Genomic DNA, 72,089 nt, shown 5'->3' with positions numbered 1-72,089 from the left:
GATATTCTCCTGATTTAAATAACTAAACATTTTTAATCTTTTGATTCAAGATTACTGGTCTTTGTTCATTGAGATGAGAGAGCTCAGAGTATACTTCAGGTAGAATATGTCCTATGGTGATATTTTCTCCTCATGTGCCTATATACTAACAATGCAAGCGATTTCAGTTTATTTCATCAGTCCACTTTACTTGTTGCTGTGGTTTGCCCGCCTTAATGGTAGCCTGTTTATTTACAAATGAGGGATTTAATGGCCAGGTAAGGTTTGGAATGGTTGTTCACCTTATATCAGTTGTTCGGCTGCAGTAAGTTTGGGATCAATGGTGTTCCAGCTCCCAACAGGGGGGCGCCTGTTCACACCCATGTCACTGATTGTTCTCAAGTTGTCATGCCAAGCTCCAGACATGCCGTGATTATCCCCAGGAAAATGCTCTCTTCTGATGCATATCCTGGGTGGGTATATGCTTTTTGTACCTTCTGAAAAGTGCAGCCACCTTTTTCATGGGAAACAGATGCTGACCAGATAACCACTAATTGTGGGTAGAGACCACCCTGGATTTTAGTTTCCCTCTTGGTCTGCTGGTGATTTTTATTTCCCACCTATCCTACATATCTGCTAAAACTTCCCCAATCTGCCATCGGAATCAATTATTACTTATTATTATCATTAATTTTTAGATAATTTACCAGTGTAAGTTGGTTTTAGATTTGCACTCCGATGAAGAACTGATACAGGTGTATTTCCAAGCCTTACCTCGCATGGAAAAATATGACTCTGAGACTACAGTTAACCCTTCTTCTATTTCACATACTACCTCCCTCCTTTCATTCCATCCAATGTCCTATCCTCCCTTGCTCTCCTAGCATCCTTCACTCAATGTCACAGTTTTCTGCTTTCCATAACCTACCAAAATTCCCTGATCGAAAACCCCGCATGGTTTTTTTTTACTTCTCTCTACTTCTCCAACTCTTAAAGGAAATTCTGTATGATGCTTGCCTTTATTATTCCTGTTTTCTTCATGGTTATACAGATGATATTGTTAGGTCCTGATTTATTTATAATGTCCTTTAGATTTATTTGAGTAGCACTTGCAGGTGGAAAGGAGAAATTAAGCTCCTTACAGCCTATTTAAGACTGACTATATTAAATAATTTTTCCCTAATCAGTAAAGGGTTGAAATTGAATTCTTTACAAGCAAAAGGAAAAAAATGTCATACATTCACTCATAACATTTCTTAATGATATTATTTATCTGCTTGATTACATGGTGTGTCCAAATCTATATCAGATCATTTTAGTATTTCCAATGCATATTTGTTTATTGTGATAGCATTAAAGACTGCCGTCATCATATTCTTTCCAGTTAATTCAATTTTTTGAGTTTTCCTTTGGCATCCCCAATGTTTTTCTTTTATTTGATATCTTGATGTTTTTTGGGTCACTATAGGAGCTTGTGGAATCCATCGGTATTTTATACTTTAAGTGTTCTTCTAAGCCCATGGTTTGCCCTCCTATCTCACTCAATTCAAATCCCTCCTGATTTATTACTTTTCCTTCCTCAACATGATATGTTTGACATTCATCAAGACCAAATTTCAGTTTTACGTAATCAATTAAAATCTTAATGATTTCTTGCTCTGCATTCAACAGGCTGTTATCTGCGGCAAAGAGTTTTATCTCTTTTATGTATATAAAACTGTCTTTTTTTAGACCTTTCATAGTTTATATTTCTGTTTCTGGTTTTGATGATATATTCTCATATTTGGGAGGTTTGAGAGTGGATTTTATGTTATGGAAAATCACAGTGCATTGAGGGAGTCGGTTGGGAAATTGGCCCATTTTAGTAAATGAAGGTAGACCCAACTGGAACTTTTATTTTACGTGACCATGGTTACTTTGTAAGGCAGCATAATCAGGGATCAGCTGGTAATGCTGCTTTGCTAGGAAACTGTGGTTGTCGATAGGAAGACGTCCAGAGGATTCTGCAAAATTTGTATTCCTTCATTTATTATAAAAGTAGTAGCCACCAAGTAGTGCCTGAGACAGTGCCTTACATATGCCCCTTTTTATTGGTGCCGGATTTGTTTCTAATATGGTCTTAGATATGTTAATTTTTATTTTGCATCCAGAGAAAATGAAATTGGTCTTGGTAAAGCAAAGGAAATTTTTCCTCTTTCCTCTGATTCTGTACACAATTTTCCCTAAAAGCTGTTGAAAACAATATTTTCTCTGAAGTAGTCGATGCTGCAAATATTGGCAATATACTGAAATATCTTCCTCCACATAATTTAAGTGTTAAATGGAATTTTACTGCCCCATTTGATAGTATATCCACTGGAAAATAATGTTTTAAATTTATCATCAAAGAATCTGCCTGTCTAATTTCTGGATCAAGAGCATAATGTTTATTAGTACAGATATGTACAGAACAATTAGTTGGGTAACTCAACTTTTGCTCTTTGAGCGAAGATTTCCTAGCAGCTGTAAAATATTCCAAAACATTGCTGATCCATAAGAAAGGTGATTAAGATTATATATCAAATTACCACGAAATATACATGGTCTCTGTTTTGGTAAAAGTCTTGAATTTATAATTGAAGATTATATACATATGATTTTTTTGTTTCAAATAATCTCTTTTCCAAATTGAAGCATGGATTCTGATCCAGTGTATGGCTGCACAACCCATCATTATTTCTGGCTACACTTATGGCTGTAGAATCAATCATTATTTCTGTCATTTATGAATTTAAAGAGAGGGAATCAGTCTCTGTGATGCTATGTGGTCTCAATAAGGCTGTATTAATCATCCAACATAAGTTTCAAAGCTAGAATATCATGGTGACAAGGTTTGCACTGAAACCGTATCTGACTGATCACCATCAATCGGTTGAACTTCATGGCTCTTATCTTCAGCTCTTATAATATAAAATGGTGTCCCACAGGGCTATAACATAACATGGTTTCATATAAGACTGTGCTGGGCCTAGTACTGTTCATCACCAAAATTAAAGAATGCCCTATAATATGCAGTCTAAATCTGGTCTATATGCTGATGACACTACTTTTGTTCAAAAAAGTCAACATCTATCAAATACAAAGACACTACCTAGTAATTCCCAAAGATAGGCTAAGGAATGGTTTGATATTTATTATTTATATTAAAACATAGAAAAATGCCCAGCATATTGTATGCAGCCTCAAAAGAAAAAGAGCTTAAATTGTTGGACTTTACATTAACACAGAACTTGACTGGGAGACCCATATCAGTCAGATCTGTAATATAATGAGTAAAGTTGTTTGCATGTTAAGAAATATACAACTTTCTCATTGCTAATGAGTTTTGTTCACCACTTAAACATGCTTTTCATCAATGTAATTTGAATTACGGCTTTGAGTTATGGATCATTCCCAACATGCTAAGCAAATCTTGCTTGTATAAAAGCAAAATATTGGCTTTCTTGCTTATATTCCACCATGTTATTCCTGCCATTTCCATGAGGCACCATGACTATATTTAGTTGATGCATCTTAATTAATTCATGTGAAAGTTAATGTATAATATTACCCTCTAAGATTTCACATGCATAAGTACACCATTAGGATTAAAGTAACTTTGAACACTACTTATTGTAGACTATTCTCAACTTACATTTCATTTCATATTGTGAGCATTTGATTCTACAATTGGCTGCTAACCTAGTAGAAATCAGACTGTATCCTGAATTCCAAGAGTAGACTATTTTCCAGGTTACTTGCTGTCCCAATTAACTCAATTATTCAATTGTTTTGTGTCAATCTGCATCACAATTGAGAATTTATGTTTATATGTATATTGAGCAATATTAATATTGATGACATTTAATGTGGTAAGACTGTGGCAGAAGATTGGGATAAGTAAAATTAAGAAGAGGAGTTGGATTGATCATTATAACCCATAATTTTCCATTTACAGATGGAGGAAGAGAGTCATGGGAAAAAATAGAGGTGGGAATAAGAATTTTTAAGGAATTCATAAATTCTGTTAGTTTTTTGCTCGATCAACTATACTTAGTCTATCAGTCAAATGGTCAAACATATTGCTGAGCATGTGGGAAAATCAATTTCATAAGTATGCAATTGAAATAAAGTTTAAAAGTGAGAAGTTAATGCAGTTTACAATAAAGAGAAATGGCAAGCTTAACATTAATATTAAGAGGCCAAATTCGAGCAGGTGGAAACATCAGCTATCTCAGATATGTTTTATAACAAATTGGTCAAAATAACAGGGGCATGGGAAGACTGGTATTAAGCAAAGAAGTTTTCACATGTAGGAGGGCAATCACGACAGCGACATGGAATACGGATATTATCATAAGATAAGTGAAAACTCTGATATTGAACATTGTTTTGACCAGAGCAGAAAATTGCCCATTGGTGAAAGATGATAGGCATTGATTTGGCAGCTTTTGAGAATTGTGTGTGGAGATGGATGAAAATGAAAAACAAGCCGGTAAGGATAACAAAAGAGAAATTGCAAGATGTGGTGGGAGAGGAGAGAGTATTGATGGGAGAAATCGAAAGGAGGCAGGAAAGATGGGTGAGTTCATTATCTGTGGAATATTGAAGACTGTGAAAGAGGGAATAAATAACAAATAGACACAATTTTCCACCTGACAAGTATAATTGTACAACAACAACATGCCTATTATTATAAAATGGACCTCTCCCTCAAACCCTTTTTCATATTAGTGTCACTCAATTATATCTTGCCTTATGATAAAATAGACTCAATTCAAGGAGACTAGGGTTAAATCTAGAATTTTCCAGCCCCTAAAGAGACCTCTTACATTCTCCATTAATCTTATTAAATTAATCAACCCCACTGGAGATCTGGCATAATATGCGATAATATCTTATGATTCCTTTCAAAAGCCAATAATTTAAGATTTTTGAGGAATCAGACTTTTAAAGAATTAATAAAACAACTAATAATTAATCATATATTTATGACATGATTTTAAAATATTTTTAGTGAATGGCATTATCCAATGGAATGACAAGAACTGAGGAAGAATGTATTGTTTTTGGGAAAATTGGATATGCAAGTGGTGTATGTGTATTTAGCACTCTGCTTTGTGTAGTTTGCGTATTCAGAAAACACCAGGACAAACCACATGCTGAACTGGCAGTAAAGCTTCCTGTGGTTACACTGAAGCAGATTAGCAAAACAATTAAGAGGAAAATAAAAGAAAAAAGGATAAGGATAAAAAGTCTGACACCACTAAATTTATTGACTATTGATTTACGTACAATTTTACATAATAATATTTCAATATTTACATTCATAGTCACTCATTACAAATAAATGTTAGTTTGTCAACATAGAAAATGAAACCACCTCTCTGTTACCAGCAAAATCACAATTTTTGATCCCATATTGCAAAAAAATATGATATAGTATATTCATTCATAGATGGATTCAAAATGTCAAGGCTATATTTCTGTAAATTATTAACCATTTCTTAACCTATTCAGTATCATTCATACTTGTGTGCTATTAATTTAACAGATCCTAGAAGCGATAGCTGTAAATACTTAGGTGTATACTATATTTGACCATGGATTTAGGTTAGGAGCTAAACATTTTCAAGAAAGCCTTCAAAACTCTGTGCTGGGTGATGAGAAACCTTAGAGCCACTAGGTCAAAGGCGTATTAAACCCTGCTAAGACTAGTTTTAGAGTACTCATCATTTGTATGGGAGCCATACGAAAAAGAACATATTACAAAAATGGAGAAGGTACAAAGAAAGGCTGCCAGATGTGCACTGGGGAAGCATAGGAGAATGGAAAGAGTGACTGAAATGTTAAAAATGTCTGGCTGGGAACCTTAAAAATTAGAAGAAAAATAAACAAACTCTGTGGAATGCTCCACATTCTGAATGGAGCATTCCACAAAGCTAAACTAAATAATAACTAAATGGTAGCTTGGGCAGAACTAAGAAAAGAGGTGGGAAATTCAAATGTTACATGGAGGAATGGTCACAAATTCAAGGTAAAATACCAGGCACAAAGGACAAAGAAAAAAATTTAATTTCTTAATAAAACAATTGGTGATTGGAACAGTTCACCTGCAAAACTATTCAAGCCTTTTCCAAACAGGGTATATACTTTTAAGAAAAGATGTGAACAATTAATTTAATAATTTGATTGATTTGGTGAATACAATTGTATGTTACATCGTAGTTTTCATTTTTTTAGTGTTGGTTTGGAATCTGATGTTAATGAGATATGAATTTGTTTTTGGTTAGAGATTGGTGTTTGGATGTTTTCATTAATTGTATTGTTAGTTTTCTGACTGATTTTATTTTTTATTACCCTGGTATTTTCCATTTCTCAAATTATTAAGGCCTCTAGGCATCCACCTTGTGGTGAACCTGGTGGGCCACAAGGTGGCTCCCTTGGAAGCTCCCAGTCTTGCCTCCAAGTGAGCCGGGTTCCCGGCATCGGTTCCCTTGCCCGGAGGCCAGCCATGGGAAGGTTCCCATGGCTGGCCTCCGGGCGAGTCTCATGGACGGCCTCCTGGCGGACGGCGTTAGGGCGGGCCTTTTGGCGGTCTTTTTCTGGGTGGGCCTTTTGGAGGGTCCTCATCTGCGTCTCCTCCCGGCGGGTCTCCTTTGGGCGGGTCCCCTCCGGGCGGGACTCCTCCTGGCGGATTTCCTCCTGGTGAGCCTCCGTTAGGATGATCATCGTTATCGTTTCCCCATTGACCACCCTGCCTTTTTTTTGTTATTTAATGGGCAACGGTTTTTCTTGGGGCGATGAACCTTCCATGGTCTTAGGTCAAGCTTAGGGATAAGCTTGCAATGCTTCAGTGGATTCCTGAAGAGGGAGGAAGAGGTTATCTTCAATTTGAAGGCAAAGCCCCTAGCATCCACCACTAGCAGATAGGTACTTTTTTCAGATATATCGTAAATAATGATACGTAGCCGTGGCGATGGCATTTTTTCCATTTACCGTCCGTTCCTGGAATTGGCATTGTACGTATAGTTACACTTGACCAGAGGAAGGAAATTGAGTCGCAATTACGAATATTTTTCGGACTCAAATTTCCAAGCGATAGTAACGATTCACATTTTAAAAATTTAGCACAGTTTAGAAGGTAAAACATCCCAGGGTTTAAAGTTGGCTTTAACTTGGTGGACTGTGGCGCTTCGCGCACGACTACGAATGCCAGTGACGTTAACAGTATTTCGCCAGAGCATCTTGTTCCTTTAAAGCAGTTTCCCAAACTTTTTCAAGCCACACTTATCCATAAATCTATACTCAACGCCGAAATGAGGAACATTTAAACAATTAAAATAAAGAGTGACTAATCAATTGTTCATTTAGCATATAACAGATGCATACTTTTCTAATTACAGGTACACAAAAGAATTAATACCCAATAAAAGGAACTTAAGTGAAAATATACTTTCTGCATAAAAATATATTATCAAAACAAATAATTTTAAGAAAGCTTTTTTTTAAGTTAACATGCTGTTTTTCTGCTTAGGTTATGCAATTATATAACATGAGTTTTCAATTTATTAAAATAAAATTACCAATCATTTTTTGTTAAAATTGGTTAAACAATTAAGTGACTATTGATTATAGTTTTCAATGGTCTAGAAGTAATTTAAGGAGATTATATTGCCTAATTTAATAACTAATTTTCATGAAATGAATTTCTAATGGGATGGAGGAGCTTAATGACCTGATACCAGTTTTCCAACGTCCAGTTTGATACCATTTCGCTAGAGTGTTAATTCACCGCGTTCGAAAACCTTAAGTTCGTTTCTCTGCATGAAAACAAGGCGAATGACCGCACTAAAACCACGTCCCAATAAAATGAAGTCGGAAATTTATTAAGTAGTTTTTTTAACCACCATCCATAATGGAGGATAACGATCGGAACTCTTGATAATTTATCTTTAACTCTGGTTTCATTTCAGCGTCCTATTGTTGTCCAATTAAGTTTTCCTTTAATAGACCAACTTCCTCTATATCTAAAAATGGATTTATCACCCAGTTTGGAATTTCCAACGGAAGAGGATCGAATAATTACGTCGTCATATTTTTATGCAAAGTGGCTAAATGGTCACATAAGACTCTAAAATCATCATTGCCTATACAAGCATGCTCTTCTAGCTTAAGGAGGGAAGGAAATTGATAAAGCTTGCGGCGACATGTGTTGCGCCTAAATAAAAGCAACTTGGAAATTAACACAGTAACCACAGATTTTGCCCACAGGCTAGAATAAATTTCCTGCAATTGTAAATTCAATTTTATGAACTTTGTAAATAAATAAGAAAAAAATGCAACGTCACTCTTACTCTTTAAGGGGCTCGCTGAGAAAAACATATTTCTCCTTAAAAAACTGCACGACAGTGTCAAAAATATTAAAGAAGTGTCTTATAAAATTGCCTTTTGATAGCCAACGAACTTCCGTGTGTTGTAACAAACGTTTGAAATCTTCATTGTTCTCATCAAACAAGTCTCGAAAGAGACGATAATTACGAGCATGGGCTTTGATTTTGTTAACCACTGTAATTACAATGTTAAAGGACTTGTGAAGGCAACTCAGTATTTTAGTAACTAGAGGTATTCGGTGAATGATACAATGAATAGCGAAACCATTTGGTACATATTTTCTCAAGTATGCAATACAATCATGGTGACGACCAGGCATTGGTGGAGCTCCGATCTTTTTGTCTCTGAAGAACTGCTCCAAGATAATAAATATTGACTCCCCTTGAGTGAAAGTTTATGATTGCTTTGCAAACAACAGCTCTTGAGATTGATGTTGATCTTTAATAAAGCGTACGTAAGCCATAACACAGATTCATAACTTGGCAAAGGGTCTCCTCCAACTGTAATGCAAATTCTGTTGTTTTCAGGATTCTGTACTCTTTACCTTCCACATTTTCAGCCATTTCAACTATTTATCGTTGAACTGAAGTGTTGCTAAAGGGAAAAATTTTTATTGTATCATATGGTTGCTTGTAATCATGAAGACGAAGTAGTCGATAGGATATACGATCAGTTAGAGGACATAATCGCATGTGTTTCTGCATGGAAACTTGTTCCTGTTTCGCAGATTTCGGAAAGGTGTTTGATAGAGTGAATCGGGTAAAACTAATGCGTATATTGCAGAAAAAATGAATAGATTGGAGGGATTAGAGATTAATCCTCAACCTGTACATGTCTCAGACTGATCACGAGTGAGTGAGGGACAGAAAGAAGGATGCTAAGAAAAGACTTGTGAAAACTTAAAAATATAAAACGTAGTTATGTACGGCGCGGGAACGTGGTCATTGAAGCAGGAGGACAGACCTTGATTGGAGGCTTTAGAAATGTGAGTGTGGAGAAGAATGGAGAAGTTGAAATGGGCTAAGAGGAAAAAAAATGAGGAAGTACCAGGTAAGGTGGACGAGGAGAGGGGTTTGTTGGGGAGAAATCCCAAGGAGGCAGGAAATATGGATGAAGGGCGTATTGATCGGCAGTGGAGTGTTGAAGACTGTAATAGAGAGGAGAATTTTAGGCAAATTAGTAAAGGCAGGAGCAGGATAGTGGTCTTGGATGTAATTAAGAGAGTAAGTAAATATGTGGAGATGAACATGGGTTTGTTATAGGGAGTGATGCTGGGTTGTGTTTTTTTAGAAGTCACAAAATATTTGATTGTTAGTTGTGCCATCCAAAAACAAACCTTAACTGATAGATAACCTTAAAATGAATGCAGTGTGGCTTATGCATTGTAGTACTCAGGACTTCAGTCACCAATGGTAAGATGATTACTTCACTAAATGTACGTGCCTTTCGAGATTTTGCAATTAATAGTGAAACATTTTATGATGGTTATGATTTATGATGATATTTTTTATTTTATTATAAGAATCCATCTCTTCATTTGAATACACCCTTTCGCATAATAAGCAGATATTCATATGCTTTTTTTATAGGTGACTGTAAATCTGCACTTAAGATAATTCATATTATACTGTACTGCGATATTATACTGGACTATGAAACACATTTAAGTTACTTCCAGATGCTGGAAACAATGTAAATATTAAAAACGAAGTTTTAAAATGGAGACAAAAAGGTTACCGAGCCCCCGCAAGTGTCAGGACCTTCTGGCGCCCCCTGCCGCCCCCTTGCCTATTTTTTGCCCCCTTTAGACAAGATCATCGCCCCACCGGGGCGGTAGCACCCAATTCGGGTACCACTGCTTTAAAACCTCGAAAATTTCAACTTCGATAGCCCGGAGGACATCGAGGAATTCCGGTCAAGGCATTTTTACATTGTGAAATTTTTGCATTGTCATTCACAAACATTACTCACTTTTTACTGATGATGCTGAAGGCGTCCGCCTGCATGTACTCCAAGTGCTCAAGGTTCTCACAGAGAAGGCTCGACAGGGTGACCTTCATGATGGCCTTGAGCTGGGCTGCAAGGATATGAAATCCTTGAAATAGGTACAGCGAAATTTGGTCATGTGATGCCTAAAAAGGCTGAAGGGAGACCCTTTCCTCGTCCCTTAACGTGCAAGGAAACTTACCAATTCCCTTAAATACTGTTTTTTATAATTCACCGCAAAGGGATAGCTTCGTCGACAATGTCTGAATTGCAAGCTAGAGATATGAAATCGAGCGTAATTTGGAAGGGTATCAGTATTCCATGCGTGACACACATCGATTTAATGTTTACCTTTGGTGAACTTCCCGGGTCCTTGGGCATGATCGAAGAAGTACCGGTCGCCTGACCTCCAGCGGAAGAACTGCTCCGCGATGATGCAGCCGAAGGTGGGGCCCACGAGAACCGAGACATCCCCGTCCACGCAGTGTTCCTCCAAACCTCCGCCTACCAGCAGATCCACGTCATTCGCGGAACGGTATAGGCTCTTCAGCTGCATGATACTCTGTGTTTTGGAGAAGGCGCGATTAGCTGTTAAATCTAGCCCTGAGATTAAATGAATCATATACGACCGAAGAAAGTGAAGAAGTAGAGGTCAGTAGGGATTGTATGGCAAGAGAGGTTATTAAGTTAAGTTAACACAAAGAAACACAGTATTCTAGAACTTTTTCCCACCATCGATTATATTCTGCTAATGGCATACCTTCAGTAAAGCCGCGATATTTAAAAAGACGTCGGTATTATTGAATTTTGGGTAGTTAGTGGACAATAGTTCAATAAGTCAAGATGAATTGCTAAAATCACAAAGTTGAAGGTTGATGCAAGTGGTTGAGATTCCCATATTGATCTCCCCATGATAAACTATTTCCTTCTTTCATTTTGATAACTTTTCAGAAATTTTGGAAGCGAAGTTCACTAAAAATTTCAAATGTTAAAACCAACAAGTGAAATTGGCATAAGCTAATTCGAGTTCTCAAAATGAATTTTCTTTGATGCAGGGAACTGAAATGTTTGATTTTACTTCAACTTGTCGCTCGATCCCTGCCCGGGGAGGGGCAAAGCAAATACCTTTTCAGACATGACGTCTTTGAAATGCTCGAAGTCCTGGGCCCTGGAGAGTCCGCACATCTCTCGCATATCGTTATAAGTGGGCAACCCATGGTCCCTGCCCCTTTGGATGTCTGTGCTCACCAGGTCCTGTCCAAAGGGCTTCTTTATCTTGAACAACTTATTAGTGACCTGGGAAAGAAACGTTGAACAACTGTAAGAAAACTCACGAAGTTCCAGCAAAAATATGTTTTACCCGAAGAAGGCCGCCTCTCAAGGGAAGTATCAGAGAGAACCAACTCCCTGTATACCTTATGAATTGTAACTCGGATGTATGAAAACAATAAACTCAAATTCGAACATATTTTAAATGGCAACTTGTTATTAAAATTATAAAAATTGAATTCGTTTTACTTTAACACCTGAATTAACCTTTTTCCTGGCTCATTAATAATTGGATCTTAAAAAGAGTTTTCCATATCTCGTCTCATGATTTGCATATTTGTTATATTGTCAACATCACAATAGATTTGATGTTCCAGGAGCTACATGCTTGATGTTTTTCTGTCAGACACATGAGAGGAACATAATATTGGAGTTTTCAGTGGGTAACAAACGCCTACATAAAGAATGGTCGAGAGGTATATTGGAAAAAACTAAGAGTGTATACTGCTTCGTTTATATATTTTTTGCTTCTCTACTCCATAGACTATAACTGGCTGTTAATATATTATTTTAAAGGGATTTTTACATGAATTTATAGCAATGCATTATCCTTAACACCGATCTTGTTAGGTCTGTCGCGTCGTGCGCCAAAATGAATTAATTATAAAATGTATTCGTTAAGTTAGCATCCTGCTCCAAAATCTACATAATCCATCTATTGTATAGGCTAATGGTTAGTTATTTGCATATTTTTTTGCAAAATTCAACTGTCAATGAATTTCATTAAAAGAACTTTTTTTTTAATTTCATTGTACTTATTATATTTAGTTTCCATTAAATAATGAGTGATCATGAAATATTCATATTTATTCTCATTATTTATTGTGGCTAAATATTTATTTGTACTCGTATATGGTATAAGCGTAGCTAAATGTCTAAAGGCTACATGTACGTGGCAAGTTTCCTCCATTTGAGTCTATGTCTTCATTCAGGTTCTCGTCGTAATATGAAACATGTTCAATTCGCTTACAGCAAAGATTGAGGTTAAACAAATCGAGCAATTGGCACGCGAATAGAAATTTTCATCAATTTCAATTCATAATTTTGGTATGATTTACCCACAGTGTCAGTCACTTTTCTATAGGATGTGTAATGCAACTCCCCTGCTGTACTCATGAGAGAAGTTGGTCGCATAACATTAATGCTGAAGACCCATCGGGTGGTAAAGCCTGTGCGCTGAAAGTTCTCACAGTCCATTCAATACCTATGGCCGTCTTTCAAAAGAAACATGCTGATTATTGCAAATGCTGTAACTGAGTATCTCGCAAAAATAAATGTTTCTGGGGACGTCATCCTTCCCAATGTCCTGCCCTATCCTGATGTAATACTTTTCTCTCTCTCAATGTGAAGGGTGCATCGAGATGGTGTATTGACTAACGTAATGACTTTCCAACCGGAAGGAAAACTCCTGGAGACGGCAGATCTTCGTCAGTGGTATTCCAATCCCTACTTGCGGTGCTTTGCGTAGAGTACTTAGGGTGAGTACGTCGTCTCACAGATAGGACGTTTAGCAGTGGACTCTAGGCGATTTCCGCTAAGAATAGACTAATGACGACTCCGGGTTTCTCTCCAACCATCGTCCTTTCCCATCAATCCCTAATGGCGTAAATGACTTTAGCTGTCGGTCCTTTCCTTTAAAAAACCTACTAATCTCAATTCGAAGCGGTTTTGAATATCTGAATCAGGAATAAGCAAGCATCCTCGGTTCATCGTTTTACTTTTAATCCGGTTCCAGGAGGCAGCATCCAATTAGTTAGCATATGCATATATATTCATTATATACGTATTAATACATACACATTGCATTAAAATTGGAGGGAAAAAACTAGAGCAGGAATCTCGGAAGTGTTTTGGATCAACACGGTCAGAGTAGTAGGGACGTAAGGAGGAGAATTGCGCTAGGCAAAGAGGCTTTTATAAGGAGGAGGGAGTTGATGACAGGGAAGTTGAGTAAGGATATTAACAATAGACTCGTAAAAACGTTGATATGGAGCGTAGCTATGTACGGCGCGGAAACTAGGTCGTTGAAGCAGGAGGATAGACGTAGATTAAAGGCTTTTAAAATGTCGGTATGGAGAAGAATGGAGAAGGTGTAATGGACCCACTGGTAGTGGGATGCTGATGACCGTAAGACCGTAATAGAGAGAAGAATGTTAGGCAAACGAGGAAAGGGCAGGTACAGGATAGCGATGTTTCTTGAGCAAAAATTACTGAGTGACATGGAAATTCAAAAATCATCCTTATATAGATTAGGATAATGGATTTTGTGTTTTGTTAGGAGTCACAAAATATTTATTTGGTAGTTGTGTCCATCCAAAAACCTACATTAACCGGTATATTACCTTAGGATAATAATACATACAATTTAGGCATGGTATATAATCACAGACAAACATACAAACCTCATGTATGTCCGTGCGTCTTAACTTTTTTGTGCCCAATCAATTATGTTAAGTAAAATTTCATGATTACATTTAAATGATCATCCATCCGGTCGCTTAGTAGAAAACAGAACTTTGCGGTGGCTTTGCTAAACGAGAGGCCTTTAAATGAAATCATACATGATTAGAAGAGAGGCGTAAGCTTCACCAATTTTCCCGTAATGATCAAGCTAAAATTCCACGGCCACCGATGTGAAATGTTCGAATCTCACCAAAAGAGAAAACTGTTAATACTCCAAAGGATAATTCTCCCTTGGAAAATTATTGATCATACGATAATTACTAAAATACTAGACCTCGAAGCTGAGTCCTCAAATATTACAAGTAGCTTTACGCCCTACGATACAATGGCTCGCTTGAGACTATACTACCTTGATCAAAAAGTTCCCGGAATAACCACCGTGTGGCGCTCCCATCGTTCCGATTTGAGTTCTGTTTTTTTTGTTAAATTGGTACATCTGTTGTTGATATTCCCTTTAAATCTTAGTGTCATAACTTGACATTTGCAAAAGTTACGTAGCCAAGAGTACATCTATCTCTGTGTGTGTTGGCGATTTTTTACAATTGCAGAAATGGATTTAAATTTGCAACAACGAACTTGTATTAAATTTTGCGTAAAAAACGGATTTAGTGGCGCACGGACGTTGGAAATGTTGGAAAAGTGTTTCGGCAACGATTCTCTAAAAAAAACGGTCGTTTACCAGTGGCACGAGCGGTTCAGAAGTGGTCGTGAGTCGATCGAAGATGATGAACGCAGTGGCAGACCATCGACATCGAAAGTCGGTGAAAAAATTGATAAAGTAAAAGAAATGTTGGTCAATAACCGCAAATTAACCATCAGAGAAATAGCGGAGGACTTGAACATTGCCTATGGATCCGCCCAAGACATTGTGGTTAATGATTTGGGTTTCCGTCGTGTGGCAGCAAAGTACCTCAATTTCATGCAAAAAAGAGACCGTGTTGACGTCGCAAAAGACATGATTTGCGAGGCTGAATCCGATCCCACATTCATCAAAAGGATCATTACTGGAGACGAGACGTGGGTTTATGAGTACGACACGCAATCCAGACATCAGGCAAGTGAATGGCGTTCACCAAATGAGCCGAGACCAAAAAAACCACGTCGTTTTCAGTCAAAAAAGAAGGCAATGCTGACGGTTTTCATGGATTACAACGGTGTAGTGCATCATGAATTTTTGCCAGAAGGCCAGACAGTAAACAAAGAGTATTATTTGGGCGTTACGAGACGTTTGCGTGAAGCAATTCGCCGAAAGAGACCAGAAATGTGGGCAGAAAACTCGTGGATTTTGCACCATGATAACGCACCGTCGCACAGTGCTATCATTATTCGTAATTTTTTGACGAAAAATGCAACAAATACCATCCAACAGCCACCGAATTCACCTGATTTGGCTCCCTGTGACTTCTTTCTGTTCAATTGAGTTAAAAAACCATTACGGGGAACGCGTTTTAGCAGCCGAGAGGAAGTAATGGAAAAATCGCAGGAAGCACTGATGGACATACCGAAAACCGAATATAAAAAATGTTTCGAGGATTGGATCAAGCGCTGGCATAAGTGTGTTGCAGTCGATGGGGATTACTTTGAAGGGGACAATATAGATTTAGATGAATAAACTTGTATTTTTAATTTTCTGAATAAATTCCGGGAAATTTTTGATCAAGGTAGTATGTGCTGCAGCGACGTTTGCGTCTGTTACCCTTATCGATGCGCGCGCCGGCTTCCTCGTCTCGTAGACAGATGCACCCGGTTCGAAATCAGTGGTCACCCTATTTTCTGAACTACCCTCCTCTCAGCTTGACCAAAAGAAAGCCGTCAAAAGCGAGTTATTGGAGTTTTACAGCACTAGCACAGCAATTAATCAAGCGCCCTCACTTACTGCAGGAGTTCATGCTTTGTCCCAAAATAGTTGAACCTCCTTCCGAAAACTCCGTAACTCTGCATACGTACTAGGGCCGCCTTTGCACTTACCGTAGCACTTATGACTGGGTAGCAAACCTTTCTCGCGTCCTTTAGCTGATCCGTGGTTACCCTACAATGACCCAATTTATGGGAGGTATCCACTTTTAACGAAAAGCCACCTTTGCAGCAAAACCAGCTTAACCTTCCAGGGCATGCCCGAATCAATGCCTAGGTAAAATTTATGTATCCGATGGAAAAAGGACTCAATTCAAGCAAAATTAATGAACGGTGGATCCATTTAGCATGACTGTTTGGACTGACCTCCTTGGTGACGAAGGTGTCGGCGCTCTGTGCTGGCTGGTTGGTCATCCCCCGGAACACGGACGTCAGGAAGTCGGGCTTCTCCAACAAGGTCGAAAAGAATTGGATTTCATTTAAGTCGAATGTCTTCATTGGACATCTACCCTCCCCCTGGATCCTGAGGTCGCATTAAAAGAGAAGGAGACAGGGACAATTAGGTATAGCTATGCATACGCATGCATGTATATTTACATAAATAAACAAATTAATTAATTCATACATAAATAAATAACTGCACTTATAACAGTGGACTAAATCACTATTCGTACACAGCTATTGTTTTAACTAATACATTAAAACCTGTGCTTACCAATTCCATCCGTTTATTGCTACCACCACATCAATACCCTATATGCAGATTATAGATTTTTCGTGCAAGATTTTTAAATGTTTGAATACAAGAGTAATTGATAAAACGACTTCGCCGTCTCCGCCGTTAAATGAATATAATGTGCCGTTTCCTATGCAGTTTTCTTAGCTTAGAACGGTTGTACTTCGGCGTTTTCATAAAGTGATTTTACCCACCTTTCTTTCCCACTTTAAACAGGACGTAGCTCCAACCTTTGTTCCCTTTTACGAAAATCAGTAATGCGTCAGAGTTTACCAAAGACCAAAATGAGCTTTCCTATTAGATGTCCCCTCTTGGATATTTCCTAGAGCCCTTTATGTAGGGAAGGTGTCTAGGAAAGGGTTATGAAGAAGGGGAAAATATTCCTAGTTTGTTTCTTTCGAGGAAAGGAATTTTTTTCAATAAAATTAAATTAAAGGAATTACTGTAAGAGGATTTTTCTGACTCCGGTGGAATATTTAGAAGCACACTATTGAATACTACATTACTTTGCATTGTGGATAATAATTTAGTGCTTATTTTCCCCCATTTTCACCGGTTTGTGATCAATTGTACTGGTCGCCGCCCAGCTACGATGACGGGACCCAGAGACATTCAGACAGAGGACAGATGACCAGCGATAAGTTGGGAGTGGTAAACCATTCTCCCCTCTCGCTAGATATCCAAGTGTCGACATATATATACCCAAGAGACAGGACAGAAGATAAGAAGCGAGATGGTGGGAGAGATGAACCATACTCCCCTATCACCAGACTCGAGGAGGGGTCAGCAGGCCAAAGGCCACCCTGGAGCGAGAGACCTTGCCCTCCCCTCCCCTGTTTTCCTTTCACCCCCACCCCATCTCTCCCCACGGTGGATGAATGTATTTAAACGCCCCAAAAAGGGAAAGAAGGGGCGTTCTCTGATTATTAGACTTGTAGCTCTTGGACGGGTCACGTCAGACCCAGAGGGCAGCCGTTGTACTCTACTGTAACTCTAATAAACTCCTTGTTGATTCTAATTTACTTTGAGTAATAACTCTTAAGTGTCCAAAGACCCTACCGGAGATTCTTCGCAGCCACTCGAGATGAATCTCCTCTTCCATGTCTGATCAAGAGATCACTACATAGGGAAAAATTTGGTGTCAGGTGCGGGGTATTGGCACAGTAAATTAGGATTGAGTACCGGCGGACCGGAGCAAGGAAGAGAGAAAGAGAGAGACAAGGCGGAGTCCCGGAGAGTCGACGGCAGAAAGACGCAGAGCCCCGGCAGGTGACCGCTGCACAGCCGAACGACAGACCGAGAGCAAGTGGAGACCACGGGACGCAGAAGGGAACGGAGGAAGGAGCTTGGGAACGCAGAAGACTGCAAAGATAGAGAGGGTAAGTCACACCCTAACTTTCATTTCCTTTTGCTCCATCTCAGATTTCATTACTGATTAGTGATGGCTCCTCCGGAAGCCCACGTTAGCGCAAGCCGTGAGTCGTATTGTGGCATAATGGACGCCATAAAACTAATTGCTTCTCCATTTGAGGGAGATAAAAAGAAATTGAAGGAATTTATAGAGAACGCGGACGTTGCCTTTGAATTAGTCAATCCTGAGGAACACGGAAAATTATTGAAGTTTGTTAAAGCTAAAATAACCGGTGAAGCTCGAGCCAAACTTATGGTGAGAGACGGGTCCAATTCTTGGGAGCAAGTTAGGGCCATTTTGGAAGAGAACTATGCGACCAGGCGGACACTTGATTACTATGCATGCACTATGTTCAATTCGCGCCAACATGCAAAGGAGAGCATTGCTAATTGGGCGAGTAGAATGGATACGATGCAAACAGATTTGCGAGATGCTGCGGCAAAAGTAGTCGGGAGTAGAAATGTTGCGGGAGCCATGTCCCTTATAAATCATTTAGCTAAAGCATGTTTTGTTCAAGGGCTTGAAAATGAAAGAATTCAGACGATTGTAAGAAGTAGAGGGGATGGAATATTCCTTCCCGAGGCCACTGACGTAGCCTTAGAAGAGGAGAGTGCCATACTCTCAGCAAAAGAGCGGAATAAATTTAATCCGAGAAATAATTCCAAATGTGAGAATTGTGGGAAAATGGGACACGTAGTTTCGGACTGCTACTTTAGGAAGAGCAAGGTTGAAAATAAAGCAGTTAGGGCATTAAGTGGGATTAAATGTTTTAATTGTAATAAAATGGGACACTTAATGAAAGACTGTAGGGCGCCGAGGAAAAATGGCGATAGGAAAAGATGGGAGAATCAAGGTGAAAGAGCGCGCCAATCGTATGGCGAAGTGCGCCAAGTGAGGTCCGTTAATATTGAAAGAGGGTGCACTGTCACTTTCGAAGCTAAGGAAAGTAAAAATGGAAGGCTGAAATTATTAGTTGATACGGGCGCGGAGGTAAGCTTAGTAAAGGAAACCTCATTGAAGAAGGGCACAAACTACCTCTATGGGGGAAGGGTAACCTTAAAGGGGGTTACAGATAAAAAATTTGAGACGCTGGGAATTATTAAATTAGGGCTGATGACCGGAGCAAAAGTAAGAAGCCACAGTTTTCAATTAGTGGATGAACAAGTCGCCCTAGAAAACGATGGAATAATTGGTAGCGATTTCTTTAAGGAGACGAGAGCTCAAATAAACTTTGCGCAAAGAATGATCAAAATGGGGAATGTTGTGATACCGTTTGATACGGAAATAAACAAAGAGATACGGGTAAAAGCGGTCAGACGATTAAAGCTGCCGGCGCGAAGTGAAGTAATAGTGAAGTGTCCGACTGAGAGTGTTGGGGAAGGACTTATCGAAAAGCAATCAGTTGCTCCTGGGATATATTTGGCCGAGTCGCTCACCATTGGCAAGGACGGCGAGTGTATAACTAGTATGGTCAATATTAATGAGAAAGACGAGGAGATAGTGCTCCCCGAAATAGAGCTGAAAGCGGTAGAAACGGAAAAGGAAATTTTGCGGTTAGAAAAGGCTGACCGAGTGTCTGAGCGGAGGGCTTTAATGATCTCCCTTCTTAGACTGACTCATTTGAACGCGGAAGAAAAGATGGAATTACTGAAAACCTTGGAAGGATTCAGTGATGTATTCCACCTACCGGGAGACACCCTCTCATGCACGAAAGCAGTGGAACATGCAATTCCAACTCCTTCCCTTGCAACTAACCAAGCGATAAAAAGTAAACCTTACCGTCTACCTGAGGCCCATAGAGAGGAGGTGAGCAACCAAATGGAAAAGATGTTGAAGGATGGGATAATTGAGAAGAGCAGTAGCGCCTGGAATTCCCCGATAATAGTGATCCCTAAGAAGATGGACGCCTCCGGAGAGAAGAAATGGAGAATAGTGATAGATTACCGAAGGCTGAATGATGTTACGGTGGGCGATGCTTTCCCCCTCCCTAACATTGCGGAAATATTGGATCAGCTGGGTAAAGCACGCTATTTCTCCACCCTTAATTTAGCGAGCGGGTACCACCAGATACCCCTAAGGCGAGACGACCGGGAAAAGACGGCGTTTAGCACACCCACTGATCACTATCAATTTTTGAGGCTACCATTTGGATTAAAAGGAGCCCCAGCCACATTTCAGAGGCTGATCAATACTGTTTTGAGTGGACTACAAGGGATCAAATGTCAGGTGTACTTGGATGATATAATTGTCTATGCAGATTCCCTGGTGAATCACAATGAGAGACTAAAGGAGATATTGAAGAGATTAAGGCAACATGGCCTAAAACTGCACCCAGACAAGTGCGAATTCCTGAGGAAAGAAGTAAACTATTTAGGGCACGTGATCACGGAGGAAGGTGTTAAACCAGATCCAGACAAGGTGAGAAAAATTCAAGAGTTTCCTGAACCCAAGACCACCAAGCAACTGAAAGGATTTCTTGGATTGGCGGGATACTACCGCAGGTTCATCCCTGAGTTTAGCCAGATCGCCAGGCCATTGCACACATTGCTAAAGAAGGAAGTAACGTATGAATGGAGTAAGGAGCAACAGGAGAGTTTTGAGAAATTAAAACATCTCTTGACGAATGAACCTGTTCTCCAATACCCCGATTTTTCAAAAGAATTCATACTCTCCACCGATGCCAGCAACGAGGCATTGGGTTGTGTGTTATCGCAAGGAGTCATCGGTAAGGACAGACCGCTGGCTTACGCAAGCAGGACGCTCAACAAGGCCGAGAAGAATTATTCGACCGTGGAAAAGGAACTGCTAGCGATTGTTTGGGGGACAAAATATTTTCGTCCTTATCTATACGGAAGGAAATTCACCATTGTGACCGATCACAAACCCCTAGTGTGGATTTTCAGTGTGAAGGATCCGAGTTCGAGACTTATGAGATGGAGATTGAAGTTGGAAGAGTACGATTACCATATAGTATACCGAAAGGGAACTCAAAATGTAATCGCGGACACACTCAGTAGGGTTCATCATGTTTCCACCCCGAATAAGCCTGGAGGGGAAGAGAAGGAAGATGATGAACATGAAGAAGGAAGGGAAGAGACGAAGATCTCGGAAGAAAGAAGAAAGAAGATTCTCCACGAGTTCCATGACTCACCAGTAGGAGGTCATCAAGGCGTAGCGAGAACGTACGAAAGAATAAAAATGTATTACGATTGGCCAGGTATGAAGACAGAGGTAAAGGAATACATTAGAAAATGCGAGAAATGCCAGAAAAACAAAGGTAGCGACAAGAAGACAAGAATGCCTTTAGAAATCACCAGCACGCCGGAGATGGTAATGGAAAAATGTGCAATGGACATATGCGGACCATATCCAGTGACAGAAGGGGGAAATAAGTATTTACTTACTTTTCAAGACGAATTGTCAAAATTCACCCTAGCCATACCCACCGAGCAGCAAGATGCTCAGACAGTAGCAAAGGTCTTTGTGAAAGAAGTAATTTTGAAGTTTGGCATTCCTCAAGTGTTACTGACGGATCAAGGAACAAACTTCCTAAGTGCAATATTTAAGGAAGTTTGCCGGATGATGAAAATCAAGAAGATTCAGACCACGGCATTTCGACCGCAGAGCAACGGATCTTTGGAGCGCACGCATAAAACCTTGACAGAATACTTAAGACACTTCATAGCAGAAGACCAAAGGAACTGGGACGAATGGATTGCTTATGCAATCTTCGTTTACAACACAACTCCTCATACGGCTACGAGATTCACGCCGCATGAACTAATGTTTGGCAGAGCAGCCAACATACCTGGATATCTTCAAAAGGAGACTCCTGCTACGCAATATTGCCATGATGACTACTTGAAAGAATTGAAGTCCCGATTGCAAACGTGCTATCATAAGGCAAGAGAAAACCTGCTGGAAGCAAAGGAGAAGAATAAGCGATATTACGACAGATCAACGAAGGTTGAAATATTCAAACCCGGTGACAAGGTGTTACTGTTCGATGAGTCGGTCAGAAGAGGTAGGTCCAAAAAGTTATCCGCACAATGGATAGGACCGTATCTAGTCACTAAAGTGGAAGGGGTGAATGTAGTAATATCTAGACAGGGCAAATGTGTGAAGGTACACGCGAACAGATTGAAACTGTTTTTCTAATGTTTTGCAGGAACAATGAAAGGGATCGCCGCCGAGCTGATAACGACAACGTGGATCTTTTACCTGGTGGCGGGATTCGATTATACGGTTACCCACATCCGAGTTTCCCCTGGGTTATATTATGAGCACGAGGGAGAAGCTCAGTTATATCATTCTGAGTGGAAGTTAGTTTGTTACGTTGATTTAAAAAACCTAAATGAACAGTTTAATCAAGTAAAACAGTATGTCAGCGCGACGGAGGGATTTTACAATAGATATCAAAATACCTCCTGGGCGAGTCTAACAGACTGCGCGACCTTAATACAAGATGATCCGCACAAATTAGAAGAAATCAAACAAATTAAGGGACTGATTGCGCAGATAGCTAAGCCAAATGAAGAACCGTTAAGGATCAAAAGGGGAATTATCAATTTCGTAGGAGAATTGGGAAAGGTAATGTTTGGGACTATGGATGACGAAGACGCTAGCTATTACAGCGAAAAAATAGGGAAATTAGAGGAAGAACAGAAAGACGTATTGCAATTGGCAAAAGAACAAATGACGGTAGTTAAGTCCACCCTGAAAACAGTGAACACGACCATTCGAGGGTTGGAGCGGAATGAGGAATCCCTGATGGAAAATTTAAAATCAGTAGAGGAACACATTAGTCAAGACGAGGAAGAAATACGAAGGAAATTCGGGATAGTTTCTGTAATGATCACTGTTAACAAACACATGATCCAGCTGAATAGGCTAATGGAGGAAATAAGGAGAAGGTATGAGGTACTGCTGACCTCTATTATAAATGCACAAAAGGGTATAATGCAACCTCACATAATAAGTCCGGCCGAAATAGTAAGGATAATGAAATCTGAGGATACCCAAATACCTAAAGACCTATCCTTACCCTATCCTTCGGGTGTGACTATAGGCAGTGTCTTACAAAAAATTGTGGAATTTGATGTGTTTGTAAACCATAATGTGCTGGCCTATATCCTGAAGATCCCGCTGACGGATCGAGTACAGTTCAATGTGTATCGTGTGATTCCCTTTCCCATAGCCTTAGGATCTAAATTTATTTTTATTCAACCTGAGAAACCGTATATTTTTATGGATGTTAATAAGCAGTATTACTGCAAAATTTCCCATAGTGTGTTTGCCAAGTGCAAGGTAGTGAGTGAGCATTGGAGGATGTGCAAGCAAGAATTCCCCGTGCATTCTACCCACTTCAGGGAAGAATGCGAAGCTCAACTACTACAACCCATCAGAAAAATACCTTCTGATTGTTCTAAAAGAATTGTAGAGCTAAATGAGACCCTATGGACCAAATTAGATGGTAATGAGTGGTTATTTGTAGCACCAAAAACTGAAAGATTAACCATACTTTGTGAAAATGAGGAAGCCACTGATGTATTGTTAAAAGGTTCGGGTAAATTGAAATTCTTGAACAGGTGTAGAGGATATAGTAACGATGTAATGTTTCAAACTCAAATACGAGTAGCCTCAAATACCACCAACAAGGATGTGATACCTGATCTAAACATTATATATGACTGTTGTGAGGACGATGGGGTCAAACTAAAGTTTGAACAAGTGAAATTGTATGCACCACTTAAACATGTCACTAATAATTTAGAAGACTTACAATATGCTAGCCATAAGGTGGATGAAGTAGAGAAATTAATATCGGAACAAGAATGGAAACTACACCATTCTGACAGAGTGATGCATCTGTCCTATTTAACAATTTTAGGGTTAGTGGTGATTGGATTGATGATTTTATGTTACTGCTGCAAATGTTGTCACAGATGTTTTCCAAACCATTTCAAATCCTGTAAAGAATGTGAACCTTTTAAGGCCATAGTGTCTAAACCAAAGTTTGTGAATAAGGTTAAACTGTCTGATGAAAGATTGCCTCAAATAGAAGAGGAAATTGAACTAACTTCCAGTGTTGTGCTACCATCCCCTGGGAGAGAGAGACGATCGGTTTCCGAACCTGCCCGAGGGAAACGCTAATGATACAGAGGAAAACACCTGGAAATAGGTGTTTCCTCTTCTCTGAGGAGGGAGGTGTACTGGTCGCCGCCCAGCTACGATGACGGGACCCAGAGACATTCAGACAAAGGACAGATGACCAGCGATAAGTTGGGAGTGGTAAACCATTCTCCCCTCTCGCTAGATATCCAAGTGTCGACATATACGAGGGTCATCCGGAAGGTAGTACCCGTTCGTGCCGCATGAAGTGCTGACGACGCGAGTAGCCGCTGGACGAGGTCAGATAGCTTCAGTGGCTTGTCTGCCTTCTCTGAGCCAAGTTGCGTGACGCTAGCATTGCCTGTGTTGTTTCTGTGATTGTTTACAATGTTTAAAAAAATTGAGAACGCCGCCAGTTGTGAAGTGAGGGCAGTGATTAAATTCCTCAATGCAAGAAACGTTCGCCCATGTGATATTCATCGCCAATTAAAGGAGGTGTATGGAGACAATGTAATGGACGAGTCGTCTGTTCGGCGGTGGTGTCGCAACTTCAACATGGGGAGGGGGAACACACACGACGATGAGCGTTCGGGGAGACCGTCGGTCATTACAGACCAACTGGTGAGCTCAGTTGACGAATTCGTGAGGAACGATCGGCGCGTCACAATTGATGACATCTGTGAGCATTTTCCCAATGTTTCTCGAACAATTGTTCATGAAATTGTTAAACACCATCTGCATTATGCAAAAATTTGTGCAAGATGGGTCCCTCGCGTATCTCAATGAGCTGGCGGCGAAGGACTATGCAGCAGGAATACAGAAACTTGTCACACGTTATGACAAATGCCTTAATTTGCTTGGAGATTATGTTGAGAAGTAGTTTAAAGTATCCTCTTTCAAATAAAATTTTTTATGTTTGTTAATATTTACTTTTGTGTCTTTATTTCACGAACGGGTACTACTTTCCGGATGACCCTCGTATATACCCAAGAGACAGGACAGAAGATAAGAAGCGAGATGGTGGGAGAGATGAACCATACACCCCTATCACCAGACTCGAGGAGGGGTCAGCAGGCCAAAGGCCACCCTGGCGAGAGACCTTGCACTCCCCTCCCCTGTTTTCCTTTCACCCCCACCCCATCTCTCCCCACGGTGGATGAATGTATTTAAACGCCCCAAAAAGGGAAAGAAGGGGCGTTCTCTGATTATTAGACTTGTAGCTCTTGGACGGGTCACGTCAGACCCAGAGGGCAGCCGTTGTACTCTACTGTAACTCTAATAAACTCCTTGTTGATTCTAATTTACTTTGAGTAATAACTCTTAAGTGTCCAAAGACCCTACCGGAGATTCTTCGCAGCCACTCGAGATGAATCTCCTCTTCCATGTCTGATCAAGAGATCACTACACAATGCTCAATTTTGGAGTCGATATAATCTAAGCTACCCTCTAGAACTCCCCAAATAATTTACGCACTTAACCGGATTACGACCGGATTCTAGCTTTCTCAATATTTCAAACAGAACTGTGGCCACCATTCTTACTTTGGGGAAATATTTCGGCGTATGTACAATGTATTCTTCAAAAATATAATCTATTTCATTCATAATTACCTCCGCCGCATCGTCTAGCCGTTTTTTTTACATTATTTATTGTAGGATAGGCTATAAATCCTTCAAGCCACAATAGAAAACCACCATTTCCTAACAACACACTTAAAGACGATGTAGTGTTGTGGCTACTCACTGAATGTGTCCTTCGATGAGGGTGTGCAGATATCGGAAGGCGGCCGTGGAGAATACACTCATGCTTGACGGGTTGACACTTGCGTTGTACGAACCCCCGCCGCCTGGCTCCATGGCTCCCACTACCAAATCCATCCTCTCTAGGATCTTCTTGCCTGGCGAAACAAAAGCAAATGAATTTTAGGTGATTTCCACATTTTTCGGGCTGCGTCCGCGTATGTCGTTTAAAAGTACAACAGTTTCGCCAGCTATCCTGCTGGCGTCCTCAGGTCAAGGATGAAAAGAAGCTTGTTGTCCCGTCTTATATAGGAAAAATCCGGCGCCAATACCGGGAAATTTCTTGGCCAATCAGGGAACGTCCTCATATTTGCGCGGGATTATTCGTTTCCACGCACTGTGGAGTGGATATCCATCCTCTCTGTTAAAATTTTTTGGCCTTTTAACGATTTCAATGGCCTCTCTGATTATTCTCTGGAAGTATTTTCCTTCTTTCGCTATTATTTTAGCGTCGTCGAAGAGAATAGAGTGTCCAGGTTCACTCCAGGCGTGCTCAGCGATGGCCGATGCTCTAAACTGTTTGGCCTTGGTTGCCCTCTGGTGTTCACTCATGCGTGTTTTCAGCGCTCTGCACGTTTCACCGATGTACCATTTGCCACAGGAGCATGGCACTTGGTACACGCCTTCTGATATTAACGGTGAAATTCCATCCTTGGGTCCGGGTAGGGTGTCAGCTATCTTGGTGACGCAGTTGAATCTGGTCACCACATCATGTTTCCTTAAAGCCCTCGCGATTCTTTCCGAAGTCCCTGCGATGAAGGGGATGGTGACGTAAGCCTTCGGACGTGGTCTGGAGTCTTCCTCTCTGTCAGGAACAGCGGTGGTTTGTCTCTTCTTTTCTTCCTTCTCGGCCCTTTTTTGGATCATATGAGCGCTGTATCCATTCCTTTGCAGGGCATTTGTCAAGTGTTTCTTCTCGTTGGCAATAGAATCGGAGTCACATATTTTATATGCTCGGTTGACAAGTGTGTCTACCAGTGAGGTCTTCTGACTGGGATGGTGGTGCGATGCAGCATTAAGGTAGCGGTCGGTGTGAGTAGGCTTCCTGTATACTCTGTGTCCAAGCCTCCCATTCCCTGTATTTCTCTTCACCATGACGTCCAAGAAGGGCAGTTGATGATCCTTTTCCACCTCCATAGTGAAGTGGATGGCTTGATGCTGTGAGTTCAGATGTTTCAGGAACTTTTTTAATTCTTCCTCTCCGTGTGACCAAATGACAAAAGTGTCGTCGACATATCTTAGCCACAGTGAGGGCCGCTTGTCGCAGGATTCCAGTGCTTTCTTTTCGAAGCTCTCCATGTAGAGGTTGGCCACAACCGGGGAGAGGGGTGAGCCCATCGCAGCTCCTTCCATCTGCTCGTAATGGTCACCATTCCATAGGAAGAAGGAATTGCGGAGGCAATGCTCCACCAATCCTGGAAAGTCCTTAGGGATTCCGCGGGAGGTGAGTTCCTTGATGATATTCAGCGATTCCTCAATAGGGACGCTGGTGAAAAGCGATTCAACATCGAAGCTGACCATGAGATCGTTGTCGTGGATGGTGATGTTTCTTATTACGTCAATGAAATGCGTCGAGTTTTTTACGAAGCTGGGTGTCTGTCCGACGTGGTCCTGCAGAGACCGCGCCAAGTACTTGGCGAGTTGGTAAGTCGGAGCGTCAATCTGGCTCACAATCGGTCGGAGAGGTACATCCTTCTTGTGAATTTTGGGCAGGCCGTACAGTCTCGGTGGTTTCGGTGCAGTCGGAAGCAGGCGTCGTTGCTCTTCTTTTGGAATAAGCGATCGTTTAATGATAGCCCTTGTGCTTCTCTCCGTCTTGGCAGTCGGATCGCTTTTCAATTTCCTATAAGTCGGACTGCTGAGGATGAGCGATATTTTCCCTTCGTAATCCTCTCTATTTATCAGGACTGTTGCGTTGCCTTTGTCAGCTGGTAAAATGATTATACTCTCGTTGTCCCTTAGCAATGGTAATGGTAATGGTCTCCCTGTGGCAAATGGTACATCGGTGAAACGTGCAGAGCGCTGAAAACACGCATGAGTGAACACCAGAGGGCAACCAAGGCCAAACAGTTTAGAGCATCGGCCATCGCTGAGCACGCCTGGAGTGAACCTGGACACTCTATTCTCTTCGACGACGCTAAAATAATAGCGAAAGAAGGAAAATACTTCCAGAGAATAATCAGAGAGGCCATTGAAATCGTTAAAAGGCCAAAAAATTTTAACAGAGAGGATGGATATCCACTCCACAGTGCGTGGAAACGAATAATCCCGCGCAAATATGAGGACGTTCCCTGATTGGCCAAGAAATTTCCCGGTATTGGCGCCGGATTTTTCCTATATAAGACGGGACAACAAGCTTCTTTTCATCCTTGACCTGAGGACGCCAGCAGGATAGCTGGCGAAACTGTTGTACTTTTAAACGACATACGCGGACGCAGCCCGAAAAATGTGGAAATCACCTACTCATCGCCGCGGAAACCTTCGAACGAACAAATGAATTTTAGTTTGAATTTTATATTTTTTACTTAGATGTCACCATAGGAAGAAAATAAAAACTGTTGAATCTCATCGAAAAATCTCCATATATATATATATATATATATATATATATATATATATATATATATATATATATATATATATATATATATATATATATATATATATATATATATAAATAAATATCTATACCAATAAATAAATAAATATATATATGATTTCGTCGACTCAACACGGAAGTGTTGAAGAATAAATTAGACAGCAACAAACAATATAGAAACACTTAAAAAGATCACTCACACATTATTTCTTGATAATTTCAACGGAATTCCGCTCCGTCTTCATCGGAAGATGTAGAAGTAAAGATCCTTTACTTCTTACTAGTGGACACAGACCAAACCACACAGAAATACACAAAAAAGAGACTCACTATTTTTCGAATTTTCGACGGCCATGACCACCTTTATCAAGGAAGAGAGGGACAGAACTGTGTTTCTGTGTGCTTTTGTCTGTGTCCACTACTGCTAAGTGTTATACAATACATATATATATATATATATATATATATATAGTACAATACACAGTAACACATAATATAGAAACACAAAAAAAGAGAACACTCACACGTATTTTCTTGATATTTCGACGGAAACAATCCGTCTTCCTCTGAAGATGTAGAAGTAATGACTGCTGGAATTGTTGAGGTGAGGGGTGCGAGAGAAAGGGAAGGGGGCCAGGGGAAGGGGAGAACGGGAGGCGAAGGAGGGGTGAAAGGAATGGTTGGGGAGAGGAAAGGAAATACTATATACACACATATATTGTGCATGTAGGGCATTAAGGGAGATGAAGCTAAATAAGGCCGTGGGAGTGGATAACATTCCCGCGGAACTCGATCTCGGGCCCTTCCGGTCGGCAGTCCAACGCTCAACCCCCTGGACTACCGCAACCCACATGTGTTTATATAAATAAATTAATGCATAAATAAATAAATATTTTATGTATACACACATCTTCCCTATTTCCTCATTTAATCACTTTCTAATAAATTCTCTTTCTAATACGACCTCCCAAGGGCCCAGGCTAACACCGCAATCATCCGCGACCCGCGAATAAATGTAATGTATATTAAACTTATAAAAAGTCTCTAGGATGTAAATTATAAATAATTTGCATGAAGTTGACCCTAAAGAGCAAAGAAAAAACACAGAAACACAAAAAAAGAAAAGAAATTCACTCGTTTTCGATTTTTCGGTGGTGCAAACCACCTTTCTCAAGGAATACAAGGAAGGAACTTGGGAGTGTGTAATTTTCTTCAATGTCTAGAGGTTAGGTGGAGGAAGGGACTATAAAGTCTCAATGTTTGCCTAATACAGCCAATAACAAAATAAGCAAATAATTAACGAATCATACCCCCTGAGGTCAGCCATTGCACTCATTGAACCCCCACTCCTACCCAAAGCCATTTCGATTTCCTTCAATAAGCCGTTGTATAAACGTTTTCGCATTTTAAAATTATAATTCCCGTCCCTTTTTTTCTGATTCAACTCCTTCTTAGACAGTAAAAGTTTAGCCTACCGCCTACCTTGCCCTCTGATTATTCTCTGCCTTCTACCTCTACTTCTGGCCAAAGAACAAAATCCCTCTATTATAGGATCATTAATCGCAAAGATTCCTGCAAGCATTCTTCCCTGTCTACTATGCTCCTAATCCCGAAGCGCGGCTCTCACCACAGCCGTACCTTAAATATTGATTATAGTGTCACCATTTTAACATACATCCAACCCTCTGACAACTAACTCAAAATAAAGAATACCTGAGCAGGCATATATAGAATATCTCTTGGTCGCCTCTTTTTCTTGGAATATATAAGCGCTGGTATATACTTCACAATTTTCCCCTGCTTGTCGAAACCCCTCCGTATTAATCCGACTTCTATAAAACCTTTACCTGCTCTCACATTCCATCCACCACCTTCCCCTCGATTCACCTACCACAAGGTTTCTTCTGCCCGAAGAAGATGAAGGTTGTGTCACCAAAAATTGCGGAATATGTCATTGTAATCTACCCTTAGGTCTATTTAACGAACGTATCCAATATACTGCCAAGGAATGAACGCTCAACGCTCCCAACTTCCTTAAATCCCTACGCCCTCCGTCGTTTCAATGTTCCACAAAGCATATCAACATTAGCGCAAGTGTGCGAGATGGGATAGCCCCTAAATTCTATGCCACTTACCGACTATCCTGGGCAGGTAGTCCTTATACGTTATGGACTGGAAGATGGCGGTGACAATCCTCCGGGTCTCCTGGAACAGCCGCTCATCGTCCCAGTGGGGGTGCATGTCGCTCAGTCTCCTAGCTACCCTATTGTGCTCTCGAATGAGCACCACGTGGTGCGACGCCAGCCAGGGGTGCTCGTTCAATCTTTCGTCACCTATGTCCACATTTAAAGAAAAAACCAATAAGAGATCCCTGATAAGTCTGTCTATTCATGTCATGGGAATAAAGGCATACTTCCTCCCAGGTTCCTCATATTTAGCTGATCAACCTCTACTCTATAAGGCGGCAGGAAGTAAGCAAGCTATCGGAGTTAACTCACCCGTCAGGTAGCAGACGTTCTCCTTGCTGGACCTCTCACGGCAGCGATCTAGGAATTCATCGAGGAGTAGCGGGAACTCCTGACCGATCTTGATCTCCTCCGAAGATGAAGAAGACGACGATGAAGAAGATGATAGGAAATTCCATTTCCCACCTTTTTTTTCAGCGCCTTCGTCGTCTTCATCTTCTCCGTCTTCATCTCCATCTCCGGGCGGGTCGTTTTCGGGCTACGTGAAAGGCGTTAGAGTTACTGCACCAAATGGAAATCTAGGAAATAGCCTGTTTACTACAAGGTTAAATTTGCCATAATTACGTTATTCTACATCTACATAATGCCCCGCAAGCCGCAGTAAGGGCGTGCGGCGGGGGTGTTAGGTCCCTATCCGTAAAAGGGAACGAAATCATATTCAAAACCAACAAATAGATGCAAACCCATACCCTCAATGATGTACACACCCATGCAAAAATCCTTTCATTTTTTATGGATGCAAATCATACATTATCATGCAAAAAATAATTGCACCTTAGGATGCAGTGAGAAATTTATCCAATACAGTTGAACAATGATTACTACAGACAAGTTGAAGGCTTAGCAATGGAGTCTTCTTTGTCACCACTCCATGATGATTTTAATTGAACAACTTTGAAGGAAAACTATTCAGCAGTTCCTCATTTTTAATTGTATTAAAGGTATTCCCTTTGAATCCGGCCCCCTGTATTTCCCTAGCATAGGGCTAGAATGACCATGGATTTTCCTCAATATATTTGCTTATTATTTTAGATTTAAAAGAGTGTAGTACTCAGCGCATGATAATTTTCGTTTTACTGCTGCATTATTTTAGTTTCTGTTTGGATGCATAAACGTGCACTTTATCCTTACTTTTAAAGCTCTTTTTAAAAGCTCTAGCCTTCGCAATGCCGATCTGTCTTATCCGTTGTACCGTCAAGGTGAACTGTTGCATTTAAGTTTGAACGGGATGTACGTCTTCATTCTTTCGCGTAAAATAATTGAGATATATTTTCAAGTGTTCTTTGAATTGGTTTTTATTATTTATGTCTTGTATTCTGGTAATTCTAGTTTTAAATATTCTCGTATTCCATTGAAATTTGCCTTGTTGGAGTATTTTTTTAAGTATATTTTTAGCTTTTTTACATTTTCACGAACAAAATTGCATGATGGTAACTGATAACGTCCATTTTTGAATTGTTTGTAAAGATTTTTGGCGTAGAAGTCGCGAGGAAGGTCCGCCCCGACTTGCTTCACCTCTGAATTTAGCTCCTCGAAAGAAGGCAGAATGTACTCGGAGCTGCAGTACGTCGTGTCCTTCGTCATAGATGTGCTAATGAGTTGATATTATCGATGCAAATCCATCGCTTTATGTTTCATTCTCGTTTGAGCTAATTAACTCAATGTACCAGAGGCCGAGATATCTCCATAAAAACTCAAGGCACGAGGCCACGCGTCGACCATTTCATTGAATACAGGTTTATGTCAAGAGTCCATGCATAAGATTGGTTTTCTGTTTCTGTTTTCTGTTTCAAATTCTGAAGCGGCAGATTATGTATCCGGAGAATTTTTTATTTTATGGAAAATTATTGCTAATCGTTGCGTGTCGTGAAAATATTTCTGCCTGTGGTATATGGAATCAATTTCCGAAATGTAGTCAATTTTTGGGTGAAATGGGTATTCTTTTTTCTGCAAGCGCGGTGCTAAAAACACTACCCCTAAATGGGTTCGTAAAGCAAACTAAACCCAAGTTGGTCTCTCCAGTTATGGATTCAGCTCAAAGTGGCTTGGCGCCTGACAACCAGCCATGAAGATAAATAGCAGATCTGTGGTCCAGATAGGTACCCTTACGGATAAAGAAAGAGGAAATTAGTTGTAGTGAAGGGGGTTCTCCTTGAATCCATTATCTGGTAAATTTGAAAAGCACACCGAATAAAATTAGAGATTATTTAATTGTAAGGCGCTGCACCCGGATGCTGAATTTCTAGAAGATAAAGTGAATTGGGTTTGGAAGGTGAATGAAGAAACAAGCCGAGGAGAAGCAGGTGTATTGGCGATTTTCTTCGACACTGCGAAGTTTCAAAACTAACCATAGACAAATAAGTGAAGAAAAGATTTTGTTCGATTTTTGATGACCCATGAATTAGTAAACTGTGCGAAGGCAAATTACACTTAGAACTAGGTTATTGAAACAGAATGGGCTTGTGCCCAGGATGTCATTACTTCATACCTCGCCGCCGTCTTCGGGTGCCTCTCGCTTTTTCTTGTAGTGGTGTTGATCATTCTTCAGGGGGTACGAATGAACACTCCTCGTCTTCAGCAGGCCATTCTTCCACAAACGCAGCTTGTTCAAAATTTCTAGGTCGTCGCCGTAGATGACAGAGAGGTCCATGAAACTGCTCACGTGGTTGATCTGCGGAGGAAGAAAATGGTAATAGTTGCTGTAACAATGTAACCGATAGGAGACTCCCTTTAAAATTCCTTAACCATCATTTCTCCCTAAGCAGAATACCAGTTTTAGAACGGTCACTACCACGGCTAACATTTCATAGTTAACCTGTTTCATATTTTTTATTTATAACAGTAAAAATGTCTTTCGGTCAACCTAAGCCGCAATACCTGAATGAGAAAACGAGCATGGATAATATACTGTAAATGCTGTTTTTCTCTATGGGTATCTTTCTTATGGCTCATGGAAGTAGCAAATTTGATTCCACTTCAATTTCAAAACAGTGAAAGTGTAACTGGGGAGAAGGGGAATTTTGATGCAGTATATGGAATACATCCTGAAAAATTACAAGCGCCTAAGACTTCAGGCAAGACATAGCATCAGTTGCAAAACGGGGAGAATGATATAAAGTAATACTTATTGAGTGGAGATCGTGGGCCTATTTCCAGGGCCACTTAACCCTGTCACCCCGTAGCCAAATATTTCGTGTGATACAACTACATTATCATTTTCCTGAGCATAATTCTGATAAATCCTCAGTCGCATAATTAAAATCATTTCGGGAATCAAAATTGCCTTAAGCCAAGATAAAATGTTTAAAACTCCCACCGTTGCTTAACATAAGGGAGATAGATTCTAGTACAGATAAATAAAAATGCTCATCCTTTCCCCGAACAATTAGAAATCATAATAGTAAGAAACCGAAGTCACTTTCAAAATATTAAAAACATTTAATTTACAAGTTAGGACAAAATTAGACATTGGAAATATATTAGGTATAGTTGTAGGTGTATAACAAAACATATGTATACATGTGTATGTTAGTCGGTAGTTGGAGTGTTTGCATGTGTGAGGGGTGTAAGTGATCTTGCATGAATGTATTCCATGTTATGCTTGTAGATAGTAGAAATTGGTGGCTTTTACATGTGGTTTTTTTCTTTCTTAATTACGGGGGTTTCCTAACACCCCCCGCCACCCATCCTTGTGGCGGCTCTCGAGGTATTAAGTAGATGTAGATGGAGATGGACATCTGGACACCCTAGGGTATGATACCAAGGATTTTAAACTATTCCCTTGTATTTTTATTTGGTTGGTGACAGCATTTTTCGAAGTTAGTCAGCATCTTCAGGTCCTAGGACACTGATTGCTACGCCAGCAAAATCAGGAAAACCGACCAGATGGAATAACGTGGGAGTAATCCAAAAACTATGCCATCTACATCTATGTACCTCAAAAGGTACAGGATATTATTCTAAGATGATGTTCCATTTTCAGCATACCCGTGACGTTGTCCATTACAATCGTGTTAGGACGGTATATTCTCTCTTCACAAGATGATGATAATGCTTCCCAAACCCCACCGTGAACAAATGATTACGGCTTCAATCGGAATAAGTTAGATGTTCGATCAAGTTGAAAGAATGAAGAACTTAGGCAATTGAAGGAAATGAAAAGAGTGCTGTAAGAAGTTAATTCCTTTGCATCTTTTGACCAAATAATGCTTCTTAGTATTATTTTCTAATAGTACTTCAACACCTGCTAATTAATTGAATGCTAGCCCTATAAGGATTTGTTACATCGTATTTTCTTTGGTTGAATCCAACAAATGCAAAGGATTGTATCCTTATACACAGGACATTTCAGATTGTTGAAACTCTCCGGTGTTATTGAAACGAATTAATGTAACAGGCAATAGTCATTGTAAAATAAAAAGTATTTTAAGGCATTTCCCATTTCGTTACACCGAAGGAGCTGCCTTAGTATTTTCTGATGCGCCCAAATGAATCCTTTCGGCACGACCAAAGACTCGCTCGTATTTTAAGCAACTAGCTTTGGAAATTGCGTGTTGTCTAGAAATTATACTAAAGTAAAATTTAGTTCGTCACATGGTTCCGAGTGATTGGAAGACGGCTAAAATGAAAAGTGTATGAAAGCACTGAGAGAAGGAAGAACTGAGTAAATACGGGCCTTTTTTTATATACGAGTATCTTTGCATGGCCATGGAGTTATGATTGCCAATTTAACAGTAATACATGAAGATTGTCAGGCATTATGATTAAATAACCAGCATAGGTTTTAAAAGGGACTGCTGCATGAGACACAATGAGAAGCATTTTAGTATTCATGATATCATTGTGTTGAGAGGGAGCGTTATTCAGGATAATATTTTATAATTTTTATAGAGTTTATAGCTTTCAAAAAACCTGATGTTGATGCGCAGTATCGAAACCATGGTCGTGGAACATTAAAAGTGTGTGGAAGTGTAGAGTTTCTCTTATTTTTTACCCTCAACATGGAGTAACTCCCCAGAGTTAGGCCGAAAAATAACACCAGGGTAAATAAAAATAAAATTATATGCCATGGTTCGTTTAATTTCTAAGAAAGTTTTAATTTTTTTAAAATTTTATTCCTGGCGATCAATATTGACTGATAGATGCACAGGGCAAATTTGATTTTTTATAACATCGTTTTGCTAATTAATGCCCTCTCAGGCTTTCAAACTGATCGGACGTGATTTCAGATTGCTCCTGACAGCCAGTTTGACTCCACCTGCCGACCAGCCTGCCGCTTAGTGCTTTAGGATATGGTAGACGTACATATTGGTTCGTTTCATAGTTTTTGTTTAGTTATCTTTTGTGTGTGGTAGCAGTTAATTTTTGGTGGATGCTGGTGGTTTCTTTCCTTCGACTTCTGTTATTTATTAATGCTTTTTCCTTTTTAACCATCTATTTTCCCTCTGAAAGCCAGACCTTATTTAAGCATCGTTTCTTTCGCTCAGGCTACAGATTCCATTCCAAAGTGTAACTTATTGAGTGAGTTCAGGTAACCCCTCTTAGAAACTTTAGCCTAGTGTATATCGGTTAGCTTTTGTTGGGCACACGGTTGTTAAATTAAGATGGTTTCATTTAGATAAACTTTTGCCATGTTCGAAGGCACTGGCGAATGCGCGGCTTTAAGGACTGGTATCGTCATGTTGTTGAGGATGGTGCTGGAGCTTCGATCGGGTATCGCCGTTGTGAGGGCTCCCCTCGGGAGAGATGGTGCTCGGGGTGAAAATACGAAAACCCGTCACGCCATAAGTATGCACGGAATGATCCGAATACTACATTTGTCTGGGCGAGACCTACTTCGTGTCCCATCTCTCAATGAAGGATAGTCTCTCGTCCGTACGTCAAATGATTGGAGGGTCGTCTCTCGAGTAAGGGTAAGTTAACGCTGCGGCGAGGATTGGACTCTGAAGAGGCAGATTCCATCTCCGTCTGCAACAGGCACCAGGTGCTGTCGGATGACGGAGCCAATATGAGGGTTTAAAAGAAAGTTTGTTAGGATTTTGTTGGAGCGGACTTTGTTGATCTGGGGCCTGTCCTATCATTGTGTTGGGTCAATCGCTCCGTGGTCCATTATACTGACGATGCATTGCAAATTGTGGTGCGCAGATAACACGAACACATTTCGAGGGCTTAGCATAATTGGTAATCAAGAGCGCATTTCATATCTTGGGATAAAAAAGCAGAATCCAGTGCTTTTTGTTACTGCAGATGAAGTTTCGCCTCTCGGATGCCAAAAATTTTTGACCATACAAATACTTGTGTTAAAACAATATACAACCCAGGTAAGTTTTATTAATATTGGTGCCTCGAAATATATAAAAGATATTTATGCGAGCGAATGCAATACTTGTGCCTCTGTTAACCATAAAACGTCTGGAAAAAGGGCTGTGAACATACATGAAACGGTAAAACAAAAAGTGGTAGACCTAATAAAATTTGTAACATTAAATTTCCGTTGAATCAGATATCGGATATTGGACACACAGGTTCAATTTCTGCAACTGCTTTAATTCTGTAAGTACAAACGCAGATATAGTAGATGGAACGGAGAGTTGCCTCACAGGAGACATAGGAAACAGAAATTTTTTCCCGAATGGTTTCACAATTTACAGAAGGGGCAGACCTAAGAGATTGAGTGGGGGATATTCATTGTTGTTAAGTGGCATTTTAGTAGCAAACAATACAAATGCGACGTAGATGACATAGAAAGCGTATGGGTCAACATTAAGGACTACAACGGCACAAGCTTATTCGTGTGTTCATTTTACAGTCCCACAGATTCTAGTACAAATTACCTACACAAACTTCACGACCAAATATCCAGTCTTAGCAACAAACATAGCAACAGTATTATTATGGTCGCTGGTGATACAAATATACCGCCAAGTGACTGGGACACGTAGTGCGTAAGAATATCTGCCAAAATTAAAAATTCATGTCAAGAACTTCTTAATATATTTGCAAACGACTCTTTTGAACAAATTTTTAAATCACCAACACGGGGCCAAAGCGTGCTTGATATCTTTGCGGTTCAACACAATGTTTGAACCGAGCGCTTTCCTCGCGAGAATAGAGATGAAGAAAACGACGTCTTCTGCTGAAGTAATGGGCACTGAGATAGAAAAGTATTTTCGTGCAAAATTTTCCTCGTGTCACCCGCTGCCGCAAATCCTTTCGGTGGCATTCAGGTCAGTATGTGAACGGAAAAGGTAAGGTAAATCCCGAGAGGAAGGAGTACGCATGTACCTGCTGGACGGAGTGGTCATCCTCGTCCGTTTCTTCAGCATCTTCAGTGGGCTGGACATTGCAGTCTGTCCACTCCGAGCGCACGAAGTTCATGCAGCGGCTTCCGTACTTGGAGTAGTAGGGATCGTCCTTGGGGATGAGGATGGGCAGGCAAGTGTCCTCCGGTGGACCCTCCATCTCCATGCCGTGCCATTCACCATGCTTACAGCATTCGATAGACGAGCCGTCCTCTGGAAGCCAGGGAGGGCAATTAAATTAAAGGTCCCTATGCTAAGGATATTGTACGTGTGTATAGTACTAAACTTCAAAAGCGATTGGAGGAATACCACTCACCGTTGGTCTTCTCTTCTTGATAGCCAACATCATGCGTTATCACTTGACTCCACTGCATGAGGGAGAGGGAGTTGACCTCCTGAGGACGATTCTTGTCTTTGAAAATTTCCAGGCTGATCGTCCTAGGAGACGGTAGTCGGCCAGAGGTCGTGAACTTTACCACCTTGCTCACCCCTACAGGAATTAAATGAGAGGTTAAAGCTTGGCTGATTAAGGCGGACCGTGATTAATTACCGTGCACTTCTGGCTTAGCTCGCTTCAAGTAGCAGCGAAACTGTTTCAGGTGTTTATATAAGCAATCATTGCATAAACTTATTTATCACAAGATTTCATTGGTGAGAGTAAATATGATTTTCATTAACTACAAGAGGGGTAGCTTAGTTCACCCTTTCCTATATTCTGCAGTCGACATTAGTAAACCTAAAGAAATCAGAGGAGAAAATTGAAACACATTTCCATGGCTTGGATTCTCCAAATCTGTTATTAACTTACCAAGCATTGTCATGTTTTGGGTTCATACAGATGAATTGTGAAATAATCAGGATGAGAAAAAAACCCACTCACAATCAAATATAAACTCAGGAAGTATGGCGGGAGAAGGTCACACTTTAAAGTTGAATAGTTAAACGAAGACTTAAATCAAGATCGTATTGAAAAACGCGCCACTTTCTCAGGGTGACTTCGCCATTGTTGACAATGAGTCAGAGCAAGCAAAGATGGAGAAGATGCCAGTACGAGATTTCTGCAGGAGTCTCTGGATAAAAAACCTTTGATAGCCGGAAATCATAGTAATGAAGCAAGCCACAGGCATTAACAATAATTGCATGCCCTGCTAGGTAAGTGTGATACTTTCACCTGCCGAACCCCAAAATAAAATTACAGCTATCAACCAGAAACCCGATTTTATAGGCGAAGTTAGCTAATTTCCGCGCCGCCTGTAGTTTCAAGAGAATATTGGTAGCCCTAAAAATCACGCAGTTTGGGTAAATCTAAGTGTGCTCAGAGATACATTAGAGAATCGAACCAGGGGTCTCCGGTATGAAGTATCGGTGATCGCAACGATGATGCCTTATGAATATAACCTGGGAAGGGTGCGCTTGTACCCGAGAAAGAATGCGGATTCATAGCCACATCTTCAGGAATAAAATAGGTAAGACCGTAATGGGAGAATGTTTGATAAGGTTTTAAAAAGCAACTTAACTACAAGGCTTTGGAATTTATGACTTTGGAGGCCATATTTTATGTTTTAAATACGAATTTGAGATATTTAACAGCTAAGAAATATCCACATTGGAAATCATATAATCACCTTTCCGAGGTAAGCAAAAAAATGTGAGCAAAACGTAATGAGTGACTAGTTAATGGAAGTTGGAAAAGAAATTGACATACGAGGGGAAACTAGCATCGTATATGAGGGTTGCTATTCATATTTTTAGCCTTGAAAACAATACATGTTTTAGGCACCATTTGACGTTTCTATCTGAAAGTTAGACCCTTTTAACGCTAATATTCTACAGTACATTTATTCATTTGATCATAAATTGTGTTGTTTACGGTGACTCGAAAATGTTATCTCAGCGAAAAAATAGAGCTAACTCGTGAACACTTTCGTGCGATGATTTTTTACGACTTAAGACGTGGATTATCCTGACAGAAGTGAATAAATCAACTTACTTTTACTATTAATGATGAAGCCCCAATCGTTTTCACTGGGAAACGCTGGTATAATGCATTCCACCAAGGCCGCCGTTCACTTAGCAACAAAAGTCGTGAAGGTCGTCCAAAATCACTTGTGCCAGAAAAAATTGATGCTGTGCAAGAACTATTAAAGAAAGATCGTCATATCCCTTATCGCCAGATTGTGGCATCCTTGATAATTAGTATGACGAGCATCAATAAGACATTGCATGAAAATTTAGCCGTGCAAAATATTTGTTCACGTTAAATCCTGCATAATTTAGCAAAAGCTCAAAAGGATGCTCATGTCAATTGGTGCAAAGGAATGCCATAGAAATACAACTGCGGTGCGCCAAAAAGTGGTGTATGACACCACTTGATGATGATGTAATGTATCGAAACCCGGTCGTAAAATAAAACTCTTATCAAGTGGAAAAGTGCTTCGATCAGTATTCATTATGCTCGACTTCCACCACATCACCCCTAAAGCTACTCAATTTGATCTACATAGGCGACGAATCTTGGATATATGCGTATGGTCCCGAAATAAGACAGCAATCCACCGTATGGGTCTTCCAAGATGAGCCATACCGACAAAGGTGATTCGTGCACGAAGCCCATCGAAGCAAATGATCGTCTATTATTCCCGAATAACTAGATATGTGCCATCCGTACCGTTAGAGCAACGTATAACCGTCAAATTCTAACAGCAACGTAGCATCATTCTTCATTATGACACTGCGAGCTCTGATAGATCAGCTGAAACTGCTATGTAATTGACCAACCAAAACGACGAACTGATGGGTCATCCTCTGTAAAACCCTGATCAAGTACCAAATAACTTCTTTTTATTCTCGTTTATCAAGAAAAAAATGCGGGGCCAATGTTTTTCGGCAGCTAAGGATTGCTGCATTCAAAAACCAGGTTTTATAGGTAGTTTAATCAGAGTGGAAAAAGTGTTACGAAAATTGTTTGGAGCACATAAACAACTGTGTTTATTATCATGGAGAATACTTCGAAAAGCAATACGCAATTTTCAACAATTAATAGACGTCTTTTCATTACATGGCTGAACATGTAAATAGAAACCCTTGAATGAAGAGAGTGGTCATTGGATAAGGGAAATAAAAAAGTTATTTCATTGTAGGAGATAATTGCACACATGTCAATGAATATCATTCAAAGGGGAAGAGATTGTTTTTAAATAAATCCTATTTATGACCACAGGTTAACAAGGTATAAAAATGATTTTAGCTCACCGTCGGCATATCTGGCCTTGCGGACCCTTAAGAAAGGAGATTCAGCAATCCCGAATCCCAATTCGTTATTACATGCTCCTCCATTCACCCTGTACGGCGAGCCGAAGCATTCCTCGCAGTCCCCGGCCTCCACTCCGCATGGCTGCTCAAAGTCACGGGTTTCCCACAGTTTCGGCGGGAAGACCCCGCGGCACTTCACGATAGGTTCTCCGCTGTTGTACCCATTGACCAAGTAGCCTCTGCGATTGGATGGACGAAAAAACAATTGTGGCATCCATTTATGGTAATCACGCCAACCCAACTTGGGTCTACCTAAACTACGACTGATGAGTACGGCAGTTTCGTTTACGAACAATAGTGGGACATTGGACGAATGGAAGTCGACTTAAAAGATAGCCCTAAAATAATGAATGATAAAATATCAGAAGTCCTTCGTGCAAGTTCAGAATGCTGAAAGATATACTTAAGTCATATAGCAGAATAATTATCTCATTAAAAAAGTTGTGTGACCGCAAATATGGCATTTTTTAACCGGAATAAAACGCTTGGTCATCTATAACTTTTGTTTTCGTAGGTGTGAATACGTAGCGGTTACCTCAAATCAGGATCAGAATAATATTCACAAAATGATAGGCCCTGCTAAAACCTTGCTTTTTGCGTTTTCCTACAAATTTCTTTAGTCCAGTATGAGGTTTTGACAACATACCATATGTTCGAAAAGAATAATAGCGATTGGAACATGCGGCCCAAAAGTTATTGCAAATTTTGAATTTTCCCGAGTCACATATTTTTCAGTTTCGATTTTTTTGTGAGTTACGTTGGTACTTATTGTTCTCACTTATGCCGATAGGTTCAGCCATTTTGAATTCCCGGTTGGTTGTTGAATGCTGTTTTTCTTGGACGTGTTTTGGCCTGTCTTCGTTTTTTGTCTCTTCTAAAAAATGGATCAAAGAATCTGTATCAAATTTGGCGTGAAAAGCAAAATTAAGTGCGCGAACGTAATCCGAAGGTTGACTGTGGCATATGGAGAAGTAACCTGGGACCGAAGCAACGTTTATCGATGGTACAACATGTTCTCAGGTCCGAGAAGATGTGAACGACGAAGAGCGTGTCGGACGCCCGAGCACGTCAGCAATAGACGGAAACATTGTTAAAGTGAAGAAAATAGTATTGGCCAATCGTCGAATCACCGATAGAGAGGTTGCTGAGGACCAAAACATATCAATTGGCTCGCGCCATTCGATTTTTACCAATGATTTGGTTTCGTATCCCCGCGTCTTCGAGGGAATATTGGCGGCACGAGAAGGTACCCCACGAGTCGAGTGGCTTCCTCGAGGGTAAACGGGGGTTTTAAGTTTGATGGGTTATGACGTGGAGAAGGGTTCGTTGATAGAAATGGGGGAGAAGAAAGAACTAAAGAGCGTACAACGGCGGTCCCGATTTAACCCAAATTTAATGTAGTCTATGCAGAAACAGAGCATATAACAATGTAAACTGTATCCCTTGACACTGCTTGGCGCTTCCAACCAGAAGGGCCCAGCCCAACCTTCCTCTCTGATCTCAAGTCCCAGACCGTGCCCCTTGCAAAAAGTGAGAAAGGTCAATTTTCCCGTCCCATGCATGACAATATCGCATGGATCCTTTTCATTGCATAAAAGGGTTACACTTTCGGGCTGGGGCGCAACATATAACCATTTGCTGGAACCGGTAGGTATCCATACCGTTTGGTTTAATTCAACGATTTTACGTTCGCAAAACGAAGGTATTGCATTAATTGGTTGCAAAATAACAGCTTCGCAATCCTTGTGGGTCTGCAATAGTTGTAGTGGATATAACTGTCTACAGATTCTCCAATTGTTAGTTATTTCCTTGCGATTTTTAGATTCTTCCATGGATAGCTTCAAAAAATATCTTTTCATCTTATCTGATAGCATAAACGGTTGATTATGTTGATTAAAAATGAACTTATTTTTAGTTTTTTCCCAAGAGTAGGTAGAGGCAACACATGGTACACATTAAATCTAATTTCATTACAGAGGGGCATATATGAAACGTACCCCAACAAATTCTTGGATAAAAACACATCTAATTTTAACAGTTTTACAATAGCATTGGTATTAACCACACTCGGGGGAAAAGGAAGGGATATTCCTTTGGGTAAATTTAGTTGTTCTTTCTTAAATATATTAATCACATCACCAGAGGTAATTATCTGTGGCTGCCAAACCCCCTCATGTGTACCAACGATTTGCATCCAAGATATATCGTATTGATGAATCGCATCATGCACAGCATGGATTAGTAAGGTCAAATGTTCGTTAGCTGTGATCGTCAGTGAAAGGTAGGCATTCTGCGCCTTCAATTCCCCGGTTGACTCATTTACATAATGTCTCAATTTCTCCAACCCCTCAGACAGAATACCTTCGTTGGCTTCCACATCCGCTGAAGTACTATTCACTGTGGAAGTTGTGGATTTTAGCAGTGCTAAATGTTGCTCAACTATAGTAAGGAATTGAGAGCGTTCCTTCTCGAGTTGATTTATCTTATTTATATAAAAAGTCGCGTCGGCCTCATCTAAATCCCCGAAAAGCACCTTACGCACTGCGCCTATAAACTTGAATATTCCCAGCCTCCTTCTCGCCTTTCCCCCGGCAAGTTGAGTGATCATTCGTCACATTCCTTCCAATTTAAGGAGTTTCGACTTCACTCCAGGAACTAGGGCACTGCGGCCCGTGAGATGAATCCAGCTTGCATTCTTATGCAAATCACAGTGTTCACCTGTCAACCTTGCATACTTCTTAACAGTGCTAGCGTTGTCATATAATTGGGCTAAATTCACAAGCAACTATTTTCCACTCACTATTGAAGATCTCAGCCTCACCTATTTTATTGTAGAAAATCCCCGAGGTCTTCTCATATGTTTCCTGCAGATAATCTCTTGCCATGGCACAAGTCACCAGCAGTAAACAAAAAGGAGACTAAAGGACTCATGCTCAGGCTCTCTGTAGAAAGTTAGAGAAACAATTCACCCCATCCCAACCGATGACCTCATAAGGACCCGTCTATTGGGAAGACAGTTTTTTCGATCTCCCTCGACACACACTTTCGTCATACAGCAGCACCTTGTCACCCACTTCAAATAGCTGCAGGTTTGCTGACTTGTCATAATGTTCCTTGCTTCTTTTCTTGGCCCTTTGTAGCACTTCTTTAGCCTTAGAATGAGTTTCATTCATTCTTTGTTTTAATTCCCTTTCGTAATCGTCGCAGGTGTGGATTATGTCTGAGGATTCCTTTTGCAACGATGTAGGTAGATTTGCCTTTCTATCGAACATCAGCTGGAAAGGAGTGAAACCCGTCGACGAGTGAGGTGTTGTGTTAAATACAAAAATGGCGTACGGTATCCAAAAATCCCAATTATCTTCTTCGGAGGAAATGAAGTGTCCTGTGACTTCTTTCTAAGGCGCCGTTTGATTGCGGCCGATAGGCTGTCGTCTGTAGTTTCTTTATTCCTAGCAGGCGATAGGTGCTCTTGAATACTTCGCTGAGGAAGTTGCTCCCTTGGTCGGATAGCAGAAACTTAGGGACTCCATGCTTCAATATTATCCTTTCCACCAGTGCTCTGGCCACCGTTGATGCCTCTTGGTCTGGTAGCGGAATGGCTTCCGTATACTCGGACAAGTCGTCCTGAAATGTCAGCAGATACATATTTGCATTAGAGGTCGCATTTAAAGGTCCCACGATGTCCACATTACATTTCTCGAATACGAACTCCGGGGTCGTGGTGATGACCAACGGCATTTTGGTTTTCCTTTGAGTCACCTTATTTTTCTGACATGAATCACAAGATCGAACATGCTCTTCCACACCATGCTTCATTCCTGGCCATTCATAATACATTTTCATTCTGTTATAAGTGCGGTTCATGCCTTGATGTCCCCCCACAGGTGAATCATGAAATTCGTGCAATAATTCCCTCCTTTTTCCAACTGGAATTTGGTCGCTTTTACTTGTTTCATGCAGTCTCCTGGCCGGAATCTACAACACATATCCTGCTGTGCGCATCAGCGTTAGTATTCATAGAACCCTTCTTATAGACTACCTTAAAATCTTATTCTTCTAATTTAATCCGCCACCGCATCAAGCGCGAGCTTGGATCCTTAGCAATTATTAGTCATGCCAGTGGTCTGTGGTCGGTAACCACAGTGAATTTTTGGCCATACAAATACGGTCGGAAAAAATGTGTCCCCCACACAATTGCTAAGAGTTCTCTTTCAGATGTTGAGTAATTGACCTCAGCTTTATTTAATGAGCGGCTTGCATTAGCGATTGGTTAGTCCTTTCTTTATGCATCTTGAGATAAAACGGCCCCCAGAGCCCTGTTGCTAGCGTCCGTAGTAAGGGTGAAAGGACGCGTGAAATCAGGATATTGGAGGATTGGCTCCTCCAGCAAAAATTCCTTTAGCCTTCGAAATGCTTCTTCCTGTACGTCCTCCCATTTGAAATTAACCGCGTTTTTTAGCAATCCATGCAAGGGTGCGGCGATTCGGGAAAATCTAGGGATGAACCTTCTGTAATAGCCACACAGTCCCAAAAAACTCTTAAACTCCTTGGTGTTTGTAGGTCGTGGGAATTCCTCTACCACCTTAGTCTTCAGAGGATCCGGCTTACAGAGGATTACACCTTCGTCTGAAATCACATGCCCTAAGTAGTTTACTTCCCTTTGTTAAAATTCACATTTTTCTGGTTGCAGTTGCAGTTGATACCCACGTAGTCTCTCAAATACCTCCCTCAGGTTTTCATGATGACACTTAAAATCACTTCCAAAAACAATGATATCATCAAGGTAAACAAAACAACGCAGCCCTTGTAGCCCAGTCAAAACGGTGTTCATTAACCGCTGAAATGTAGCGGGGCCCCCCTTAAGGCCAAACGGCATTCTTAGAAATTCAAAATGGGTGTTACCCGTACTGAAAGCCGTCTTGCACCTGTCTTTCTCTCAATAGACACCTGGTGGTAGCCACTGGCCAAATCTAGAGTACCAAAGTACCTTTCCTTACCAAGTTGATCAAGTATTTCCGTAATATTTGGTAACGGAAAAGCATCACCCACCGTGACTTCATTCAGCTTCCGGTAATCAACCACGATTCTCCACTTTTGTTTCCCGGACGCGTTATTTTTCTTGGGGGCGAGCAGTATGGGAGAGTTCCATGCACATCTGCTGGGTGGTATTATTTCGTTTCTCAGCATTTCTTGGATCTGTCTCTGTACCTCCTCCTTGTGTACTTCGGGAATACGGTATGGACGAGTGTTGATGACGTTGCCTTCTTCTCTGGCAGGAGTTGGAATTGTATGTGAAACGGCAGGAGTTCAAGTTTAACCCCAGCCAAAAAAATACGTCATGGCATGACATGCATTATTCTAGGAACTCTTCAGCTTCTGATTTACTCAGAGGGCCAACGCGCAGCTGCTCTCTAAGTAGCCTTATCCGTGTGACCTCTCGTCTCTCCACATGTGCAATTCCAACCAGCGGCTCTTCCTCTATCTTTTCCAATAATTTCGGGGGTATTTCACAGTCTACTTGCGCCTTGGTAGTGTTAATTATGCTAGCTATACATTCTCCGGAGATTCCAACGGTCAAAGCCTCAGCCAGATAAAACCCTTCCCGTAATTTCTCTCTTGCAAATAGTCCTTCCCCTGTGGATGGGGTTAGGATCTTCACTAGACGTTCGCAGCGGGCGGACATCTTCAGCTTCCTTCTCATTTCCTTTTCTGCTCCCGATCGCTGATCCATCTCCATCATCAGTCCCCTCATGCATACCGTCTTTTGCTCCACGTGCACCACAGCGCCTAATTCCCCAAGCATATCTCTTCCCATGATTCCATCAAAGATAAGAGAAAAACGGGAGTCATCTATTGTGTGAAACTCTACGGTGGATTCCCTACCCTGGCACTTTAACGTTAAATTCACTCTCCCTTCGGTTTGCATGATACCATCTGTTATTCCTTTGAGAGCTATTCTCTCCTCGGGGAAATAGTTGGTGCCTTTCCTTTATATATTCCCCTAAATTAGACTTACGTCGCCCCCCGTGTCCAACAGTAAGCACAACTCGCCCTTTTCACATTCATTGCACTCGATGGTAACGGAATCTCCACTAACTTTCTCATTGAACTTGGCCTTATTTACCTGCCTCACGGCTGCTGTTTTAAAACCCCTTTTTCCATCTGTGTCGTTATCTCCTCTCAGTAGTGGTTTCGAACGTTGGGGCCACTCCGCCTTACTGGGACAATCCCTGGCGAAATGTCCATATTTTCCACACCGGAAACATTTACTCCTTACGGCCGCCCTGTAACATACCTTTTCTTCTGAGTGATTTGATGGTCTCACACGCGTTCTACAGGTATTTCCCAAGTTCATAATATCTAATTGGGACAACTTTGAAGGGGACAAAATGGATATTCATGAATAAATAAATAATTTTTGCAAAAACGCAAAATTCGTGATATTTTTTGAAAAGAACTTTTATGTTGTTTTAACGCAAGTGTTTGCTTGTTCTATTATTTTGGGGATCTGAGAGGCGTAACCTGATCTAAAGTGACAAAAAGCGCTGGATTCTACTTTATATATCCCAGTATATGACCTGCGGTTTTGCCTACAAACTATGCCGAACCCTATATACGTGTCCATGTAATCTACCCGCTACAACTTCCGATGCCTCGGCAGTGCAATGGACCCGGAGCAATTAAGGGGTGCCCGACACGATGAGAGGATAGTTCTCAGATCAACAAAGTTCGCTCCGGTCTCCCGGCAAAATCCCAGCAATCTCTGGTTTACACCCACTATTCGGCTCCAAACGAGCCTTCCGCGGTCAATACGTGGCACAATACCACAAAACCCCTAATTTAATTGGGACCTTCAACTCTGCCTTGACTAATTTCACCTCCGAGTGTATCTGCTTAAAGGAGCGCAGGATCTCTTCAGATCCACGTTCCGAGGCGTCGTTTGTCCCCATATGAGCCACAATGCATAGCTTGGAGCAGCCCGTATTAATGACGGCCTCCTTCACCACCTGCGTCGCCTGGGATATCCCGCCGCCTGGTATACATAAGGACGACAAGAATCCAAAAGCTCCTTCCAGTTGGACTCTGCGGCGCAGCGGATTCATTATAAGCCGGGCATAAGAGCTGCCCAATATAACGATTCCCTTCTCAATCTTGATGTCTTACCCTAGACAGTGCCCTCGGAGTAGGGGTAGGGGCTGAAGGTAAGGTGGTGCCTGTTGGGGACGGGGATAGTAACTGCCTCCGCAGAGTCCAATCCTCGTCGCAGGGTTACCATCATTCCCTCTAGCGTAACAATAAGAGCCCTTAGAGCATGGCATTCACCAGCGCTTTCGAGCACCCGAGCAGCGCTTTCAAGCGCCATAGGAGACCTAGATGTAGCCATCCTAACAAAAGCTAACCTGTATACACTATGCTATAATTTCTAAGAGGGTTTAACTAAATTTAGCTCACTTAATAAGTTACGCTTTGAAATGGAACATGATGCCCAAGCGGATAAAGCGATGCTTCAAAAAGGCCTGGTTTTCAGAGAAAAGAAAAGATAGTAAGAGAAGATGAGCACTCACCGATAACCAATCAGAGTTGAAGGACAAAAACCCCTACAATCCGCCAAAATTAACTGCTACCACCACACACCACGGATAAATAACCACAAACAAAACGAAAACTACATAAAGTTGACTCTACACTACATTTCACTTAATCTGAAAGCACCAAGCAGCAGGCTAGCAGGCAGGTAGACTCTGGTAGGTCCAACCCGTTAAAAAGAGCACTCAGTAAGTAGATCCGCTCAGGTTGAGGGCCAGAGAGAGAATGAATATCCATCCTTATCAGCTACACTACCGGCCTGGTGCTGAAACCCCCTGCCACATACTTTTTTCGTGAATCGCGGGATACTTATGTCGATTTCGATGGTAAATACTACCGTCTCCAGGAAATTTTCAACGCTCAAGTTCTGGCAACCGTTTTTTACTGCACTCGGGTCGAAATAAAAGAGGCAAGAGTAGCGGAATTGTAAAAGTCGTGATGTGGAAAATAGATATTAATGGCAAAACTCACCCGCTGTTGGAACTTGAGCTGCTCTTGCTGGATCCGCTTCCAATGGAGAGTATGATAAAGTGATCATTTTTACTGAAGTCACTTTTACTGGAATCGCTGTACCTGGAGCTGCGGTCAATATAACTGTTCCCGCTTGGTCCTTGGTAAATCGAGCCGCTGTCCAAGGGATGACTCCCGTAAGAGACTCCGACACTCTCATCAGGGGTTCCATAATACGAACCGACGTCGTCAGAGATGCTACCATGGAAGCTGCCGTAACTAAGGCCACTCGTACCGTAGCTACTGTCGATGAATGCCCCGTCGCTTGAGCCGCCGGAAAGGTAGCTGTCCTCTGGCCGGACATTAGCGTAAACGATGTCAATTACCTGTTCTGTTCCATGGCTGGGGTCTCCGTGCTCTTCCTTTGAGTAGTCATCTGCGAAAGCTAACCCTCGTGGTTCATCCTTCTGTTGCCTACGACAGTCTTCTCCGGAGCAAGGTATCATCTGCGAGACAGTTTGGTTTGCGGTGTTAGCCTGGGCTCCTGAGATGTCGTATCGGAAAGATTATTCATTAGAAATTGATAAAATGAGGAAAAGGAATGTGAAAAATTGAGGATATATATATATATATATATATATTCATTTATCTATATAGTGAGGACTAGATGCATGTTTTGTAGCTTGGGGGTCAATTGAAGGATGAATGTATGAAGCTTTTTAAAATCGGAAGCTTCGATATTTCGCTGTTAGGGTTGACCGGTGTTGCAGAGAGGAATGAGAAATGCATGCATTCCTTAGGAATAAAAAATTGGGCCAAATCCGATTTGAGAATTTTCTGGATACATTTAGTCAGTCAGCCATTTCTAAGAGCAATAGAGGATGAGTTTCATAACTGTGGATGAAATGTAAATAGTGAATAAACGAAGGTAATGAAGGTTTTGTAGGAATAAGGTTGCGGAGATCATATTTAAAGATGAATAGTCATGAACTATACCAGTGTAACAGTTTATATAATAAGGAGGTAATTTAGGAGAATTTGAGCAGTTTTTAGATTAAGAATCATAGCAATTAGAGAATCTTTTACGTAGAAGCAGATATTTTTGATAGTGCTAATGATATAAAAAAATTGGTATAATACGATTAGGAATCGTGATCGTTGAGGCAAGAGGATATTAGTAGACTAGAGACCCTTGAGATTTGGGTTCCTTTAAGCTATTAAAATATAAATTGACCATAAAGTAAAACAAACAAAGAACTTATATGTAAGTTGGGGGAAGGGAGATGTTTGGCAGGCGTCAGAAGAAGTGAATATAGAAGGTACCTAGTAGCAAAGAGTTGCAGAGTGTGTGTCATTGATGAAAGAACGTTAATCACGATAAAATGTTGCTATAGTTGAAGTGATGATGGTTGGCGGTGAGAGATTATTTCTTAAGCATTCGGGTCGTATAGTTGGCATTTTGGACGAATTAAATGAGGTAAACCATTTAAAGTGATTTTTGAGATTCAGGACATTTTGCGTCGTATTCGCCAGGGAACAGGAAAACAGCAGTTTTTTTCCGGCGCAATTTTTATTCGCATAGCTCTATTGTAACTTCTTAGATTACTGCTCAGAGCAATATTAAAATCATGTAATATATATAATGATCCCCACCTGTGAGCAACGAATTCCCGGATTCAGCGATGCTCTCTGGTATCCCTACGACTGCACCAGCGATCAGCCACGCCAGCGAGCAGAAAATGGTGACCACGGTACATGGCATGGTGGTGTTTAATATCCAGGAGGTTTATCTGGAAGAATAAAGACGATAGGTATTATATTTCTTGGCACGCAGTACCATAATTCTCGATTGGTTTGTATGGGCACCACTTCCCAAGACTCGAAGTATCGCACACTGCCTGGTCCAGGTCATATGGAAATGCATTTCTGGGCGATGAATTACACAGTATTAACTTATTGATCCAGCCGATTACAGATACTAACTCTATTTTAGAAAGAACACACTATCGACTTCTTCCTCCCTATGATTTTTGCTGGTGTATTTATCTGGACAATGACCAAGTTTGTTGTTGTCAATTTTACTTCTGCATACATCTAAATGTATATAATACCCCGCAAACCGCCGTAAGAACGTGTGGTAATAGGTATTAGGTCATCACCCGTACTAGGGCACAACTCCCTATCCAAACAAACACATACATGTAAACCCATTCCCATAGTGACTCAAGCAAATCATACATTCAAGCAAAAGTCTTTTTATTTTATCTGTATACAAATCTTACGATGCAGTAAGACATTTATCCAATGACGTGTAAACTAGAATATGGACAGCAAGATGGCGGAATTCCACTGCCACATGAACATGCAACGGTCTCCTCCCCAAGGACACATGTAGAGAGTGTGATCCAAAGCTATAGGTAGCGGGATGGTCCCCCCACGGAGTGAGACGAGGGATGGAAGGGGAAACTCAAAAATAGACAAGGTAGAGCAAGCAGCACTTCTAAGAGCTCTCCGTTATTTAATGTCATTCTAATGCAGTTATACGGAAAGAAAGAGTTTTGACAATAAAACAAACGAAGTTAGGGAAAGAGCATGCAATTAAGTAGGACTAATTATTTGCTAGACGTTGAGCTAAGCGTGTAGAATTGTTGCTATCTTTAACCCTACAGTTGCAACACACTGCAAGTAGGAACTGGTACTCGAAAATCACGTTGCTTGAGTGGGGCTGCAGTTGACTAGAATGGCTTGCCCGGGAATCGAACCCGGGCCCTCCAGTCTGCAGTCGCAACCCACACACACACACACACAGTTCCGCGACCCCACTCACATATACGTGTATATCACTCCAGTAATCTCCGCTATCCTGCCTGCTTTCTGCTGCCTGCTGAAGACGGGCTCATTTTTTGCCACAACCGTCTCTAGATAACATGGAAATGCATTTATTACCGCTGAATTACAATTAGTTTTTTATATTTAAATCGCTCAGCGTTAATAACTATATTATGGAAGACTATTTCATAAATTTAACTTATGCCATTGGCATACATTGAATAGTCGAGAGTTTAAACAAAGTTTCTAGTTTTTGACAAGAACAAAATGTTCATTAAATGTAAAATCTATTTCTAATTATTTCATTTATATATCCAAAGTCAATTCTAAATGGTAATCATTTTCTTCGATATGGGGCAACCTTTTAACCTCACTGTATTAATGCCTTCTGAAAAAAATGCTGATGCTATGCAACACGGCAGAGGCAAATTTTAGAGCTGTTGATTGGAAAATATGGAGTATGTAGCCTGTAAGTATTTTATTCCTCTTCCGGCTAGCGAACACTTGAGGACGAGTGCTTGCTCAACTGGCGGAAAAAGAAACTTACTGTTCTAGCTGGCGGCGTCCTCCAGGATTCTAAGTGCTCTCGCCCGACGCTACGCAAAGGAAAGCTTCCCCGCTCTTGGACCTTTCGAGCGGAAGAACGCCGGCCGCCTCTTTGTACTCACATTCGCCCGTGAGTGTCCTTATATATTAAAGGAAGTACTAGTATTCCTAGTGAGCTTTCCATCATCATATCTCACCAAGAAAGTCATTAGCGATTACGCATACTTCTGCGGTTACAAGAGCCACGAGTCTATTCGTTGCTGAGGCTTTCGGGTTGGGTGGAGGGCGGGGCGGGGGCGGAACTAGGGCACATGGACCCAATTGCCCCACCCCCCGGATCAATTATTTCCTTCGGCGGAACGTGGTGAGGCCAATTTCGTGGGAGATAAGCGCAAAGACATCTATTGGAATATGCCATTCAGTCAGTCGGTTTCGGTGAAGTAGAGTTTGGAGATATGATGGAATACGAGCGAATGGCCTATATCTCCTGACAGTCGGCTAACTAGGGGGAGGGGAGTTGCAAAATGTTGTTAAGTTATCGGAAAATGCATTACTGCACTTATAAGAATCGGCAAATTTGCCGGAACCCAGAGCTACCTTCGATAGGAAGTGAACGTGCTCATAACTAATTGCATTGATACAGATTCAGGAAAATCCCGTTTTTACACTCCATTTTTTACTTTTCGCAAACATGATACTTGCGAATAACAAGTGTATTACCCGAAATCAACTTTTACGGTCTGAAAAAACCTGTTTATGTCTCTTGGAAACCGGTATTAATTTTTTTAAATTATAGGTGTTTCTAATGGTTTATTTCCATTTAATTTTTGTTTAAGTGGTAGCTTTTGTGTACTGTAAAATCATCATAAATTATTTAGTAATTAAGAATATGTCGTCCTCATAATTTATATTGCGCTATTTTGAAGAATAATGGAGCATTATACAAAACCCTACCCGATGATACGCACTAGGGACCCATCCTTTTGAAAATTGGTACTGTTCATTCTTATTACCATTTTTTATCCTATAATGAGATATAGACGGTTTCATTGACGGGAAAGCTTCGAATGGTTATTGTGTATTACAAGAACTGTCGTTGAAAAGACGCTGGAAAGTTCAGCGACGTCGAAGGCGTTCAGACGTCTTGGATACTTATGCCACATCAGAGACATGATGCAGACAGGATGGAGATCGAGCAAGGCATCGAAGGGATCAAAGGCGCTGATGACGATGGAAACTGCTCATCTGATGCTTATTATTCAACAAAAGGTTTGTCTTAAATTTTTACACCTAACTATGAAGATGCCTGTACTCTTAAGCGAAAAATCTCAAGTGAGCTTGCGCATGCGCTGAAAGGCACTCAGCAAAATTTCAGTCATTTTATACGGTTGTTTTTTGGCAATGGCTAGAGTGTCTTTGTGAAAAATATTTTTATGAAAAAAGGAAAAAATTAAGTATCCTATTGCTATGAAATATTTATTTTTATAGTGGTAATTCGTGCAATTTTGAGAAGATGATTTCATACGGGGCCATACCAACTTGGCTTATGATGACGGGACGGCCAAATATTGAGATACCCACCGCTAACATTGAAAAGGTTTACCTAGTTTTACTGGACGACCGTCGAATTATTAAAGAGAAAAAGCAAAGGAAATCTTTATATCAAAAGAACGTGCTTTTCAAATATTGACTGACGGATTGGACGTTAGGAAGCTATCCCGGCGTTGAGTGTCTCGTTAAACTCACTTTGAACCAAAAATATATTGGAATGAGGATTTCCAAGGCCCTGCTGGAGGGGATTTCGATGAAGTGTTTGGAATTGATTTCGTCGTTTAATAGCTGAATATGAAACCTGGATCCAACATTATGCCTCTTAAATGAAAAAAGAACTTCATCTCAGTAAATATTAATTCTCAGATAAGACTTTTTGCAGACGACTGTATTATCTACGCGAAAGTCGAAAATGACAGAGACAGTGACAAAGGATAGGATAGGATATTAATTAAGGATTCAAAGGGATATTAATAAAATGGCAGATTGGATGACAAAAAATGGGATGGATATTAATGTTAGCAAATGCAAATCCCACACTTTTAGCAATAAGGTAAATGGAAAAAATAGGGAATATAAATTCTCAGAAAATTTCATTCCTAGAAGTGATACTTGCAAATACTTTGGTGTATATTTAACTATGGACTTACGGTGGGGGCTAAATGTGGAGTACATCTTTAAGAAAGCTTTAAAAACTCTTCATTGGGTGATGAGTACCTCAAAGGGAGCGTTAGAGCAACCAAGGGGAAGGCTTATCAGACCCTAGTAAGACCAATTTTAGAGTACGCTTCTCTTGTATGGGACCCTCATGAAGAAGATCATATTAAAAAACTGGAAAAGGTGCAAATAAAGGCTGCCCGATATGTACTCGGGAAGCATAGGAGGATGGAAAGTTTCTCTGACATGCTAGAAACGCTGGGCTGGGAGCCTCTAGTAACTAGAAGGAAGGAAAGCAGACTTCGTGGAATGTTCCGCATTGCGTTCCGCAAGGGGGAGAAAGCTTGTCCAGATCTGAGGAAAGAGGCGGGGAACCCAAATTTTATAGGCAGAAATGATCGCAAATTTAAGGTAAAATGCCAGGCACAGAGAACAAATAAAAAAAATTTCTTTTATAAATAGACCAACTGTTGGTTGGAACACCTTACCTGCAAAAATATTCGAGCCCTTTCCTAACAGAGTGTATACTTTTAAGAATAGATGTAAGTTATTTATGTAATAATTTGATTGATGTGGGGTGTATTGTATTATATGTGATAGCTTAATTTTTTTAATTTATCTTTTTTTCTTGCTGATTGATGGATGTAATTGGGATGGGGATTCACTTGTTTTGTTAGAGAGATTTGTGTTTTGAAGTCTGATTTTATCTATTATCTTTGGCGATTATTTGGGACTTGTGTGCCACCTGACACTCTATCAGCACATGTGTATTTTTAGTAATAATAAATGTACTACCAAGCTACTTGCATTTGCGACAAGATTGGAGAAATGCATTGTCTCATTAAACTTGATCTTTAAGTTTTTTGTTTTTGCATGTGGCGCATAACCGTTGAATATAGAGCGGCCGCGATCAGCGCCATGACAGGTGGGATATTAAAATATTAAAATTATTCACGTATACACCTGGAAAAAATCTTCAAACATCCGCATTGAAAAAGTTGAAGGGCTGTTGTGAATACGTTTACGTAATTTTTCACAATTAACCCGCTATTCACATAGACGAGAACTGTTAACCCCAATCATTCTAGTCTCGAATACACATTAATCCACCATTAAACATATTTATGCAGGGTGCGCTTCGAAGATTATGAAATTATTTTTTTCAAAGTAATTTACTGAACAGATTTGGAAAAATACTTAAAATTCTTTAAAGTACTCCGCTTGGACTAATACAAATATTTTCTATCGATTCTGCCATGACCGGTAAGCGCCCTGGTGGGCGTCTTCGGGGACCTCTCGCAAGGCCTTCGTCACGGCTGATTGGATATCTTCAATGGACGATGAAGGGGTTCCTTTCAGGTCTGCCTTGATTCGAGGGAAAAAAAGTCTGCTGGTGCAACATCATTACCAGAGGGGGGTTGGGGCAGTATCGGAGCCTGGTTAATAACCAGGAACGGGCGAATTCAGCGCTTTGCGGCAAAGCGCGTTGTCTTGATGGAGTTGCCAGGTAGCGGAGATGTCTATTCCCGTCATGATGACCCTATTTCGATGTCTTTCCAGTGCATCTACATGGCCGGCAGTTAACCCACCGTGCATGTGGAAAAAGGTCCTTAAGGATCACTCCTACCCTGCCAAAAAAGACAAATTGTTTTCACTTTTTATTAGCTCTTTATTGATTCTTTGGGTTTGGAAGACTAGTCGGGGTGCCCCTCAGAGACTTTGATTTTCGTTTTTGAGTCGCATTAAAACACCAGTTTTCATGACCAGTGATTATTATCAGGTAATCTACCAGTTGAGGTAATTTTTTTTAGATGGGCACGACTGACAAACAAATATTTTGTGTCTACTAAAACAACACAAAATCCAGAACCTACTCTACATCAGGTACCTCTTCATCTCTGAGTACTTTCTGCCTCCCTTCATCCCGTCCAACATCCCTATCCTGTTCCTTCCCTTTCCTCGTTTGCCTGACATTCTCCCCTCAATTACAGTCTTCAACATCCCACTGCCGGCCAATACCCCATTCATCCACTTTTCCTGCCTCCAAAGGATTTCTCCCAACAAACCGCTCTCTTCACCCACCATACCAGGTACTTCCTCGTTTGTTTTCTTCTCGGTCCATTACACCTTCTCCATTCTTCTCCACACCAACATTTCAAAAGCCTCGAATCTACGTCTATCCTCCTGCTTCAATGACCATGTTTCCGCACCGCATATGGCTACGCTACATATCGACGTTTTTACAAGTCTATTCTTAATATCCTTACTCAAAGCCCCTGTCATCAACTCCCTCCTCCTTGTGAAAGCATCTTTGCCTAGCGCAATTCTTCTCCTTACGTCCCTACTACTTTGACCGTGTTGGTCCAAAACACTTTCAAGATACGTAAACTGTTCTACCTTCTCTAGTTTTTGACTTCCTATTTTATTGTTCAGCTTAGCCTCTTGCTTTCTAGAAAATTGCATAACCTTTGTTTTATAAATATTGGTTCTCATTCCATATCTGTCGCACAGAATTTCCAATGCCTGGTCATCCGCGAATCTAACTGATTTTACGAATTTCCCATCCACTTTCATTCTCTTTAATCATTTCCTCTGCATACAGGCTTAACAGCAGCGGTGATAATGGGCAACCTGCCTTACACGTCTTCCTAACACCGCCCATCCGGACTTCCCTATCCACACTCGCCCCTTAGCAGTCTGAGACAAGTAAAGGTTGCGGATCAGTCTCCCGTCCCACCAATCTATTCCTATTTTCTGCAATATACTCATTAGTTTTTCCCATTTCAATCTATTGAACGGTTTTTCGAAATCTACGAAACAGGCAAATATCTCCTGGTTGTGTTCTATATTCCTCTCGATTAATAATCTCATTACTGCAATGGCATCACGCTTACCTCTCACCTTCCTAAACCCAAACTGATCATCCCCTAAGTAATCATTTACCCTACTCGCTATCCTTTTATTTATGGTCCTGAGAACAACTTTAGCTGCGTGTGATATCAAACTTATCGTTCTGTAGTCCTCACATAATGTAGCCTTTACCTTGGGAACTAAAACTGATCTCACAAAGTCTTCCGGCCAAATTCCTTCCTCATAGTTACTACGGATCAGCTCATATAGCCTCTTCCTCCCACATTTTCCTAAGCATTTTAAAAGTTCCGCGGGAATGTTATCCACCCTTACGGCCTTATTTAGTTTCATCTCCCTTAATGCCCTTTCTATCTCACATTCTAGTATGCCTGGACATAAGCTGTCTTCCTCTACCTCATATTCTTTTTCAATGTCTAACTTTGTTGGTCTAAGTTCTTTACTATTCAGATCTTCTATATATTCCTTCCATATCTCTTGGATCTTTCCTGTGTCAACTTTTATCTTACCCGCCTTATCTCTAATTGTCAGCATATATCTTCCCTTCTTACTTCTTGATACAGACTTAACTTTGCTATACAGCGCACCGATTTCACCCTTTCTCTGCAGACTTTCCATATCCTCACATTGCGTCTTCCACCATGCTTCTTTTGCTTTATTTGTCCCCTGTTTCAATTCATTGTTTAATTCTTAGTCCTTCATTTTGCCTAACTTTGTATTTACATTCCTCCATTTTCTGCGCTCATCCATCTTAGTAATCATCTCATCCGTGATCCATGGTTTCTTAGTCCTTTTCGCGTTATCGGTTCCAATAGTGTCTTTTGTGGCTTCGATAACCCTTTCTTAATACTTTCCCATTTTTCTTCGATAGTACTCAGCTCTTGACTATCCTCCATGACTTCCTCTACAGCATGTTGGTACTCCTTTCATTTCAATCCATTTAATGCTCTTACATTCTATTTTCAAACCCGCCGCCCCTGCTTTATTTTCTGAAACAGAAGTCACATTTCATAACAACTAAATTGTGGACAGACTCCGCATCCACTCTCGGGAAGCTAAGCAAATTTAACTTACTGTTCCTAAACCTGGGTCTAGCCAGATTATAATCTAGCTGATACGTTTCTGAGTCACCTGGAATTTTCTATGTATACCAGCGTCTTTTGTGGTGTCTAAACCAAGTGTTGGTGATGAATAACCCCTGTCTCCTGCAAAACTCAACTGCTTTCTCCCCGCGGACATTCCTCGTGCCTAAACCGTAGAACCTGACCTCATCACCATCTCTTCCTTCGCCTACCGTCGCTTTCCCATCCCCCATCACTATCAAATGTTTCCCTGCAGGAACACCCGCGATTATGTCCTCTAACTGGTCGTATATCCTATCGGCCTCTTCCTTCTTGTGGTTGCTTGGTGGCAAGTATATCTGATAAATGACCAAATTCGTCGGTTCTGCTTTTATCTCAACTAGTAATTTTGAATCCGTTGCCTGTTATTTGCTGATTTCGCTTCTTCCTACCTCTTTATTCAAAATGTGGCAACCCCTCTAAGGCTCTCGTCCCTACCGCTCTTTATTATTCTATAATCATCACTCCAGTAATCCCCGCTATCCTTCCATCTCACCTCGCATAGATCTAAAATATCTATACTTTCGCTTTCCATTTCTTGCTTAATATTCTCTAATTTCCCTGCCCTCATCACTTTCCCAATATTCCTCGTTTCCATGATAACTAATTTGGTCTTTTTCTCCTCCGTTGGCATTGTAAACCCCGGGATAAAAAAATGTAAAATTTTTGAAAGAATGGTGTAACTACAAAGCAGAAATAATCCTGGCAACTGAAAATATGAAACCATGCTGAATCAGATACATTCGAGCTGACAAATATATTCCTAATCATCAATCGAATATTACTTTTCAATAAATTCCCTTGAAAACCAAAAACATAATTAATATCTATTTGTAACCATACCAAACACACATGCTGAGTGAATTTAATGGAAAAAATTAAGCCTGCCAACCTGTCTTCAGAAGTAGATTATCTGCATCAATAAAATTATGTTGTGATTGTGACAATAGTTATTTCAGTAACAGATGTTATCCCAAATAATCTAAAGGACAGAATAATTAAATTAAAGCCTAACAATAGCAATTAAATATCCTTGCCGAAAACATTAAAATTGATAAAAAATAGTTGAAATCCCTTTCTGTCTGTGTCCGGGTCGAGGTGAATCATTTTTACTCTTTTAAATTGTTTAATTTTTTGTATAATAATGATTAAATCCATTAAAACTACTTTTGTGATATTTGCGGCAGTTCTTTGAGTTAATCATAACATTTCCTGAGCATATAGTTTATAAACATTACCAATGACAGACAGCCCCATCTCACTCACCTGACTGCTTCCTTCCATCCTGATTCTCCCGCCGCTCTTCTTACACTATACTAATTGTTTCAAGCATTAGCTTTGAATTAGTTGCCTTCAATGCCACCTCCATTAGATGTTCTGTAAGAGGCCCAGGTTTCTAGATAAGTGAGCCAGGATTCAGTATCCTCCATGGAAGGTACGCCTAGTCCATTTATGATGAAATGGGGGATAAATAACAATCCCTCTTGGGAACTGCAGTCCAGAAGAAGAGAGAGAGTGATAGAGGTGGGGGAGAGTGGTACACAAAAGGATTGGGGGTTGGTTTCTTCCGTGCCTCCTCCACCTACTAGTTAGACAGCTATTCTAGTGCATATTTTTACCGATGTACTCTTATGCTTCACGAGAATCTACTCCTCTTGGGATGGACACCAATTGATGCTTGGACTCATCGTCAATAAAATACTTGTAAAAAAATCAGTCCTACCACTTTTGGGTGCAACCCTGTATATGCATACGCGTAAGTCAATCCCTTTACCATCTCATCTACAAACCTCTGAAAGGTCTGCGCAGCGTTTCGAAGGCCAAATGTCATAAATGGAAACTCAAAAAGGCTGAAAGGCGTTATTATTGCAGTTTTGGGAATATCGTCAGGGTTGATAGGTATTTAGTGGAAAGCCCGAACTAAATCAATTTTCGAAATTATGGTACAGCCACATAACCCCTGGGCAAAATCCTCGATATGCGGTACCGGGTAACGATCAGGTACGGTTATGGAATTCAGCGAGTGGTAGTTGACACACGGGCGCCACTCGGCGCTCTTCTTGGGCACCAGGTGTAAGGCAGACGACCAAGAGCTAGATGACCTCCGCGCAGTACCTGTCTGAAGCATCAGCTCAAATTCTTTCTAGGCAATGGCAAGCTTGTTTGGTTCGAGACGGCGGGGCCTTGATGAAACTGGAGGGCCAGCGGTGGTCTCTATGTCTCTATAAAATGAACCGTGAAGTGCTTGACTCGCCGAGGAGCTCCCGATGGATTCGTAATCTCCGGGAATTCGGCAATAAGGCGGGAATAAGGGAGTCACTACTGATAACTTTCACTTGGCCTTTGCTGGGAGAAGCGACGGTACCCTTGACCAATAGCGTTGTCACATTGTCCACCAAACGTTTACGAGCAATATTCACAGGGAGACCGAAATGGTGGAGAAAATCTGCCCCTATTATTGTCTGCGGTGCATCGGCAACGACAAACTACCACAAAAATTCTCGCCGGAGGCGAAGGGAAAGGGAGAGAGTGTCAGATCCGTATGTGGTAATGGGAGTATCATTGGCAGCGAAAAGCTGAAGATCCGACTTCCCTCGACGTTCATGGAGCAGCGTGACTGGGTAAAGATAGATATCGATCCCGGTATATACGAGGAATTTGACGTCAACGACAAAAAGACGGTTGGATAGGTCTAATCAGAAGCCCGCCGCCCTCAGGCACTGCTCGCTTCGTATAAACAGGGAAGGGTACACTTAGTGGCGTTACTCCCCCAATAGCGGTGGTACTAGCAGATGCCTTGGTACCGCTGGGAATGAATTGAGGACTGGTGACGGAGGGGGAGTTCGGCCACGGCTGCGGGAACGGTGACTCGAGTGCGGGCCGCGCTCATTGGCGAGCGCTGCCACTTGTTGAGAGAGGTTTTCTAACTTCTCCATCACTAAAAACTGGGTCGGGGGCCTCTGCGGCAGCGTACGGCGAATGAATTACCTCCGCTACCTTGCCTGCCAAGGTGGCGAGATCTGCCAAGCTCATCGACGCCTGGGTGACTAAAATGGCGTGGACGGGTGGCAGGCGGCTCAGCCAAATTGTCCGTAAAAGGTCATCCGGAACGGCTCCGCCAGCCAAAGAGCGAAGATGTCGCAGGAACTGCGACGGTCTACGGCCGCCAATGTCTTCACTCCCGAGGAGTTACTTGATCCTTTGCTCCTCGGACAGCGAAACCCGCCGGACCAATTCTTCTCGCAGTCGCTTGTACCTGTCCGTTATAAGAGGGTTGATGATTATGTCCTCGACCTCTTGTGCGTATCGGGTGTCGACATTCGCCACAACCACCCAAAACTTGCCAGTATACTCGGTTATAACCGCGAGGCGAAAATTCCCCTCGAGTTGGGCGAACCAGAGCTGTGGCTTCTCCGGACAAAATGGCGGCACCCGCATAACCACGTGCTTGACGGTGTCTGTATTTGCGGCCATATACCCGTTAGGCCCGCGAGAATAACTAGCACTTAAATATTTAGAGAAACGGCGAGCGCTGCAAGTTTCCGTTACAACAAAATAAATATAAACATTTTCGCGCCTAACACTTGAGCCAACTTAGCAATCACGTCGGGGTCACTAATTTTTGGGGGTGCTGGAAATTATATTAGCGAGGCCGGTGCTTGGAAATACTAATAAATCACATTTAAAGCGCTTGAATAAACAGCAGATTTATTATGAGTGCTGTGAATAACAGACCAAGGTCAACGCAGTAAGATGTATTCCATAGACGCAACGTGCAAAAGAGGGATGAACGCTCGGCTGGGGTTGAGACGTGACTAGTTCCGCGTGGGTCAAGATGCCTCCTTGTGGGTCGTGCCTAGGGTTACACCTCGTGGCACACCCCTGAATCGCGCAAACAAATAAGGAGTGAAACCACCACATCATTGAGAGGAGAAAGCATGAACCGCCACAGTAGGCTCTGGATGGGCCCAAGCTGCCTAGGGGTAGAGTTATCTTGTCTCTTTTGAAATAATACAACCTTGCATCCTATACTACAAAAATCCACAGTTTAACTCTTCATATATCCTTCCCCCCTTCACTCAGTCCAACATGCCTATCATATTCCTACCACTTTATTATTTGCCTACATTCTCCCCTATATCATAGTCTTCCATGCACCAATGGCAATTTAAATGCTCTGCATCCATCTTTCCTACCTCATTTAGATTTCTCCAAACATCTTCTTCAAAAAATTTCATCAAACATTTCTCTCTTCCTCCATACCTGTCACTTACTTCCTCATTAGTTTTTCTTTCTGTCCACTCCATTTTCTCCATCCCTCTCCATACCCACATTACAAAAGCCTGCAATCTACACCCATCATTCTCCTTCTACGACCATGTTACCATACTATATAAAACTACTCCCCACATCAAGGAATTGATGAGCCTTTTCTTAACATCTTCCTCAAAATTCCTATTATCAATTCCCTTCTCCTTGTGAAAGCTTCTTTGTCTAATGTAATTCTTCTCACTGTACTTCTTACTTGACCATTGATTATTAATATTTATTACTCCAAATTATCAAGTTGAATTCCTCCCTGTGAGTTAATCTGTATTAAAGCTGGAAGGAGTTATATCTTCCGTGAACCTTGTATGCTTTTGATAAAAAATAGAATTCCCATTTAATGATGTTGGGTTTTCATCCTTTATTTGTCACAGCATGGGGTTTCATATTCTATCAATAGTATTAATTAAATGTTTTTCATCTTTTGATTAAAGATTGCTGATATTTGTTCAGGGTTATGATAGAGCTCAGGGTATAATCCAGGAAGAATATGTTCTATTGTGTCCCAAAGTCCTATCCACCCTTCCTTTCCTAGCATCCTCATCTCATTGTCACAGTTTTCTGCTTTTGATAACTTATCAAAATTCCCCGACAGAGAACCCCATATGGGTGTTTGTTGTTCTACGTCTCACTACCTCTCTTCAAATCTTTAAGGAAATATAATACCATAGTTGTATTTATTATTTCTGTTTTCTTCATGATTATTAAAAATTTTATTATTAGGTCATAATTTATTTATAATGTCCTTTAGATTTGTTGAGGTAACACTTGCGCGTGGAAAGGAGAATTTGAGCTCCTTACAATCTTTTTAAGACAAATATTAAATTATTTTTTGTTAACTGGTAAAGGGTTTAAAATGAATTCTTTATGGATAAAGGGAAAAAATTTAATACATTCAGTTATAACATTTATTAATGACATTGCTTATCTGCTTGATTACATGGTGCGTACAAATCCATGTCAGATCATTTTAGTATTTCAAATACATATGTGTTTATCATTATAGCATTAATGATTGCCGTCATCATATTGTTTTAAGTTAACTCTATTTTCTGAGTTTTTCCTTGGCTTCACTCATATTTTTCTTTTAATTGATATTTTGGGTCACTATAGGAGATTATAGAATCCATTGGTGTTTTTTACTTTAAGTGTTCTTTTAATCCCATGTTTTGCCCTCCTATTTCTCTCAATTCAAATCCCTCTTGTTTTATTTCTTTTCCTTCCTCCACATGATATACAGGGTCGCACCCAAAAGTGGTAGAATTGATTTTCTCTAATTTTCGCGAACAGAGGGGTATAGGAGGGTCTGCCTGGCAGGGTAAGGTGGAGGGGGCTCTTAGCAACAGACTAACACCAACCTGAGTTGCCTGCGGGCTGTCGTTGAGTGAGGACACCGTTTTTAGTGAAGCAAGTTTTTTGCCCGCGTCGAAAAACAAAATGAATCTGAATTTAGAGCAACGTTATTCCGTGGAGGGTTGTGCGAAACTCGGGAAGGCGGAAACTCAGACCCTCGATATGATCAAGCAGGCTTATGGGGACACTGCCTTAAGACGTTCCACAGTATTTGAGTGGCACAAGTGGTTTAAAGAGGGTAGGGAGCTCGTTGAAGACGACCATCGCTCCGGACGGCCGTCGACGGCAAGAACCGACACGAATGTGGACAGAGTGAGGACACTGCTGAACACAGACCGACGCTTAACCAGTGAAAAAATTGCAGACCAGTTGGGTCTGTCTGCATCCAACGTTCAACGCATTATTTCACAGGATTTGGCCATGCGCAAGGTGTGCGCCAAGATGGTGCCGAAAATTCTGCCATGGCGCGCTCGTCGTCAGACAGCTCCTGGCCAAATACGGCGCTGCCACGTTGCTGCACCCACCCTATTCTCCCGATCTGGCACGACCGGACTTCTTCTTCTTCCTCCTGATGAAAAGACAGCTCAAGGGACGACGTTTTGACTCGATAAAGGCCATTCAAGAGGCTTCGACGAGGGTCATCAACAGCATCCCCAAAGAAAATTTCCAGCGGGCATACGGGGGATAGGAGCAACGTTATACTAAGTGTGTAGCAGCTCAAGGAGCATACTTTGAAGATTATTAGGTCAATGTAAGTAATTCATGGATAAAATTCTTGTAAAAAAATCAGTCCTACCACTTTTGGGTGCACCCTGTATTTGGCATTCATCAAGACCAAATTTAAGTTTTATGTCATCACTGAAAATCTCCATGATTTTTTGCTGTGCATTCAACTGCTTGTTAACTGCGGCAAAGATTTTTATCTCTTCCTTATAAAACTGCCTTTTTTGGCCCTTCAAAGTTTATCTTTCTCTGTCTGGTTTTGAATCCATGTCTCATCATATTCAGGAGGTTTCATAGTGGATTTTACGTCATGGAAAATCACAGTGTACTGAGGGAGTCGCCTGGAAAAGCAGACTAACTTTGCTGATCCCACTGAAATTTTTATTTTCCAAGACCAAGGTTACCTTGTAAGGCAGTATAATCATGGATCAACTGATGATGCTGCCTTGCTGGGAAACCATGGTTGTGGATAGTTAGACATCCATAGGATTCTGCAAAGTTTGTATTCCTTTATGCCTCTTTCTATTGGTATACCTTTAGTTTCTGGTGTGCTCTCAGATATATTAATTGCTATCTGAGTTATTTATGTTTTCATGATAGTTTGTTACATGCTGGTTATGATCAAATTTATTTTTTAGGTATTTAGCACATTTTGCTGCCAGGACTGTATAATGTTATTAAATAATTTTTTGCAGTCTATGTATGCACAGAAAAGATCTCTTTTATGCATCGTTCTTACTGTGTCTTTACCATGTCAATTACAGTGGGTCCTTTGCATCCATAGAAGATGAAATTGGTCTTGAGAAAGGAAAGGAAATATATTCTTTTTACCTCTGATTGTATCACTAATTTTTTCTTAAAAGCTGTTGAAGATAATATGTTTTGAAGAAGTTCATGCTGCCAATATTGGAAATATGCTGCAAAATCGACTTAAAATAATTTAAATTTAAAATGGAGTTTTACTAGCCCATTTGATTTTATATCCACTGGAAATTAATTTTTTAAATTTGACATCAAGTAATGTGTTGTCTGTCTAACTTCTTGATCAAGAGCATTATGTTTATTACGGAACAATTAGTTGTGTAACTCAACTTTGTTTTTTGAGCAAAGATTTCCTAGCAGCTGTAATCCAATACTGTTCATCTCCAGGATTAAAGATATGCCCTATAATATGAATTCTAAATCTATTCTTTATGTTCATGGCACTACTTTTGTCCAAAAATGACAACATCCAGAAGATACAAAGACACTACCTAGTAATTCCAAAAGATAGGCAAAGGAATGGTTTGATATTTATTATTTATATTAAAACATAGAAAAATGCCCAGCATATTTTACACAACTTTGAACACTACTTATTGTGAACTACCCTCAACTTACAACTCATTTCATATTGTGAGCATTTGATTCTACTGGCTGCTAACCAAGTGGAAATCGGACTGTATCCTGAATTCCAAGAGTAGACTATATTCCAGGTTACTTGCTGTCCCATTTTGCTGAATTGATTAATTATTTTGTAACAATGTTCATCACAATTAAGAATTTATGTTTATATGTATATTGAGCAATATTAATGCTGATGACATTTAATGTGGTGTGACTGTGACAGAATATTGGAATAAGAAGTGTTAAGACGTGTAGTGGGATTGATCATTATAACCCATACTTTTCCATTTATAGATGAAGGAAGAGATGCATGGGAAAAAATAGGGATGGGGCTATTAATTTTTGAGGAATTCATAAATTCTGTTAGTTTTTTGCTAGATAAAATACACTTAGTCTATCAGTCAAATGGTCCATCACATTGCTGAGCATATGGGAAAATCAATTTCATCCGTATGTAATTAAAATAAAGTTTAAAAATGAGAAGTAAATGCAGTTTACAATAAAGAAAAATGCTAAGCTTAACATTAATATTAAGAGGCCCAATTGGGGCCGGTGGAGCCATCAGCTATCTCAGAAATGTTTTATACCAAATTGGTCAAAATAAAAGGGGCATGGGCAGACTGGTGTTAGGCAAAGCTTTCATATGAAGGAAGGAGGGCAATCATGACAGAGACATGGAATACGGACATTAGCAAAAGATAAGTGAAAACTCTGATATTGAACATTGTTTTGTACAGAGCAGAAACTCGGCCATTAATGAAAGATGATAGTCATTGATTATGCAGCTTTTGAGATTTGTGTGTGGAGATGGATAAAAATGAAAATCATGGCAGAAAGGATAACAAAAGGAAAATATCTAGATATGGCGGGAGAGGAGAAAGTATTCTGGGGAGAATTTGAAAGGAGGCAGGAAAGATGATGGAGAGTATTTTGATAAGCTGTGGAATATTGAAGACTGTGATAGAGGGAATGAAGAACAAATAGTAACAATCTTCCACCTGACAAGTTTAATTGTACAACCAGGTTTGGATGGATTACATTATCTTCACATCATGAAGATAATGATGCATCCAAAGAAAATGTAATACCTTGACACCAAGTTGTACAGTTAAGCTTACATAAGTGGAAAATTAATAAGTGGATAGCAGGGATTACTGGAGTGATAAGTATAGAATAATATACAGCGGTGGGGACGAGAGCCAACGAGGGGTTGCCATAGTATTAAACGAAGAGGTAGGAAGAAGCATAGTCAACATAGAGCAGGTAACGGATAGAATACTACTAGTGGAGATAAAAGCAGAACCGACGAACTTAGTTATTATTCGGGTATACATGCCACCGAGCAACCATAAGGAAGAAGAGGTCGATAAGATATACGATCAGTTAGAGGACATGATCGCGTGTGTTCCTGCAGGGAAACATTTGATAGTGATGGGGGATGGGAAAGCGACGGTAGGCGAAGGAAGAGATGGTGATGAGGTCGGGGAATACGGTTTAGGCACGAGGAATGTCCGCGGGGAGAAAGCAGTTGAGTTCTGCAGGAGACAGGGGTTAGTCATCACCAACACTTGGTTTAGACACCACAAAAGACGCAGGTATACATGGAAAATGCCAGGTGACTCGGGAAGAAATCAGCTAGATTATATCCTAGTGAGACACAGGTTTAGGAACAGTGTGATAAATTCCCACAGCTTCCCGGGAGCGGATGCGGACTCAGACCACAATTTAGTTGTTATGAAATTTAGAGTACGTTTCAAAAAGATAAGGCAGGGGAAGCGAGTTAGAAAATGGAATGTAGAAGCATTAAATGGGTTGAAAAGGAAGGAATACAAACAGGTGGTAGAGAAAATCATGGAGGAAGGTAAAGAGCTTAGTACTATCGAAGAAAAATGGGAGTGTTTCAAGAAAGAGTTGTCTAAAGCCGCATAAGACACTATTGGAACCGTTAACGCTAAAAGGACTAGGAAACCATGGATCACGGATGAGATGATTACAGAGATGGATGAACGGCGAAAATGGAAGAATATAAATACAGAATTAGGCAAAATAAAGTACAAAGAATTGAACAATAAATTGAGGCGGGCAACAAATAAAGCAAAAGAAGCATGGTGGAAGATGCAGTGCGAGAATATGGAAAGTTTGCAGAGGAAGGTTGAAATCGGTGCGTTGAACAGCACGCACACATTTCCACGAGGAAAACCAAAAGACATGTGCATAGGATAAACTAAGAAGGACATAAAACAGAGAAGGTATCAGGGATTGAAAGTCTGCAGAGGAAGGGTGAAATCGGTGCGCTGTACAGCAAAGTTAAATCGTTATCGGGAAGTAAGAAAGGAAGAGCTATGCTAAAAGTTAGAGATAAGGCGGGTAAGGTAATAGTTGACGCAGGAAAGATCCAACAGAGATGGAAGTAGTATATAGAAAAAATAATGACGTAGAGGAAGACAGCTTAGGTCCAGGCATACTAGACAATGAGATAGACAGGGCATTAAGGGAGATGAAACTAATTAAGGCCGTGGGGGTAGATAACATTCCCGTGGAACTTTTAAAATGCTTAGGAAAATGTGGGAGGAAGAGGCTGTAAAGGGCTGATCCGTAGTATTTATGAGGAGGGAATCTGGCCGGAAGACTTGGTGAGATCAGTTTAGTTCCTATTCCGAAAAAGATAAAGGCCACGTCATGTGAGGACTATAGGACAATTAATTTGATATCCCACGCAGCTAAAGTTGTTCTCAGGATCATAAACAAAAGGATAGAAGGTAGGGCAAATGATTACTTAGGGGATGATCGGTTTGGGTTAAGGAATGGGAGAAGTACGCGTGATGCCATTGCAGTAATGAGACTATTAATCGAGAGGAATATAGAATACAACTAAGAGGTATTTGTCTGCTTCGTAGATTTCGAAAAAGCGTTTGATAGAGTGAATTGGGAAAAACTAATGAGTATATTGCAGAAAATATGAATAGATTGGAGGGAAAGGAGGCTAATCCGCAACCTGTACATGTCTCAGACTGCTCAGGTGCGGGTGGGAAACGGGGAGACAGGATGGGCCTTGCTAGAAAGGGGTGTAAGGCAGGGTTGCCCATTATCGCCGTTGCTGTTCAACCTGTATGCAGAGGAAATGATCAAAGAGGCATGGGAAGAACTAGAGGTAGGAATGAAAGTGGGCGGGGAATTCGTAAAATCAGTTAGGTTTGCTGATGACCAAGCTTTAGTTTGTCAGTCAGCCAAGGGGCTGCAAGCATTGCTTAGTAAATTGGAAATTCAGTGCAAAAGGTATGGGATGAGAATCAATATTAATAAAACAAAGGTTATGCGATTTTCTAGAAAGGAAAAGGCTAAGCTTAACATTAAAATAGGAGGGCATAAACTAGAGTAGGTAGAGCAGTTTACGTATCTCGGTAGTGTTTTGGACCAACATGGTCCAAGTAGTAGGGACGTAAGGAGAAGAATTGCGCTAGGCAAAGAGGCTTTCACAAGGAGGAGGGAGTTGATGACAGGGACTTTGTGTAAGGATGTTAAGAAAAGACTCGTAAAAACTTTGATATGGATCGTAGCTATGTACGGTGCGGAAACGTGGTCATTGAAGCAGGAGGATAGACATAGGTTGGAGGCTTTTGAAATGTGGGTGTGGAGAAGAATGGAGGTGAAATAGACAGAGAAGAAAACAAATGAGGAAGTACTTGGTATGGTGGGCGAGGAGAGGGGTTTGTTGGGAGCAATCCTATGGAGGCAGGAAAAGTGGATGAAGGGGGTGTTGACCGGCAGTGGGATGTTGAAGACCGTGATAGAGGGTAGAATGTTGGGCAAAAGAGGAAAGGGAAGGAACAGGATAGGGATGTTGGACGGGATGAAGGGAGGAAGAAAGTACTCAGAGATGAAGAGGGGCCTGATATAGAGTAGGATGATGGATTTTGTGTTTTGTTAGGAGTAATAAAATATTTGTTTGGTAGTTGTGTCCATCCAAAAACCTACCTTAACCGGTAGATTACCTTAAAAAAAGTGGAAAATTGTCACTAACTATACTTTATTATGTTGAATTTCACCCAATCAAGCCTGAAACTATTCAATTGGGGATACAAGGAAATTATTTATCATGTTGGGCACGAAAAGGAAAATGATAAGCATTTCAAATGAAATAAAGGGAGAAAGAATGTACGATATATAAAAGTTTATAACAAACATCAATTAGTCATTTCACCAGCAAGGGGAAAGAACATTCTTGATCTATTTGCTACTAATTTACCTGAAAGGGTCTTAAATGTAGGAGTTATTGATGTAATCCGTGATCACAGGGCTGTAAACCCTAAATTTTCCCTAAGCGTAGATAAAGTTAACAAACCAAAGAGAAAAATTTATTTATTCAATAAAGCTGACCATAAAGACCTAAAACGTGAGTTAAACTCTTTCTTTCTTAGATTTGACGAATTAAACAAAACTAGGAGTATCGAGGATACCTGGAATAATTTTCTTGCGATAACACGTTCAGCTATACAGAGATTCATACCTAGTAAATATATAAGAGAGAATAAGGAACCCCGTTGGTACAACTCTGAAGTACGGAAATCACTAAAACAGCAAAGGGCATGCCATACCAGAATGAAAAACGCGGTTAAAGATTCCTCCCCTGATAAAATCAACGAATCTTACAGAATTACAAACATCTAGGTCCACTGCCAAGAAGGCATTCCGGAAGGCGCTAGCGGAATTCAAAAGGAAAAAATTAGGTGAACATTTAAACGATAACCCGAACCATTGAAAAGAATTATTCCGCGCAAATATGAGGACGTTCCCTGATTGGCCAAGAAATTTCCCGGTATTGGCGCCGGATTTTTTCCTATATAAGACGGGACAACAAGCTTCTTTTCATCCTTGACCTGAGGACGCCAGCAGGATAGCTGGCGAAACTGTTGTACATTTAAACGACATACGCGGACGCAGCCCGAAAAATGTGGAAATCACCTACTCATCGCCGCGGAAACCTGCGAACGATAACCCAAAGATGTTTTGATCCTACGTCAGGGATGTGCAGGGAAAAAAGTCCACTGTAAACTCATTGAACAACGAAAAAGGGGATAAAGTAACAAGTAGTTTAGATAAAGCCAACATATTAAACTCATTCTTCCAGAGTGTTTTCAACAAATGTTCCCAGAA

At 40.8% G+C, this 72,089-nt stretch overlaps 2 protein-coding genes across 2 annotated transcripts; both read right to left on the bottom strand.

Annotated features, from left to right (window-relative positions):
- Nucleotides 1-10,358: 10,358 nt before the first annotated feature.
- On the bottom strand, nt 10,359-16,521 carry LOC139695257 (peroxidase-like). The gene is made up of 4 exons (XM_071593950.1): nt 16,390-16,521; nt 11,503-11,673; nt 10,729-10,939; nt 10,359-10,468 (listed from the first exon to the last, which is right to left on the bottom strand). Exons 1-4 carry the CDS (start codon nt 16,519-16,521, stop codon nt 10,359-10,361), a joined length of 624 nt encoding a protein of 207 aa, XP_071450051.1.
- A 9,499-nt stretch (nt 16,522-26,020) lies between these two features.
- Nucleotides 26,021-44,711, bottom strand: LOC139695256 (salivary peroxidase/catechol oxidase-like). The gene is made up of 7 exons (XM_071593949.1): nt 44,582-44,711; nt 38,543-38,716; nt 38,210-38,439; nt 33,414-33,596; nt 31,178-31,403; nt 30,815-31,012; nt 26,021-26,178 (listed from the first exon to the last, which is right to left on the bottom strand). The coding sequence occupies exons 1-7, from the start codon at nt 44,709-44,711 to the stop codon at nt 26,021-26,023; spliced, it is 1,299 nt and encodes a 432-aa protein (XP_071450050.1).
- Nucleotides 44,712-72,089: the final 27,378 nt, after the last annotated feature.

This window comes from Hetaerina americana, unplaced genomic scaffold (assembly GCF_022747635.1).
Source record: "Hetaerina americana unplaced genomic scaffold, ioHetAmer1.1.p SCAF_6, whole genome shotgun sequence".
Lineage (NCBI taxonomy): Eukaryota > Metazoa > Arthropoda > Insecta > Odonata > Calopterygidae > Hetaerina > Hetaerina americana.
This window is presented reverse-complemented; position numbering and strand designations above follow the sequence as displayed.

Coding starts and splice junctions, on each gene's coding strand:
- LOC139695256 (XM_071593949.1), bottom strand. CDS start 44,711: ATGAATGAAACTCATTCTAAGGCTAAAGAAGTGCTACAAAGGGCCAAG. Junction 38,440..38,542: donor TCAAGAAGAGAAGACCAACG/GTGAGTGGTATT, acceptor CCTGGCTTCCAG/AGGACGGCTCGTCTATCGAA. Junction 31,013..31,177: donor GAACGTCTGCTACCTGACGG/GTGAGTTAACTC, acceptor ATGTGGACATAG/GTGACGAAAGATTGAACGAG.
- LOC139695257 (XM_071593950.1), bottom strand. CDS start 16,521: ATGAAGACATTCGACTTAAATGAAATCCAATTCTTTTCGACCTTGTTG. Junction 10,940..11,502: donor AAGACGTCATGTCTGAAAAG/GTATTTGCTTTG, acceptor TCCAAAACACAG/AGTATCATGCAGCTGAAGAG. Junction 10,469..10,728: donor ACCCGGGAAGTTCACCAAAG/GTAAACATTAAA, acceptor ATATCCTTGCAG/CCCAGCTCAAGGCCATCATG.